Here is a 72,089-nt window from a genome sequence, read left to right on the forward strand (position 1 = left end):
GAGACCCGGAAACACAACAAATCAAAGAAAGGTTGGACAAATGGGATTGTATAAGGTTGCAGAGCTTCTGCAGGGCAAATGACATAGCTAGCAAGATCAATAGAAAGCCCACGGATTGGGAGAAGATCTTTACTAGCCATACAACGGACAAGGGTCTCATATCTAAAATATACTTGGAACTCAAAAAATTAAACCACCCAACAACAAATCATCAAAGAAACAACTGCCCAATAAGTAAGTGGGCGAAAGACTTAAAGAGAAGCTTCTCTGAAGAAGAAAGAAGGATGGCCAATAGACACATGAAGAAATGTTCAACATCCCTAGCCATAAAAGAAATGCAAATCAAAACAACATTGAGATATCACCTCACTCCAGTTAGAACAGCAAAAATCAAGAACTCTAACAACAACAGATGCTGGAGGGGATGTGGACAGAAAGGAACCTTACTTCATTGTTGGTGGGAATGTAAACTTGTTCAACCACTTTGGAAAGCAGTATGGAGGTTCCTCAAAAGACTCCACATAGAGCTCCCCAATGACCCAGCAATCCCACTTTTGGGCATTTACCCAAATGATCACAAACAAGGCCACACTAAAGCTACCAGCACAACTATGTTTATTGCAGCATTATTTACCATAGCTAAGATATGGAACCAACCCAGATGCCCCTCAGTAGATGAATGGATCAAGAAGATGTGGTATATATACACAATGGAATTCTATGCCTCCATCAGAAAGAATGACATTGCCCCATTTGTTAGGAAATGGAAAGACTTGGAAAAAATTATATTAAGTGAAGTAAGCCAGGCCCAAAGAAACATAGGTCCCATGGTTTCCCTTATTTGCAATATCTAGTATAGGTATGAGTCAAGCGGAAAAAGAGAATGTGATGTTAGGAAAACGAACCCTCAAATATGTATTTTAATGTTTTTGTTTCTTTCATGCATGTGTTTCTAACGCATTTATAATATTATTTCTTTGTTGCTTTGTATGTCCCTCCCCCACAGTGTAACCCCTGCTTTCACTATATTTGATGTCAGTATAACATGTGGAGGAGACGGGGACAAACAAGTCGTTTAAGGATTCAGGTGGACCTGTTGCAACAATGAGAAGTACAAAATGTCATGTCAAAACCAGCTTTACAATGTCGGTGGGGGAGGGTGAGGGGGGGTATGATTGGGTGGGGGGGAGGGGGGAGGCTGGGAAGGGAGGTGAAGGGTAAACAAAGGAGGAGGCTGCAATGCTTGGTAAGAAATGTATGCATTTTTCTGCCCATGTAATTGTAACCCCTCTGTACAGTATGTTCTCAAATAAAATTAAATAAAATTAAAAAAAAAAAAACAAGTTTACACTCCCACCAACAATGCAGTAGGGTTCCCTTCTGGCCATATCCCCTCCAGCATCAGTTGTTATTAGAGTTCTTGATTATAGCCATTCTAACTGGGGTGAGGTGGTATCTCAATGTTGTTTTGATTTGCATTCTTTTATGGCTAGAGAGGTTGAGCATTTCTTCATATGTTTATTGGCCATTCTTATTTTATCTTTAGAGAAGTTTCTCTGTAAGTCTTTAGCCCACTTATTTATCAGGCAGTTGTTTCTTTGAGGATTTGTTGTTGGGGGATTTAATTTTTTGAGTTCCAAGTATATTTTAGATATGAGACCCTTGTCCGTTGTATGGCTAGTGAAGATCTTCTCCCAATCTGTGGGCTTTCTTTCTATTGATCTTGCTAGCTATGTCGTTTGCCAGGCAGAAGCTCTGCAGCTTCATGCAATCTCCTTTGCCCAACCTTTCTTTGATTTGTTCTGTACATTGACACTTGCCTCATGTTTGAGCCCAGTAATGTGGATTCCTGCCCATCCCGGCAGAGGTGCTTACCTCTTCCTCTCTATCTGTTGGTTTTAAAGCTGAATATTTTTAGAGAGAGAAAAAGAATAAGAGATTGGATGTCACTTAAGATAACTTTCTACCTCAGCATTCTGTGATAGATAAATTGGTTTGGTTAAATGTTTGGCTGTTCATGTTCAGAAGATGGAGTATAAGGATGCATGAAGATCACTGACAGAAATGGTCATGCCTGAAACAATTCCCGAGGCAAAGCAGAGGGGCAATGACTTACCTGGGCTAGAGTTAGATGTGGGATATTGACAAGTCTGACTAGAAATATAAGATCCAGAGGCAGCAGACGTGTCAGGATGTGTTTACTCACAGCAAACTCCCCTCACAAAAGAGAGAAAGATGAGAGAGGATGTGTGGCCTGAAATAACAATCTCCGGGGAAGAAAGTAAAATATTTAACCATACTAACAAGCAAGTACTTTAATATTTGCTGAAGAGATTAGTGGCCTTATGTTTTACATGAATAATTCATCTGCTGTAATAACAAGTTGATGCTCCAATGTACTTAAAGCTCTAGATGCCATGAGCTTGAGCTCTCACATGCCCATAGGAAAGCTGAGGGAAGGTTCTAGGTAATTAAGGCTATGCTGCCATCCTTTGGTTGAATTTAAAATGCCTTCCTTCCTCACTAAAACTATTTAAAAAGTGTCTCAATTTTAATTTCAGTATTGCATTCTTATATTGATACTAGTAGTAAATAATTTATGGAATAAGGAATAAAATAAAAATATGCAATGAATTTAAGTTACTATCAAACTCATTCAAGTTGAAGATACACTTCCACCATTAGTTTTATTTACTTATTTTTTCCCTCAAAAACCATGTTATATTCAGTAATGTTTGACATTTAACCTTTTTCTTTACAGAGAGAGAGAGCTAGAAAAGGGAAGGGAGAGCTACAGTCATACTTTTCTACTGTTTTTCTTTTTTTGGGGGGGGGGGTCTGGTCCTGGGGCCTGAACTCTGGGGCCTGGCGCTGTCCCTCAACTCTTCAGCTCAAGGCTAGCACTCTACCACTTGAGCCACAGAGCCACTTCGGGCTTTTTTCTTTTTGCTTATGTGGTGCTGAGGAATCGAACCCAGGGCCTCATGCATGCAAGGCAAGTGCTCTACCACTTAGCCACTTTCCCAGCCCTCTACTGTTTTTCTTTAGTGTAATGTAATCACATTTAATTTGAACAAGAGGGACTTGTTTTGCCCCTTGGGGGGCCATGAACATTGAACAAGACTCTGCATGCATACCTGTGACCACGTCTCACACACACACACACACACACACACACACATACACACACACACACACACCACCACCACCACCACCGTCACCACCACCACCACTCATGTACACATAACTTTTCTCTAGTTCTGTCTTTCTTTGGATGTGTTACTCAATGCCTAAATATGGTCTGATAAGTTTAAATATCCATGCTCATTTTGTTCAGAGGAACACTTCTCTGTATCTCTTACTTTTGACTACCCTAAAACGTGACCTACATGGTCTTGCTTCATGAAGGGGATATTGCCTTACAGTTTGGGAGATGAGAGTAGAAGGAAGAGAGAACACATCATACTTGACTTCTAAATACTTTCTCAGGGATAGCATGAACACAATGGATTTTGGTATTAAAAACACATCATTGCCCAAACTACATGTTCATTCTATATGTCCATTTGTTATTTTTTGTAATAATTTGTAATTCTAGAAGCATTAATTAATTAGGATGACTTTTGAATATGTATAAAGTTAAGAAGTATTTCTCCAATGTCAAATATTTTACTTTGCTCTGAAATCTATATTTATGTTCATCTAGTCATAATATTTTAGATAGAAGTGTGATGATTTTTATCTTCTCATCCAAATGAAAGGATAAGTGGGATCACACAAAATTTTACTTCTATAAAATTGGTTTAATATTTGATAATAAAAACTCCATATTTAGATGCTAAGTGTAATTTTTATTAATTAATTTTGATTAAAATTTTATACTCATTAATAATACAAAGCATTTTGCCTTTTAATTCTGGTATATAATATTGTGTTGAATGTGTTTTGGGGTTTTTGTTTTCCTAGTTTGTATTGATGTTTTCATTGTTATTATTATTGTTGTTTTTGTGCAAGTCCTGGACTTATACTGAGGCCTAGCACTAGCCTAGAGCTGTGCTCACCACTTGATCCACAGTTCCACTTCCAACTTTTTGCTGGTTAATTGGGGATAAAAATCTCACAGACTTTCTTGCCTGAGCTGACTTTGAAATGTGATCCTCAGATCTCAGCCTCCTGAATAGCTAGGATAACAGGTGTGAGCCATGAGTACTCAGTTGTTTTATTTTGTTGTTGTTTTTTATGGGATAGGATCTCAGCTCAGTATGACTTGGAACTTTTTATGTAGCTCAATCTAGCCTTGAACTTGTGATTCTTCTGCCTCAGTGTCTAAAACTACAATTCCAGGCATGAGCCACCATGACGGTCTTATTTCTTGTTTTTGAAAAATTAAATATTCAACATTTTAAATTATTTTCAATTATATCCTTTAAATATATTCAAATTTTCTGGACTTTGAATAAATTAAATTTTACTTTTAATCATGCAGCTCCAAACTCAGAGAATTTTTTAAATTTAGATTTTATTGTAAAGGTGATATATGTAGGGTTACAATTACACGAATCAAGTATTGAGTACGTTTCTTTTTGAACAGTGTAACCCCCTTCCTTATTTTCATCCAGTTTTTCTCCTCCTGACCCCCCTCTCTCCCAAAGTTGTATGGATCATTTCCAACATAGTGTTTAGTGAGTATTACTCATGAGTTGGTTCATCCTTTGTAACTTTTCCTATAAAGGACCAGAGAAAATATTTTAGACTTTCTAGATCACATACTGTCTCTCATACCTGTTTAACTTTGATATTATAGCATGAAAATATTTTACATAATATAGTAACATATATGCATAGTTGTGTTCCAATAGTATTTTGTCTACAGAAACAATGTAGTGGCTAGATTTGGCCAATAGTTGACAATTTATTTTCTCCTACTCCACATCATTGTCATTTCTTTTCTTTTCTTTTTCTTTTAGGTTTGAGACCGGGCTCAAACTCTGTACCTGATGCTTTCACACATTGGCTGGTATTCTACCAACAGAGCCATTCCCTCACCTCCTACATTGCTTCAATTGTTGACAGAATTCTCACTTCCAAACATTATATAAAATATAATGTAAAGTAGTTTATAGACCTTGCAACAGAAAGCATGGAGTAATGATCTTGAGAAAAGGAAAAGAAATACAATGAGTCTTGTAATTGCTCCAGCCTACTTTGTAGTTTCTAGGCTACAGCACAAGGATGAGGAAGACAAATAGACCTGTGTTCTCATTGAGTTGGTAACTTGTTAGAAGTTTGAGGGGAAAGACACTGAAGAAGATTTTGCTGTGCAAAGAGAATTTTGGGATAGGGACAATTGCAGGGACCTATAGAAGAATGCACAAAAGTCTTCACCTGATCTATGATTTATTTATTTACTTGGAAGTTACCAGAGGCTAAAGAAAGAATACCTGATGAGTGGGTTGACTATTCTCAGCACAAAGGACTAAAATTACCTCATGTTTCTGCCAGCCAGAGTGTAAAGACTCTTTAATACAACAGATACTGAGTAGTTCCCTCATAAAGATATATGTTTTGTGTAAGAAGCTATTACCCTGCACTGCTTTGCCCATGGTAATAAAGCTTAAAGTTGAATTTCAAGTCAAATAAGTGAAACAGAAATGGAAGTCCAACCATATTCAACCCAGGATCCAGTAAAGCGAAATTTACCACATTAAAAATTCTACCACAATTATTAGACATGCAATCACATAGTACTATAAGACCAATAAAAAGAAGGAACTATAATTGAAAGATACAGAATTGACAAAATATGATAGAACTAACAGACAAAGCCAGATTCTAGTGGTTTGTGCTAATAATCAATATTCAGCAGGCTAAGATCTAAGAATCTTGGTTAGAAGTTAGCCTAGGCAAGCAACCCAAGAGACTTTTATCTCCAAGTAACCCCTAAGAAAGTTGGAATTAAAAGTATGGCTCAAGTGGTCCAGCACCAACCATGAGCAAATAAAGCTGAGCAAGAGTACAAGTCCCTAAGTTCAAGCCCCAATATTAGCACAGAAAGGAGAAAAAAATCAACAGGAAAAGAAGTTAAAACATCTATGGAAAAAAAATCTCATTTTCTCTTAAAGGTAAAGGAATGGATAAGAATAATTAGAAAAGCATTAAGAAATATAAAAAAAGAAACAAATTCAAAGCCTACAGATTAAAAAATAAATATACCTGAAGTGATAAATATACTGAATAAGCTTAACAGTAGATGAAAGATCAAAGAAGAAAATGTCAATGAACATGATGACAGATATAAAACCTATCAAAAATAAAACAGAAAAATATTGAAAAATAAAAGGTCAAAGAATTAGGGGACTATGTGCTAACATTGAAAAATATAGCATATCTAGATCTGCTGTCTCAGAGAGATTTGAGAGGATGGGTGGTGATGGAAAAGCAGTGTCTGAGCCAAAGTAATAAGACAAAAGAAAGATAAAAGGAATGCAAGTAGGAAAGAAAAAAGATTATCTTTATTTGCAGGTGATAAGACCCTAAACTTAAAAGCTTCTAAAGACTCTACCAGAAGACTCTTAAATCTTAGAAGTCTTTTAAATACTTTCAGCAAAGTAGCATGATACAAAAACAGTTGCCTTCAATAGCTACAAACATATGATCATATAAATTAAAAAGAAGAAAATAATGGCCTTCACAGAGAAATGGATGAAACTAGAACACATCAGGTTAAGTGAGCTCAGCGAGACAAATCACACATATTCTCTCTGATATGCAGGTTAGCTCTAAAATGCACTGGGATATGACAAATTATACAGAATTCTAGATATACACAAAAAGACACAATGCTTAAGTGCCTCTTCATATTTATATTAAATATAAATGAATTCTAAGATATGGAAACAAAAGCCTGAACTCTGGACGTGGGCGCTGTCCCTCAGCTCTTCAGCTCAAGGCTAGTGCTCTACTACTTGAGCCACAGCACCACTTCCAGTTTTTTCTGCTTATGTGGTACTGAGGAATCGAACCCAGAGCCTCATGCATTTGAGGCAAGCGCTCTACCACTGAGCCACTTTCCCAGCCCCAGTTTTTTTTTAATTTATTTTTTGAGAAGTTAATGGGAGAGAAGAGTCTCACAGCGACTCTTCTGCCCAGGCTGGCTTCGAACCATGATCCTAAATCTTGGCCTCCTGAATAGCTAGAATTACAGACGTGAGTCACTATCTTTTAGTTTTTGATGAGTCTCTACCTTACGTATGCTGTGTTCATGTGTACATCTTCTAGAGGATGAGGAGGGGAGGGCACAGAAAATTGCGGGAAAGCGTGAGTGCAGTGGTGAAGACACTGATGAAAGTGAACTATACGAGTCCTGGGTGGAGATTGGAGAGAGGGAATGGGAAAGAGTAAGGGAACAGAAGAAGACACTGTATGATAGGAAATGTACTCATTACCTGCACATAATTGTAATTCCTCTGTACATCCTCTGTAATAACAATAAAGTAAATTAATTTAAAAAGATGTTTATTGAAGTGAAATCCAAGCAATGGAAACAAGAGATATTTTGTTATTCTGCTTTTCTTTTTCTGCTTTGTTGCTGTTTTTGTTTTCTTTATCTTTTGTTTTATATGTAAGTTTATCTGTACAACTTGGGGTGGGAAAAAAGTGGGAGAAAACAAGGGAAGAAGTGACATTGTTCAAAAAGAGATCAAATCTGCTTCATTTAGGCTACAATAATAAAAAAAATTATTTCTGAAATTACTGAAGAAAAATACCATTTTTTTCTGTTAAGCTTCTATTTTATTTTTCTATTCCTAAACAGACTATCACTTTTAAATGCAAATTTTAGGCAATGTGGTATTTTATAGGGACTTAACTAGTGCAGACAGAAAAATCCTACCTGTCTGTACTGCTCACTGAATTCTACCTTGTAATACTTTGTTGAAGATATCTGGGGGTGGGGGGTGGGGAGCTGAACTGAGGTCATTGTATTGCTAAGATAGCTCTCCACAAGTAACAATAAATATGTAAAAATTGCCTTGTCTCATTAGTAATCAGGAATATGCAAATTAAAACCACAATTGGAACAGAAAAACAAAAGTGATGTACTCCTTATCTGACTGATCTAACTGTTACCCCTCTTTATCACCTTTACAATAACAATTCTTAAAAAGCAGTTGCCTTTCCATACACCAATAACCAATTCCCAATAACTTCAAAAAATACCTAAGAAAAATCCAAATACATAAAAGCCCTCCAAATGAAAAACATAAAGCACTAAGGAACAAAGTCGAAGAAAACACTATAAGGTAGAAAAAAAATCCCATATTCATAGATAGGCAAAATGAAAATGGGCATAACACTAAACACAATCTAAAAAAATCAATTTTGTACAATTAATATACTCAATGAACTGACATCTGAAACTTTTTCAAATTTAATGAAGATGATGAAATAACATCTAGTGAGAGACAAAAAAAGGAAACCACAATTACTGTGGTTTATCGCCCCCAAGTGTTCATAGGTTGGAAAATTTGCCTCAGTGTGACAGAATTAAAATGTTGTGAGGCCTAGAACAAAGGGATTGAGTCATTGCTTTTGGAAGAGATTAAGTACTTCTCTAAGTTATTCTGATGGAAGGTAGTTCCATGAAAATAAGTCCTTCCCGAAGAGCAAACCTGAGCTCTCGGCTCTCATTCTTCCCATGTGATCTCTCCCTCTGTTTTCCAGCATTAGTCCTCATGAGAGTTTGTGCCTATGACATGCCTTTGAATACACAGACAGACCTGTGAGCTAAACAAGTCTCTCTTCTTTATAATGCAGCCAACCTCAGATATTTTGCTATACTAATGGGAAGTAAACTAATACAGTAATAAAATTGTTGAAAAATACCTTAGAAGCAGCGAAAAAGAAGACATATGCATACAGAAAAAGAAGATGAGGAACTGCTCTGATCTTCTCTGTAGGAATGATGCTAGGCACAGACCCAACATCTTCACAGTGCTAAAAACATCAAATTAGGAATCTATGCTCAGATTACATTTAAAAAATGAAGGCAAAATTCTTTTCAGTTCTACAGAAGACCTGTGATACAATAAATGTTAAAGAAAATGTTTTAGATAAGAAAATGATATCAGGTAAACATTTCTATATAAACTGACAAAAAGTAAAGGAAGAGTACTAGAAATGGTAACTATATGTAATAATGGAAATATAGTAAAATGACAAATGTGAGTAAATACATAGAAAAGATTTCTTCATAAAAATATCTTACAGCATATAATTGATTTAAAAAAACATAAGAAGGGACAGGGGTCTAAAAACAAAAAAAATTATAAAAATAACAGTGCAAAAGAGGAGAGAAATGGAATAGAACTATAATAAGCTTGCCCTATATTTTAAATGGCATATAATATTTTGTAGGTAACCTATGATATGTTGCATGAAGATATTTATTTTCAAGCACAGAGAAACTATCATCAAAGGCAAAGTGACATAGCAAAAAAATCCAATAATGGAGATCAAGTAGAATAGTCAACAATGAAACCCATTCAGCTTCAATTTTATTATTGTAAAATATTGATTATAAATCAAAGCTCATTTCCATTATGTAGAGTCACTTCTGATACTCCTTTTAATGTATGTTTGTTTTAGTTATATTTTTATTATCTTTAAGTGGTCATACAAGGGAGTTACCATCAACAAATCAACTTAAAAGGTATGATATATCTTGATTGATGTCACCTTTTCATTGTCTCCTGTCCCTCTCAACCTAGCTCTCCCTCAATTTTTGTAATTCTTTAGGACATCCATTGAATATCAAACTACATACTCCCCCAGTCCCCTTCCTCTCTTGATTCATCTACCGCCTCCTCCCCTTAACCTAATTTCCTGGTATTCATAATGTTGGACTGTGAGTTACTTTTTCATGGGATTATACCACTTGAATTCTCATTTGCAAATACATACTTTGGTTAATGCATTTGTGTACACTTGCATATAACCATGCATGTGTTTACCTATATATTTATATATTAGATCTAGTTTCCCCATATGAGAGAAAACAGAAAGAGTCTTTTGTCTCAATGTATGTTTATAGTGTTTCCCTAAAAGTCTGTGCTAAAGATTTAAAGATTTACATCAAGACCAGTCAAATCAAATTCTATTGTCCAGATGAAGCAGACTTTTCCTATATTATAAATGATTACAAGTCTCCTCTCTCTCTCTCCCTCCCTTTCTCCCTCTCTCTATCCCATGCTAACTCATTTTATTCAATTTTATGATACCAAACAGTGACATCAGCATGAAGCTGGATTTCGATACTGTGAGGCCATTTACGTATAAACTGCTTTCTACACGTAAGGTTTCACCCAAAAACTGCCTATAGAGAAAGAATTAAACATCCAGTATTTTGTATTCATTTGACCAAGTTAAATTACTCAAGTCAACATGTATTTCTTAAGCACTTATCATAGTTATATGCACAATAAAAGCTGAGTATTTATTACATTATAAGGAGCTTTTCATCTTGGGATGCTGTACACTGATAAATGAAGTGCCATACACAAGTCAGTACAAGAAGGGTCTCATTAAGGGAGACAATAGTGCTGTGGAGTATTATCCACAATATTCTGGGATGAGATTATAGCTCCTGGGAAGATCTGGGCCTTAAAAGGCAAAGAGGCAATTCTTAGTCCTTGAATAGCCTGGCCATCAGTGATGGAGGCAACAGGCAGTGCTTGAGAGAGAGAGAGAGAGAGAGAGAGAGAGAGAGAGAAAGCATTGTGAGTAAACTCACATGAACACTAGCCACATTACAGAATTGCTGAGTCTTTCACTTCATCTGTAATTCTTGAACTACATTCAGAAAAAGAGTAGGAAGTAAGATTGGGGTTATCCCAGAGGTTCTTTGAAGGTGAAAGCAAGTATTGGTAATTCAGGAGATATTTATATTAGTTTGATTATTTACATTAGTTATTTCTACCCTAGAAAATTTAATACTATTCTACTGCCTCTACTCTCTCCTCATATATTATTATTTTATTTACAATGTTTCCATAACATCTCATTTGCTCAGGTAGCCAACATATATGTACCCATTCTCCCATTACTGTACCTACTAATTGTTTCTATCATTCTATTAACAACCTTCTTTTTACTATTTTTTCTCTTTCCAATTTATTCTGTAGGTTAAAATTTTACATAATTAAACTAATTGAGTGCATATACAATAATTTGAGTGCTGATGTATATTTTAATATAACTTGCTCAATTATTTGTAAAAATTTACAGTACCAGTTGAGGTTTTAAATGTAGTAGTCTGTACAGATCTTAAGTTTTGCCTCTGAGTGTGTTGTAGGTGCTGCTAAGCCTCTGATAAATATTACTCTAGGAAAGATTACTGCTTTAAGAAAAAGAAACTTACTCTCAATAATAAGCCTGAATAGAAAGCACATTGCAGTAAGTGAAACTTTGCATGCAGTAAATAGGAGAACATTAAAAGATTGGATTGGATAACTATCTGTGATTATCTTAAGCAAAGCAATAGGTGAGACAAGTTGTTTTGGTTACTTCCTCTAACAGCCAACACAATGGGGAAAGTGAAGGAAATGTTCCATGAACACCCTGAAAAGGGAACCAGAAAACTTAACATGCAATCTTGGAGAAATGACAACGTTAAAAAAAAAAAGCCAACAGAAGAAAACACCTCCAAATATAATCTGAGATACACGGAAGACAAGCATTCACTGGCATTGGAGTTTTCCTTGGGCTGCAAGGAGATAAGTCTCAGATTTGAGTTTTTGACCTTCATCATGTTTCACAAGCAGTTCCTTGAGATTGGGTTGGTGCTTCTGGCCTCTTCTTCTATCTTTTCCCTAGAAGAGAATCTGGTTCTTTTCCAACCAAGAATGACCAGAAAGAGTTTACAGCTACTGAATAATTTGCAAACCTCATCCATCCAGCAGTGTCTACCACACAGGAAGAATTTTTTGTTTCCTTGGAAATCCATGAGTCCTCACCAGTACCAGAAAGGACATATACTAGCTTTTATTTATGAGGTGCTACAACAGATCTTCAGCCTCTTCCAGGCAAAGACTTTTCTGGGTCTTCAGAAGGAAAACCATACAAAGTTCCTCACTGAACTTCACCAGCAGCTGGAATACCTGCAAGTACTCATGAGACTGGAAGCAGAGCAGCAAAATGGTGCCTGGGGTGGTGATAACCTTAGATTACAGGTTAAAGCATACTTCCGAAGAATCCATGCTTACTTGGAAAACCAAGCCTACAGCAGCTGTGCCAGGATCGTTGTCCAGGTGGAAGTCAACCGCTGTCTGCTTTTTGTACTCACACTTACAAGAAGTCTGAGGAAATGAGAACTACACCCTTGAACACTGCGGAGGAGTGCGCTGTGGGGTTTTGTTGTTGCTCTTGTTGTTGTTTATTTTCTTTTGTTTTATGATACTGAAGATTCAACTCTGGACCTTATAAATGCTAGGCAAGTGCTTTACTATGGAGTTTCATCCCTAATCTCCAACTATAGGTTTTAAAAGCATAGGACTGGTAAGGAGTGAGAGAATTTATAAGAACATTTTTATATATTTTAAATCATATATTTTAAATCAGACAATGATAGCATTGTTTCAGTTTTGTGTGTATGTATTTAACTGCATTTTAAGATTATGTTGATTGCAATTGTTTTAATTTGGCCATGTCACCTTTTCTTTTTTACTCTTTTACATTCTTTGTGAATAAAAATTTATTCATCGTTGTTTCATAGTTGATTCTTCAAATGGGTAAATTTTTATTGAAGTTAGCAGGTGGTATGATAAAAAATATGTTCCCAATGTAGTATTTTAGTTAATATAGAATATTCATTCCAATGAAATTGGTAGAGGAAATGAGAAATACTAGGAACAGTTTGCTTCATAAGATTTAAAATGATACCATATACTGAATAATTAAATTACAGGAGACACAATAGAAATATTAGCAAGGAGTCAGAGAAAACACACACTCATACACATGCACATACATACACATTCACATACACAAATTCAGTCTCACTCATTGCAACAAAAATACAAATTTAAATGAGGTATCATGCTGTTTCAACCTATTAAGTTCAGGAAAAGCCAATATTTAATTAATAACAAAAACGACTGCTGTAACATATTGGTGAGATACTGTTACAAATTGTCAGAGTACCAGAAGTTGTTACAATCACTACAAGAGCAATTTGTTAACAACTACTAAAATTACAGATCATATCACCATTGGCCCATGTATTTTAGACATAGAAATGTATCTTATAAAAATTTGCTTTTATATCATTACTACAGCATTATTTATAATATTCTTTATTGTATTATTTATATATCATTATATACTACATTATAATATCATCATTTACAATATTTAAAGGTCGGAAGCCATTTGAGCATTCCTAATTAGAGGTAGCTAAACTATATTCATTTAAGAAACTCTTTTCAGCTGGAGTAAACAAAAATGCCTACCAGGAAGAGAAGAGATTATCCTACACTAAAAAGAAAGAGTTAGATACTAAAAGAAATGGGGAAAAAAGAAAAATAAGTAAGATACAGGTCAGTAGACATAAATGCTCTATTTTGGTAAAAAGGTAAAAAGAAAGTTCATATTGGTACCTACTGTCTATGAAGAAATAAAGAATATGTGAGAAATAAATAGCAATAATAAATTTCCTGTACTTGGGTTAATGGAGCCTGAGATGGGGGAAAAATATGTTGAGCACTTTTTGCAGCTCATTTTCAAATTTTAATTTTGACTCATGTGAATATTACAAACGAAAATAATGAGTTCAAATGTATGTAGAAAGCCCGTTATCAGAACTATACTGAGGAAGTCTGGCTGGTAGAAAGGAGTGCAGGTGAAAAACAAAGGAGATAAGAAATGGCTGGGTGATGGAGGTTGGAGAGGAGGCACTGGTGCTAAGGACAAGGTTACAGGAGATGCTATTGATGAATGAATGGATTACAGTGCTTGTAGCCAAGAGCTCCCAGAAATCATTATGGAACAATTGTGGGACCAGAACGTGTTACGTTCATTGAAATGTGATGACTTTGACACATTGGTCATCTGCAGAGCCCCAGCCCTAACTCCAGAACTAGTTCTACTACTTTATGCCATGTTCTGCACCTGATTGATTGCATAGCTGAAGTTAACATTCTGAAGAACAACAACAAAAAAATCTTCTAGTTCATGTACTTAGTAAAAGTAAGTACGTTAACTATTAGCTGATAAATCTAGATTTGGTATGAAAGGATGGGGTAGGAAATGATTGGGCTTCTCAAAATGGAGCAGTTACCTGGAAGAGTTAAAGGAGACAAAGAAGAAGAAATGGGTGCCAGGAGCCGATCCTTGCTGACTTTACAGTGAGGCCCAGGACTTGACTTGTTTACCTTCAAGTTCACAAAGAGGTAGCAACATGGAGAGAGCAGACATACCACACCTGACGGAAAGCACGGGTCACTTTGTTTCTCCTGGGCTGGAGAATATTTTTGTTGTTTTTCTTCTCCAAACCAGGAAGCTTTTAGGACCAAATCTGTCATCTAACACGTGATTCAATTCCCAAATTAATTTTATCCCTTTTTCTTAGGTAAAAACAAGTCTTTAGATATAAATTAACATGCTTAGCAGAACACAGCAAGCCACGGAGCTAGCAAATGCAAGAGCAAAATGATTCTATCTCAAGTTACCCTGATGCAAAAGGCTACACTGTGTTCTCAAAACCACAAACCTGAAAAACATTGTGTAATGTTACTGGAAAATAATTATATCATTAATGATAATAATTTCCCCTGGCTTTTGTTTCATAATATTCTTTGCATTCTTGCATTAAAGAAAGGACTTTTTCTTCCTCTAGATACTTCCTTTAGGCACTTTCTGTTTTCATTCCCTTTTCTCAGGTAAAAACAAGTCTTTAGAGATAAAGTAACATGTTTAGTGTAACACAGCAAGCCATGGAGATAGCAAAAACAAGAGCAAAATGCTTCTATCCCAAGTTGCCCTAATGCAAAAGGCTACACTGTGTTCTCAAAACCACAAACCTAAACAAGGACTTTTTCTTCCTGTAGATATTCTTTTACTAAGAACTGAGGAGACATTGAATACACATAGGCAAGGCCACTAGAAGGAATGGTCATAGTTACTATCACTGAGGAATGTAGAATGCAAAGCCTAGTTGTTTCTAGGTAACAGTCAGTAGCAAAGTGGAAGAAAGAAGGAGGAAAGACACTGAATAGCAAAGCCCTCCCCCTTCTGTCCCTTAGCAAGATTAGGAGGAGAGCAATGGAAATCTTCAATGGATCCAGAGTGGCCTCTTGCTCCTGGATATGCAGGATATGACCCGAGATTCTAGCTCAACTTTGGCCATCTAAACCAGTGATTCCAAATATCCCCTATGAGACTTGAAGAAAATCTATTACTCATACAGGGACTACCAAAGAAGGGAATCAAATGGACAGGCTACATGGAAAAGTAGAAGGGAAAGAGTCAAACAGTAGGCATAGGCTGAATTTTTCCTGCTGCTAGGAAAGTAGGCTGTAGAGATATACCCCCAAAGAGGTCACTATCTGTGGGGATTGGAATTCTAACCAGTGTGAAGGAACAGAAATTGAATGCTAATTCAGTTTCCTTGTTGAGTAGAGGAATGGGAGAAATGGGGTCGAAGAGCCTGTCAGGGATCAAACACTGAATATGAATCTTCCTTCCTATTTTGAAAAACAGACTTTCCTGAGAAGTTCATTATTTGCTTCTGGGTTTGTTTCTCATCTCCGGATAGAATACTGTCTACAGAGGTAAGACCACAGAAAAACAAGGATAGACCCCAGCCAACTTTATGTCTGGACCAATCAAGCTTTACCACCAGAATTTCCGGGACATAGAGTAAGTTTCTCACAGAATCATAGCAAAGGTATGGAGTGCTAATAAATTGGAAAGTTCAGTTTGTTAAGAAGTTTATTTTTCTGAGAATCTTAACAAAATTAGGATAGATATTTTTCCTTTAAAAAATGGATAAGTCTGGAATTTACATAGGTACACAAAAGTCCTACAATAGCCAAATCAATTTTAAGGAAGTGAACAAAGCTGGAAGAGTAATCCTGGAATATATATCATACAGTAACAGTTTGTTATTGGAACAAATGAAAAATAGGTAGAACAATGGAAAGGAATAAAGCCAAGAGAGCAGCCTGTATATACTGACACCTGATATGTGACTGGTGTGTCACAATTCAGTGAACAGGGGTGGTTTCATAGATACTGTGGGTTGAGTATTTTATTTCTGTCTCAAAAAAAACCAATAGTATATTTTGATTTAAATTAAAATAAGTGAATACTGCATACAAAGTTTGGAAGGTAAGCTTAAAACAATGACATAAATTTAATGCCAATTCTAAATTGTCATTTTCTAATGCCAATTCTAAAATTGTCATTTTAATCTGGCCTCATTAGGCTATACAATGAGATAATAATGTATGTTTATATACACATATACAATATAGTGCTATACTGTTTAAGAATGATTTTGGGGGGACAATACTGTTGAACTTAGAACTTCATACCTGCTAGGCAAAGTGCTCTGCTTTTGAGCCACAGACCATGTAGCTGGGATTACAGGTATATGTTATCACCCTGTCCTTAAGAAAACTTTCAGTGAAAATTTTCTATCTGGGTTTTAATAACTTAGTTTTGCCTCTGGTTTGTCTTTATTAGAATCATATTTACATATCAGAACATTGTAATATTACTTATTAAAGATAGATGCAATTTTTGGCTAATGTTAATAGATCACAATGATTAAATATTTAAATTACTAAAATAACAAGGTAGTTATGTGCCTTGAATTTTATCTCCTTACTGTTGGTATGCTGCACAAACACATTTTAGTGACTAGCATTGTTTCTCCCTCTACTGGTGCAAATTGATATCCCCATTTAGACACATTCCAGGCCAGAAACGTAATTCAAAGTATAATCTTCAGAGTTTACCTCTGAAAACAAAACAAGCTAAATTAGCACTCTCAGAGCAGAAAATAATAAGAGCAGAAAATAATCAGAGCAGAAAAGGACTTTTGGTGCCACATGGGATTTCAGATTGTCCTTGATCAGCCCTTCATGTCATCCAAAAGCTTTCAAACTGTGTGCCATTTCAACTCAATTAGGCATTCTTGACCAGTGGTTGAGATGAATAAAGGCTTCCCCATTCCATTTTTTGAACAGAGATATATATAAAGGTGACAAATAACTTAGAACTCATAGTGCTGCTATGTCATATTCTTAAATAGCTTAGAATTAATAGTGCTGTTTATTTCATATTCTTATGTCAATGCTAAGAATTTTGCTGTTGTAAGAAATAGCTTCTACCTTGTTCAGTGTCCCCTTCACACACATACATGCAAGTACAACATCTGTGTGCTACAAAATGGCTTCTAGACCAGCTAACTCTCATTTTCCCAGTACTCACACCTGTTTTAAAAGGATTCTTTATGGACCAAGGGACAGTTAAGTGGTGTTGACACTGCTCTCCATTCTCCAGCCATCGATTGAGATGGCTAAATTCTTTTTTTCTTTGGCCTCAAATCCAAATCCCCCAATCTGTGCCACCAAAACAACTAGATTACAGTTCTCCCTCCTTGAAATTAATCCTTCACAGCCAGTTTTCAATTCTCTTCCAAATCTTTCCCAAATACATCCCAAATGTCTTAGCTACTACTGATATTCAGTGAAGGATTCCTTGAGGAAGAATTGTCCTAAACTGCCTTGGTCCCTTTGTACAGGGAACAAGTATCTTGTCTGACTGTACTACTGTGTATTGAATTCTTACTGCAGTGAGAAGTTTGTGAAGCAAATTTACACTCCCCAAAGGTATTCAGTATCCCATCAAATGGGTTTCCCTCTATTTACCACTAATAGTTTCATATTTTTCTAGCTTACAGCGTGGATAAAGTGCAGATCAGGAGGTTATGACCTTTACAGCAGGTAGAAGGCAGGAACCCTAGTTTTACTTCTTTGTCCTTTTAGCTGCCCATTTGCTCTCCAAAGACAGTGTCCTGGATGAAGCTGAAGACCTGCCTGTTTTTTTGGAGGGCCATATAAGCTGGAAGGACGGTCACATTACAGTATTGGGTCAATTCTCCTCAGTCCAAGGACCAAGATTTATGCCCTCCGCAGATGTGGCCTCGCCCCTGCACCCCATGGCCAGCAGGGGGTGCCCCCAAGGCGCTTCCTAAAACGCAGGGCACACTGGACGGGCAGGCTTCCTTTCACTTTCAGCCTCCATGACGTCACGGGGACCGGGAGATTCCTTGGGACCCCAACAGTGTTCCCCAGGACACACAGAGACAGAAACCCATTTACAGCAGTTTTGCAAAAACCCTGGAGCTTCCTTTTAACTCGTTTCTTCCTGTGGCTTTTCACTCTGCATAGAAAGCTGAAAGCCAGAAAACCACAAGGGAAACAGAAACACCCAGGAGAATGGGCAGGAAGTTCTTAGGAGACATGGTAAAGCTTGAAAAAAAAATGCAGGTGTTGATTCCATCCACTTCCACGTGTCAGCTTCCTTCATTCCTCCAACCTACCCTAAAGATGCTTCAGTGAGAGGCTCGAATAAGAGCAACTCTGGGGCAGTGATCAGCCCTCAGCTTTTCAAGACTTTCCACCTGTCTGCTCTTTCACTTAATCTGGATGTGATAAACCATAGGGAGAGAAGGAACAGTCAACCCTACCAATCAGTCCCCGGTCACTAGAACCCATCAAAAAGGACAGTGGAAGTGCTTAAGCACTTCACTTAGTTTGTAACAACCAACTGGCAATGAAGAGACAGCCTTCCAAGAAATGAAAGCTAGTAATTAAGAGATTCCGATTCTGCAAACTAATAATGATTTTTTAAACATGGTAGTAGAAATGTGTGTCAGTCTGTTTCACAGCTGGTTAAAACATCTGACAATATGAACTACTCTCACAGAAACACACTCATTTACACAAGTATTTGAAGAGTTTGTGTAAATATTAATGTCGATGGAAAGGCATAACATCTGAAGTCATTACCTTAGACAGAGTTGAGATATTACCTGGGACTGAGTCTTGTCTGGAAAGAAGCAAAGAAAGCACAGAAATGCCTGAGCCAAGAGGAGGTAAGGGCATGAAATCAGCAGATGGGGAAATGGAGACAATAAGAGAGCTGAGTCTTGAGGAATCAGCAGACAGAAAGGGTCCAGGTGAATTCATGTTCACACATTTGGGCCTGAAGCTTGAGCACTTGGATATTTGCGGCTTGTTCTATTTCACAGTTCCTAGCTGCCTCCTCCTGGACCAGGACACTTTGCTTCCTGCTCTCTGGTGCCCTTTCCTAGGTAGATTTGCTTGGATGGACTAGAGTGGGTGAAATAAAGTCAGGCTTTACAGGGGGAAGGGAGTTGTAGATTCATAGAAAGAAAAGGTACAGGTATCTAAGCTCTCAAGCTGGTTCCCTCCTGAGTAGTGAAGATGGAAGGAAAAGTAAGGAACAAAAATAAGTTCACATGTGAATTATAGCCTTCACACCTGTCAACAGGAGAGAAACCATCTCAAGTTTGGATATCTAATTTCACATGGAGAATTTCCACCAGAACAAAGACTCTTCCCCCTACCTGAGGTAATTCACACTCACCTCCAGAATCACATATCCAATTACGGTGTAGGTTCTGTGAAACAGTGTTGTGCAGGTTCCCAAGTTCTATGGACAACATCTGGCAATCCTTAAACTCTGAAATTCCATTTCTTCCATCTGCTCTGGCACTGGGATAGGCAAGTTCCCTATTCAAACTGATGGGGAGAACTTATTGTAATGTTAGGAATAGAAGAAATTTGCAAAACTTAATCTTAGGAAAGAGTTAACTGAAGCATCACACAGGAGATGTTCCCGGATGTCCCCTATAGTCCCCCTCCCTCATGGCTCGCTTCCCTCCCTGTACCCATTGCATGCTCTGCCAAAGCCAGAGGCACTCAGGGGTCAGGAGACTCTGAACTAAGGAGCAGGGCTGACAGACTAAACACAGCTCTTTCTCCACAGGGAATAAGAAATAGTTTGTTCTACTCAAATATGAGTGAGCATGGCCCAAGAACACAAACTCAACTTACCCCAAGGACATGCTCCATTGGAAGATGTGTTCCACTGTAAGTGACACAACAAAGGGAAGTCATAAATCAGTTCATCTACCAAATACATTCATGGGACATCAAGGGGGCAATGTTCAACAGAATGGAGAAATCTTTCTACAGGAAACTGTCTTTAGCTTTAGGGTTGGTGGAAGCTGGTGGTCTGCTGTGTTTAACATACACTCCAGAGGCTTCTCCTGAGAGTTACAATGATGTTAGGTCAGATACAGAGCTTGTTGGTAAAAGGTTATTACATGGAGGAAAGAGAGCCTAGACAATTTTGGCGCCCACATCCCATTGCACTCGGATCACAAAGTTTAGTCAGGCAATGGGTCTGCACGATTCTCAGCACACATCAGGCTTTCTTCAGAGAACGCCCCTCCATAGACGACTGGAGGCACAGGACATAGTTTGGCTCTTTCTTCCCACAGAGCAATCAGAGGACCAAAAAGGACATGACCTGCCACAAGCTGAAAGGCTTTGTCCTCTGTAAGACACAAAGTGGAAGAAGTAGACTCTTCCATTACTGGACTCAGTTCCTTCAAGGAAAGAGACCAGTAGTTTTAGCTCTAGAGAAAAATCCATCAAGAGCCTGAATTCTCAGAAGCCTGATTGCCACTTGGGCTGTGTCTTTGCCCGCCCAGGCCAGTAGATGGCGCGCTTCTTTATCTAAATGTTAAAATCGTTGCCAGGGTAAAAACATCTTGCTTTCTGTTTCCTTTTTACCACAGGAAAACGTTACATCATCATAACTAGAGGACATTTCCTCATTTCCAAAATATTTACCAGGAAAGGAAAAAAAAAACCTTTTTTTCATCGTATTTGACAAACTGGAACTGGGACTTTCACTCATTTGCTTTCAGTTGTTGGTGTGCACTGAGCTAGAAGAGGGGCAGCTGTGTGAATGAGCAGGCTAGAAGAGGAAGAGGGCACTGGGGACTTCTGCAGCGGGCGGGGAAGAAACTGCTGAGATGGTGCAGTGGAAAAGGCGGGGGCCAGGAAAACAGAAGTGCGGGGAGGGTGGCAGGTCTCACAATCGCAACTGATATATACGATGTGTGCGTCTGTTGCTGCACATATACACATGTGTGTATATATTATGCACTATAAATTGCTTACTAGGGTGTATTCCATGCTATATGTTACATAAAATATACCATACACACAATATTTATATATTGTATTATATACAATATGTATGATATATAAAGAAATATTGTATGAATATGTGATATTATATGTACATATTGTATGTTATATGTAACATATATATAAAGTAGATCTAGACATACACTTTCAACTTTATTTTTGGACATTTTCCCCTGTGCCAGGTATTGCAAAGTCTGATTGAACATTAACTTCAATGACTTACCTTCATTTCAAATGCTTCTTCTCCAAGACAAATCAAATTCGTACTTTTTAGACTGAGATGGAGAGTTTACTATTCTCACCTAGATCTTTATGAATAAATAATAAAATAGTGACCAGTTCTGATCTTTCACTCAGTGGAAGACGTTCTCTCAAAGGTTTTAGATACTGGCAACTATAAGAATACTTCCATCCTTATTATATGTGTGTAAGTTGAAGCCATGACAGGTTACATGAGGTGCCAGAATCAGATGTATGTACTGGCAAAATCTGCAGTCCACATAGAATCTTACATCACACGCTATACTATTCCTACATTTTGAAATGAGAGGCTATATGAATATCTATGTATTGAAATATGTTTTGAAATTCTGATACATTAAAATTTCAAGGACTCTTCCTTTCTTCCACTAACTGAGGTTAAGTTACTGATGTGTCTGTATGTGCACTTGTGTGTGTGTGTGTGTGTGTGTGTGTGTGGTTTTGTGCTGGTCCTAGGGCTTGAACTCAGAGCATAAGCACTGTCCCTGAGCTTTCCTGCTCAAGGCTAGCATTCTACCACTTAAGCCATGCTCTACTTTTGTCTTTTTGATGATTAATTGGGAGACAAGAGTCTCCCAGGCTTCCCTGGCCTGGCTGGATTTGAACCAGGATCCTCAGATTTTAGCCTCCTGAGTAACTTGTATTACAGGAATAAACCACCCAGCACCCAGCTAAAATGGTGGTTTTAAAATAATTACTAAGAACCCATATGAAGATCAATACAAACTCTCCACTTACATGGTAATGGAGACCTACACTAGTGCATGGAGCACTGGTGACAATTTGATAGATGAAAATAAAATCCTGTTGATATACATGACATCTATAAGATTTATATAATACTGTGTGTGTGTGTGTGTGTGTGTGTGTATTTTTTAGTCATGGGACTTATATTCAGGGCCTGGCTACTGTTCCTGAACTCTTCTGCTCAAGGCTAGTACTCTACTACTTTGAGCTACAGCACCACTTCCAGTTTTCTGGTGGCTAATTGGAGATAAGAGTCTCTCAGACTTTCCTGCCTGGGCTGGCTTTGAAGAGTGCTCCTCAGATCTCAGCCTCCTGAGTAGCTAGAATTATAGATATGAGCTACAAGCACACAGCAAGACTAGATGTTTTTAAACAAAGGATGTATCATTATTCAATTAGAATGCTTTTGGTATACTGTATCTATTAAGGAGAAGTAGCTAAAAAATGTGTAGAGCATCAGTTACAGATACCAGGCACTAAGGGTTACAGTGACAGATATAAGCCATTAAGGGTTACGACGACATTAAGCAAAGAGAAAAAACAAAAAAACTCTTGTTGGAAAATTAACCTGACTCTCTTCCCAAAGATTTACTGAATTAGAGGAACTTTCAGTATACAAAATGAAAATGGAAACTTTAAGAGTAAATGTAAAGACAAAGGCACAACAAAAACATCTGTGTGAAAGGAAGCCTGGACTTTCTGAGGGCCTCAGGCACTCAGAGAGCCCGGAGAGAGGGGAGAGGACTCAATCCACAAAATAGGAGAAATAATGGAGGAGAACACTCCAAATTAGATTGAGACAAACAAAAACAAAATCCCATGGAAAGAGAGAGCTCAATGAGCCCCAAGTAACATAAACACGAAGGAATTAACAATAAACAAAAACAAAAAGATCAATATATCACCATAAAAATTGTTGTCTACAAATTAAGAAAAAAAATAATAAAAATCAATTTCAGATGAAAAATATACCACACACAAAGAAAGATACTTTCGGGCATATTATGCATTATCATGCAAAAAAGGTTATCTATTAAATAACATTTAAAGCAAAGTCCTAACAACTCTGTCTTTCTGGGCCCTAATGAGGTATTCAATTTTTTTTTTTTGGGTCGGTCATGGGGCTTGAACTCTGGGCCTGAGCGCTGTTTCTGCACTCTTCAGCTCAAGGACAGTGCTCTACCGCTTGAGCCACAGTGCCACTTCCGGTTTTCTAGTGGTTTACTGGAGATAAGAGTCTCAGGGACGTTCCTTGCCCGGGTTGGCTTTGAACCCTGGTCCTCAGATCTCAGCCTCCTGAGTAGTTAGGATTACAGGCGTGAGCCACCAGCGCCCGGCTTCCATTTTTAAACATGTTTTCTTCGTCACCACATTCCCAGGATCATTTCCTCTCTCTGGCTCACGGCTGCACTGTGCTACTCCACCTCTGTGGCCAGCGCAGTCTCCTTTTCTCTTTCCTAATATTAAGAGGTCAAGGTCAGGTTGCAGGCATGGTTCGGTGGTAGAAGTATGAACACTACCTACCTAGCAAGTATGAATCTGTGAGTTAAACCCCAGTGCAAACAAAGCAACATAATAACAATAAAATAAGCAAAATTAAAATTAGGTTAAAAAAAACCCAGTGCTGGTGGCTTATGCTTATAGGTGTATTATAATGTGGCATCTGGAGGGCTGAGAAAAGGAGAATCATGGTTCTAGCCTACCCATGAAAGAAAATCTGTGTGAGTCTGTCTCCACATAAGGAAGCAGTAACATGCATCTGCCAGTCCAGAAATGAGGGGGAGAGGTGACAAAAAATAAGGGGATCTCAGTGAACCGAAGAAAGTGAGACCCTAAGCCCCAAATAATTAGATAAAAGCAGGTTGGAGCCAGGGCTTAACAGTATACCTAGAACGTACCTAGAAAGCCTGCCTAGAAAGTACAATCCTTTGAGATCAAATTCCATCCAATATCAACAAAAACTAATAATGGAAAACACATAAAAGTTCCTATTGAAAAAATTTGATGGACACATAAAAGCCAATTGATTACTTATAAAAATGTTTTATTATATAAAAGACATGTAAAGTAACACGTGATACTGTTGACACAAAATAGTTTAAATCATATAAATAGTTAAATAAATACTTTGATAGATAAAAGTTGTTCATGTGTCTATAGAAGGAACTAGTATAACCTACAGAGTTGAATACTTGTGTTGCTAAATACTTCTGAAAACCCTGAAAAAATACATTGAACTTATGTCCTAATTACAGAAAATGTATATTTTCAATGGCTTCTCAGATACTCCTGCAAGTCTACTGCTGAAGAGAAGTATCTCATGATTTCTGCCCTGACAACCTCCCAGGCACAAGGGCTGAACTTCCTCTCCTGCAGGTAGAGAGAGATCCTGTGGAAGTGTTTCCTCACAGCCAGTGTGGAGTCCTCAAGCACCATGGCAGGCTCCTGCTCTCCCACCTCCTGGCTCAGACAGGCTCTCAGCTCCTGCAGCTGCTCATGGAGGCCAGCACACAGTTTGTCCACAAGGCTCTTCTCCCAAGGGGCAGGCCAGGTCTTTGTGCTGAAGAGGCTGTAGATCTGCCTGGTCATCTCATGGAGGACAGCGATGGCTTGAGCCTTCTGGACCTGCTCTCCAACCAATGCCTCCTGGGGGAAGCCAAAGTCCTTTCTGTCCTTCAGGCAGGAGAAAAGGGAGACTCTCCTCATCTGTCCCAGGAGGAGCAAGGCTCTTCTGTTGCCCAGGCTGTGGGTGGGAGGCAGCTCACAGCCCAGAGAGCAGGTTGCCCTGCAGCTGAGCACCACCAGGGTCACCAGGAAGGCCAAGGGCAAGGGCATTGTGGATGGGCGGATGCTGCTGGACTGGCTGAGGTGCTGATGGGAGCCTCTGCCTCTGGGGAGTGTGAAGACCTTGGTGTGCTCCCTTGGCTTAAGTAGGGATGCTCGAGGTTCCATTTTCTGAATGCCTTCCTCCTTTCTACTTCTCTTTTTGTTTTCATTTATGCTTTCATACTTCACTTTAGAGTGGCATTTCTCAATTATTATCTTTCTTCTGTTGGCTTCCCTTTCCCTGCCCCACACATTCTTTCTAATAGAACTCCTGATTAAAATTCAACAAAACTTATATGGGTAATACATTACCATACTCTATATCTTTGGATAATACTTTTAAAAGCATGAAAAATATTTCCTTATCATTGAATGTATACTAGGATAGACTCTAAAATATTTTAAGGTGAGTGTTAAATTTAAAGTTTATCTAAGTGCCAGTCATTCATACTTGACTATATATGACCTTAGGAAGATCATGGTTTGAGGCCAGATGGGAGAGAAAAGTTCATCCGATCTCAGACTATGAATCTGGACACAGTGGCAATCCTGTATTCCACTATAAAAGGAAATCTGAAATAGGTTGACAAATCGCTAACCAGCCATTCATTTTAGGTAGCCATTATGACTCTATCTCAAGATAATATTGGAGGCATGGCTAAGATGTAAAGCAACAAAAAGCACATTGAAGTCCTGAATTCAACCCACAGTACTGTCCTTCCCCTCCTCTCCTACTGCCCCCCTCCTCCCCGTCAAAAAAAAATCCTTTGAAGGGATGGGAAGTTGGCTCAGTGGTAGAGTGCTTGCCTCGCATGCATGAGGCCCTGGGTTTGATTCCTCAGTACCACATAAGCAGTAAAAAGCCATAAGTGATGCTGTGGCTCAAGTAGTAGGGTACTAGCCTTGAAGAACTAAGGGACAGCGCCCAGGCCCAGAGTTCAGCCCCCATGACCAACAAACAAAAATCCTTTGATACTTAACATGCTCTCAAAGAAGTACTTTTACAATAAAGTACTTTTAAAAATGTGGATTATTTGTAAATTATTTATACTTTATTGTATGTAAGGTAATATTATGAACTTCCATTAATTATAATGAATCAGGGTGTATATTCAATTTATAAATGCATAAAATATATAATCCCAGAGTTCAAGCCCCATGACCAACAAAATAATAATAATATTTTTCCTATTCAGAATGTGATATAATCATGAATGTGCTGAAAAACATTACTAGAATTAAATAATAAGATACAATCAACTTCTGTTTCATTCCCCTAGGCCAGGCCAAGCTAGAAGTACTTAAGTTCAAATCATAAAAATAGAATGAGATACACATTGGTGATCCACTGTATAGATGGACAATGATCAAGGATGCAATGGAGAAAATGACCTTTAAACACAGTCCTCCATTGCTGGAGATTTGTAGCATTTTCTCTGTCTTCCATGAGTTTTGAACAGGGCTTCCCACTGGACGCACAAGAAAGTACACAAAAATTAACTGAACTCAAAAGAATGAGATTTTATTAGTGTTAGCTTTGGAAGGCCTCAGAACTTGAAATATTTAGGATGTATTCTAAAAACCACCTTTTCTCTTTGTAGGGGGAGCTTAGTATATACTGAAAAATCATCATTATAATCATAGTAGAAACATGATTCAAAGTCACACAAGATATCTTTGGGAGGATTAGAGATATGGAGAAAAAATTTAAAACTCCATGATTCCAAACTTTATACTTGAAGATTATATGCAATGTTTTATAACAGAGTAACAATTTGGCTGTAGTGTTTTATTTTATATTTTTGTTTTTGTGTCTAGACTGTGAAGTTGAGATAGAATTCTCAAAAGATGGAAGACTCACTGTACATTTTGGTTTTCATGATCCTGCTGCACCCACAGGAGGCTACCTGAACGTATGCTTTCCCCTTCCCATGGTAGTAATTGATCTTACGTACTTCAAGACTTCTCACACTGTTGGCAGCTTCCCTAAGATTACATTGTGGAACTCAGTGAGAATCAATCAGAATCATTTACATAAATTTTGTGTTGTAAAATAATTGGCTAATTTTTCTTTAAACATTTCATTAGGACAAGAACATCAATTGAACACTAAAAAAGCCAGAAGTGGAGCTGTGGCTCAAGGTGTAGGGCACTAGCATTGGGCAAAAAATTCAGGGATAATGTCCAGTCTGTGATTTCCACTAATGGGGCCTACACACACACACACACACACACACACACACACACACACACAGCCTTAGAACAAAATGTGAAACTGAAGTGTGGGCTTAAAGGACTTGTCTCCTCTGCCCTCAAATCACCCAACTTACATTCCTTCTCCACACCTTCACATCTTGACAGTAGGTGAGAATAATTCTGACCAAGTATAAATGGATGAAATTACTTTTCTTGCACAGTGTGATCTGTGAATTTACCTTCATATGAATCACCATATTTTTTTAACCAATGGAATATAGAAGAATGTGACCAAAGACCACAGACCTATTTAGGGATATGTGTCAAATATGGGAAAGTCCAAAAGAACAGTGCTGGTCTCCACTGAGGTGGACCAACTGAGTCATCTGATCAGAGAATCCATCACAGAACATTTATAAGAATGAGAAATACATTTGTACTATAATGTTATCACTGTTTCTTTTTTAAAATTTTGAGTTACAGTACATAGTATCAACTTTGATAGAAAAGTCTTTAAAAATAATATCTTCAAGAATCTTTCCTATAAAAGTTAAATTTCACATCATAGAATCTGAAATCAGATTTCAGGAACTTACACAAATAGATAACATTATGAATTGTATCATTATTTAAAAATAGAGCTTTTGTTCTCTAAATTTTTAGTAAATTCGCAATGCATAGTGTATACCACCATATTTTAAAATATTCTATGAGTTTAACTTCTGATTTTTTTCATATAATAAAAATCTCTGAGTACAAGTTCCTTTTAGGGTTCAAGAAACATGAAACACTGAAATTCCTTAGAAAGAGCCATACAGTAGCCTTCTTCCCTACTTGATGACTTTTGTTTGAAGGAAGGCAATCCTTGTATTTTCCTTATAGTAACTTCACTATCACAGAAGTTATTTCAGCAAGAAATAGGATTGAGTACATCAGCTGTTTCTATTTTTATTTTAATGTTGTGCCTTTTGAGCTGCTGCTGGTTAAATGGTCTAAATTTGTCCATCTGACATTGCATTGCATTCTGACTCATGGTGAGGCAATTTTATAGAGAAAAATAGAGACTAGACTCGCATTGTTCTTTGTTAAAATTTCCATTGCATCTGACTTATTTCTCTTTTGCAGTTTCTTAGAAAGCAAAATCCATAACTATTTGTGGGCTAAAACAAAAATTATAATTTCAGTTGTCAAGAAAGTGAAAGAAAGTAAATGATTTCTGAAGCCAAACTGGAGAAGTACAGTCAAGCAGGACAGCCTTTGACTAAATTCTCAGGTCCTAGCAGGTGGAAATCTGGAAAGCCAGACATCAAAACTGTCTAGGCAGAATTTGAAATACTTCCTCCAAAATAACTAAACCAAAAAGAGCTATGGGAATAAAGCTGGAGTGAGAGAGGGTATGGCAACAAGTGCAAGGTCCTGACAACAAGACTCTACCATCAAAAACCAATTTTTAAGTAAATAACCACAAATGGAAAAATGTTCATATCAAAATTCAGTGCCATAAAGACTGGAGAAGACTAATGATCAAGCTGAATTTCACAAAGGCAGGGAAATGGCTGTTTCTAATACATTCAAGGAAGGACAACTCCAAGATTAGAGAACTGCTTCATTTTGCAAGAGCAGGTGCATGAGTTTCTTCTCATTCATGGATTTGGGATCAGTCATGAGGAGAAAAGGGAGACTCCACCCAACCAACTAACTCAAAGGACCAGTCACTGGAAGGGTGGTGAATGTTATCTTGTCTGAGGCTCCACCTAGTCAATAAACCACTCACTCACTGGGGAAAGACTGACTTCACACAGAAATAAGAGGAGAATCTGATGAACTCAAAAGTTTGATGACCTTTTAATCTGAATAATACTAACATCGCTACCATGAATTATATTTCTGAAAATGATACAAGAAAAATTAATACATAGGAGCAATAAACAGATTACTGGTCTAAAAATATTTGGAACTACTGTCCTCCAAATAGGACTGAGTGTGTTGTGCTCATCTATACAGTTCTGGAGAAAAACAAATACAAAGGGATGGATGAAGTATTCCAAACATACCATGATCTAAGATCACCACCTGGGGAAAAGTTAAGATAATGGCTTCATTGGTGAGGCCCATTATCAAAGTGAAGAGAAATGGATTTAGGAATTACCATCCACGGTTTTAAATCATGAAGTGCTGAGATGACAAAGGATCTTGGTCCTACTTTCCAATACCAAAGTGCCATTAATCATTGTTTTGTAGAGTAACAGAGTAAAATGTAACTGTTTGCAAGTTCTAGGGAAATGTAGACTAAACCCAAATGATTTTAGTGGCAGGAGCCAGAATCATCAACAAAGCACCATGAGCCCATAGCTAGATCCCTACTCACACTTTCTGTGTCCTCCATGAGCTTTGTGACATGGTTTTTTATTGGATGCACAAGGATTTATAAGAAACCTAAGTAAATTCCACAGAATGAGATTTGATTAGAGGTAACTTATGGGAGGCTCTAAAACTTGCAATATTTAACATGTGTTCACATACATCTAAAGACCAACTTTCCAGGGCTGGGAAGGTGGGTCAGTGGTAGAGCACTTGCCTTGCATGCATGAGGCCCTGGGTTCAATTCCTCAGCACCACATAAGCAAAAAGAAAAAAGCTGGAAGTGGTGCTGTGGCTCAAGTGTTAGAGTGCTAGCCGTGAGCTGAAGAGCTGAGGGACCAATGACCAGACCAAAAAAAAGACCAACTTTCCTCTTATTGGGGGGAGCTTAGTCACTATTCACTGAAAGATAATCATTGTGATAAGAGTGGAAACATAATTTCTATACAGACAAGATATATTTGAGGAGATTATAGATGCAGAGATATTTTTAAGTGTCCTTGATTCTAAAATTTAGAGTTGAAAATTTCATGGAATAATTTTTAAATGTTTTCATTACAGGGACTTTGTTTCACATTTTTATTTTTAGTGTCCTGAATGTGCAGTTGAGAAAAAACTACAAAATATGGGAAACTTGCTGGACATTTTGGTTTTCATGATTCTATAGGACCTACAGGAGCTACATAATCATATGCTTCCCAACCCCGTGGTAATAATTAACCATAGGTATTTCAAGACTTTGTCTTCATACTCTTGACATCTTCCCTGAGAATAAAATGGGAAATTCAGTGAAAACCATCCAGAATCATTTTCAGTTATAAAGTAAGTGGCTAATTTTTCTCTAAAATGGCATTAAAATAGAGAGTCAATGGGACTTTGAACTCCAATTAAACATTACAAAAACCAGAAGTGGAGCTGTGGCTCAAAGGGTATGGCACTAGCATTGAACAAAACAGCTGAGGGATAGTACCCATCTCTGATTTCAATGAGTGGGACCTGCACACACACACACACACACACGTGCTAGAACAAAATGTGAAGTTGAAGAGTGGCCCCATTAAAAGAACTTTCTCCTCTGTCTACAAATCACCCTACTGAAGTTCCTTTTCCATATCTTCACATCTTGGTGTCATATCAGAATCACTCCAGACCAATTAAAAATAGGTGGAAATATTTTTTCCTGTACAGTATGAATTTACCCTCATCTAAATCATCATAATTTAAAACTATGGAACATAAAAGAATGTGCTCAAAGATCACAAAGATCACATGTTTCAGGCATGTTAACGATGACAAAGTCTAGAGTAGACAGTTCTAGGGTCCTTCAAATAGTGCTGGCCTCCACTGAGGTAGGCCAACCAATGAGTCATCTGATCAGGAAATTCAGCACTGAACATTTATATGATGCATTGTGATGTAATGACTGATAGAGGCTTTAAAATTTTTTTGTTACAGGAGGCTTTAAAATTTTTTTGTTACAGTCTTATCAAGCTCAGTGAAAAAGTTTTTAATAAATAATTTCTTCAGAATCTTTTCTATAAAATTGTTTTATAACTTAGAACCTGAAATCAGCTATTAAGAATTGAAATAGACAAATTCATAAATTATAGCATTATTTAAGAAAATAGAGCTATTTTCTATTTTCTATTCTCTATTTTAGTTAATACACAATGAATAATGTATACCAAATTAGAAATTCTGAGAATGATTTCAGGTCATTTTTCAGATAGTAAAAGCTCTGGGTACATGTTCCTTTTTGGATTCAGGAAAAAAAAATGAACTTTCTTAGAGAGAGCCATACACATAAACTACTTGCTGATTTCTGTTTGAAGACCATTGCTGCTTGGAATTTTCTGCTGATAACTCCTCGGCACTGAGCTATTTCAACAGGAAATAACATCCAGTGCTTCAGTGGTTTTTAGCTTGTACTTTTAGCTTCGTGCCTTTTAAGGTGTTGGTGGTTTAATGATTTAAATTTGTACACCTGTCATGTCACTGCATTCTGTTTCATTATGAGGTAATTTCCATAGAGAAAAACAAAGAAAGACACTGTGGTAGAATTGGTTTATTTCTCTGTACAGTTTCTTAGAAAGCAAAATCCATAGTTTTTTGTGGACTAAAACAAAACTTGTAATTTTAATTGTTATGAAAGTGAAAGAAAGAAAGTGATCTTTGAAGCAAGCATGGCAAACCTCAACGAAGCAGGGCGGCCTTGATACTCTTCTCAGGTCTCAGCATGTGGAGATCTGGAGGATTAGACATCAAACTTGTCCAGGCAGAAAGTTGATATACTACCCCTCAAAATACCTAAAGCAAATGGATGTATTGGAGCAGGGCTCAAGTGGGAGAGTGCATGCCTAGCAAGTGCAACAAAACCCTTGTATTCAAAACCAATTTGTATGTAAATAATCACAAAAGGGGGCTGGGAAGGTGGCTCAGTGGTATTGCGATTGCCTTGCATGCCTGGGGCCCTGGGTTCGACTCCTCAGCACCACATAAACAAAAAGAAAAAAGCCACAAGTGGCACTGTGGCTCAAGTGGTAGAGTACTAGCCTTGAGCTGAAGAGCTGAGGGACAGTGCCCAGGCCCAGAGTTCAGACCCCATGACCGGACCTCCAAAAAAAAAAATCACAAAAGGCCTAGTGTTCATAGCAAAATTGAATGTATCAAAGACTTGAAAACACTGAAGTTCAATGCTGAATTTCACACAGGAAGACATCCAAGGAAGAGTCACTCCAAGATTAGTGAGCTGCCTGAATTTTGCAAGAGCAAGTACATGGTTTCCTTCTCAATAATGGATTTGGAATAAGCCATGAGGAGAAAAGTGAGAATCAAACCAAGCAACTCAGTCCGTGAAACTCTTATCTCCAACAAACTACCAGAAAACCAGAAGTGGCGCTGTATAGCTCAAGTGGTACAGCACTCCCCTTGAGCTGAGGGACAGCGCTCAGGCCCAGAGTTCAAGCCCCCCAACTGACAAAAAAAAAAAAGAAAAGAAAAGAAAAGTAAAGAAAAATGACTAACAAGCCTTCTATGTTTTGGATATTACTTCCTGGAAAATATTCTGCTAAGCATCTTAAAATATATCATTTCATTTACTATTAACAATCTGTTGAAATTTGAACCTATTTAATTTATGAGAAAACTAAGACTTGCAGAGCTAGGATGGATTATACCACATCTGACTTATGTTGAAGAAGAATAGAATATCAATATCTAATTGTTTATCCAGACTAATTGGTACTATTACAAGTTTTTTATTGTGGATTTTGTTAGCATAGTTGGATCATTATTACATTGAAATTGTATACAAGTCTCTTCCTGTATTCCATGGTTCCTGTACTTTCACTTGGTTTTGCCCATTTATTATGAGCATTCAGTAAGATATTCAGTGACCCAATTTCTTACTTTATTTTATTTAGGAATTATATCCGTTTTTGTGTAATAGACTGCTTAGTTATAGAAACCCCTAAGTTGTAATAGTCATCAAACCTACAGTATTACAAGCAGAAAGAATATTGATCAGATGTAGTTGTACCAAAAACTGATGTGCTCTTGGGATCTGCTATAGTTCACTAGTGTGATCTAAATTAATTGAATTCTTTCTTTGTATGAGTGGGCTCTTGGACTGGAACCCAGGGCATGAGCAATGGCAATAGCTCTCTATTCAAGGCTATTACTATTTGTCTGCCAATCTATCTGTCTGTCTGTCTATCTATCTATCTATCTGTATGTATGTATGTATGTATTTATGTATGTATGTATGTATCTATGTATGTATGAATTTTTGTATATATGTATGTATGTATGTGTCTGTGTGCTGTCTGTCTGTCTATAAAGCTGTTGATGGCTTACACTTGGAATGTTAGCCCCTAAGGAGACTGAGATCTAGAAGATTTGAAGTCAGAGAAGGCAGGAAAGAATTCCACTCCATTGGAAACGCAAATGACAAGCAAATAGCCATGATGGAGCAATGGCTGAAGTAGTAGAGTGTCAGTGAGCAAGCAAGGCCAAGAAAGCACAAAGCCTTGATTTCAAACTGCAGTATTGCCAGTAAACAACAGACATGTTCACGCACACACACACACATTCACTCACACACACACAACAAATGCACACACTCACTGAGACAACAAAGAAAAGCTCTACACAGAAAAAAGAACCCAAATTGTATTTTTAATTTCATTTCATCTAGTTGTCTTCTCTGCTTTAAGTCAATCGCCAGTCATGTCTGACAATTCTCCTATGGTTTCTGCTTATTAACCTGGCCAATCATTATTACCCCAGTGGCGCCACTGCCATCCACTTTGCCAGAGCAGTGGGCAGGTTCAGTCCATATCTTCCCTGCAGTCATTGGTTCCTCTCCTAAGCAAGTTGATTTTCTTAAATCCACATTCCTTCACTTCTCCTTTGGTGTTCTTTTAATGTGAGGCTCTCCCATCTCTGTTTCCCTTGGGCTCTATGGCCTCTTGTTTTACACTTGAAGAATGGTAAATTTATGTTTCCTTTGCTCTCTGCAGACTGTTTCCATACTCCCGTTGGATTATCTCAGTGTTCCTATGTTAACCTTAACCAACTGGGATCCTTGTACATTGCAAACTCATGAATGAAAGGAGACTTGACTACATGGGCATAGGTACCTGCAGTTCATACATTTCTACCTCTCTGTACATCCTCCGTACCACAGCCGGTGATGACTTTTCTGTGGTCATTTCATTAGATTCCCCTTCAGATCATATTATAAAAGGTTATAGCTTTTAGATTTTCTTCACTGAAAAAAACAAAGATATAAAGGATAGAAATTGTATTTGTTGGGTTTATAACTGTAGCCAAAAGGCAGAATGCAATCTGTTTTAGAGAACATCATTTTTAAATTATCTTTCTGTGTATTTGATATATCCCATGGACTTACACGTGCTATACAAACACTGTTTGTTGAGCACAACATCTCCCCAGGACAGGAAGAAACAAACTGATACCAATAAGTGGAGGAGAAATGATGAGTGAATGAATTCCAGCTTCCTCCTTTTATAAGCCTAACAAGTACTGCAACATCAAACACAAAAATAGCTTCTTTAGCAAAACTTTAATAAACTAAGAAAATAAATACATAGATAAACCACAATGTAAAGGTATGCATGATAATATATAAAATAATAATTTAAATCTGGCACAGAGTTAAATAAATACTAGTTAACTAATTAAATAAATATACACCTGCATGGATCAAAGAGAAGAGAGTGTAGAGACATGAACTCAATTTTGCTAACTTTTCTGAAAACATGTGACACATTCACAGAAGTCATGTCAAATGATAGCAGAAATGACAGCTTCAGAGAATGGCAGAGTCCGCTGAAGGGAGCTACTGTGTTCCATCAATGAGGGCCATTTCCATGTAGGAGCAGAGCTCATTCCTTACTCTTTATCCTTTCTAGCAGGTTTGCAGATGAGGAAAAGTATCTCATGATTTCTGCCCTGACAACCTCCCAGGCACAAGGGCTGAACTTCCTCTCCTGCAGGTAGAGAGAGATCCTGTGGAAGTGTTTCCTCACAGCCAATGTGGAGTCCTCAAGCACCATGGCAGGCTCCTGCTCTCCCACCTCCTGGCTCAGACAGGCTCTCAACTCCTGCAGCTGCTCATGGAGGCCAGCGCACAGTTTGTTCACAAGGCTCTTCTCCCAAGGGGCAGGCCAGGTCTTTGTGCTGAAGAGGCTGTAGATCTGCCTGGTCATCTCATGGAGGACAGCGATGGCTTGAGCCTTCTGGACCTGCTCTCCATCCAGTGCCTCCTGGGGGAATCCAAAGTCCTTTCTGTCCTTCAGGCAGGAGAAAAGGGAGACTCTCCTCATCTGTCCCAGGAGGAGCAAGGCTCTTCTGTTGCCCAGGCTGTGGGTGGGAGGCAGCTCACAGCCCAGAGAGCAGGTTGCCCTGCAGCTGAGCACCACCAGGGTCACCAGGAAGGCCAAGGGCAAGGGCATTGTGGATGGGCGGATGCTGCTGGACTGGCTGAGATGCTGATGGGAGCCTCTGCCTCTGGGGAGTGTGAAGACCTTGATGTGCTCCCTTGGCTTAAGTAGGGATGCTCGAGGTTCCATTTTCTGAATGCCTTCCTCCTTTCTACTTCTCTTTTTGTTTTCATTTATGCTTTCATGTTTCAGTTTAGAGCGGCATCTCCCAACCATATTTTTCCTCTGTTGTTGTTCCACCTGGTTCCCTGACAGACTTTTAGTAGTGTGTGTGTTTTTTTAATAGAACCCTGACTAAAATTCAACAGTCATATGTGTTAAGATATTACTATCCTATATACCATTGAATAGTACTTTAAAAGTCATGCAAATTTTAGTTTCTCATTGAATGCACCTTAGGTTAAACTATAAAATATTGTAAGGTTAAATGGAAAATTTATCTGAGTGCCAGTCACTCATACTTGACTATGAGACTAGAGGGTTCATAGTTTGAGGCCATCTCAAAGAGATGAGAAAAATTCATGACACTCCATCTCAAATTATGAATCCAGGAACAGTAGCAATCATCTCTTATGCCACCTATAAATGGAAACCTAAAATAAGTTGACAAACCAGTGCTCAAGCATACAGGTGAAGCAGCCATCATGAGCCTTTGTCAAGATGGTGCTAGAGGCGTGGCTAAGAAGTAAAGCAACAACTAGCACACACTATAAGACACTGTACTGCTGTTAACCATGAAATAAAGTGCATTTGTACTGTCAATAAAGTACTTTTATATTTATGTTAGTAGAATTGAATTTGGCAATTGTAATTTTTCTTATAATTATATATCATGTGTTTATTTTTATTGTAATATGTATACTTCTAGAAGTACCATATATTCAATTTATAAAGCATAATATAAATAATGCCAGAAAAACATCCACAAATTTTCTCTCAAAGACCTTTGTTTCAAAACTATTAAATCTCTATGAAATATAACACATTAGTAAATTCCTTTGTTACACATGAGGAAATAATTATTCTTTCAGTATCTGGGAGATATTTATCTTAGTCAACATTTTTACTACCTAGAAAGTGATATAATCATGAATGTGTTGAAAAACCTTAGTATAATTAAATAATAAAATACAGCTAACTTGTGCTTGTGCTTCACTCCCACGGCCAAATCTAGCTCTCGAGTTCACATCATAAGAATGCCATTAGAAGTCAATGGAGGCCCCATATATAGGGGAACCTTCATCAAGCTGTACTGGAGAAAATGACCTGCAGACACAGTCCTCTATTGCTGGAGGATTGTAGCAGGGATCCTGCACACATTATCTGTGTCCTCCATGAATTCAGTGACATGGCTGATCATTGAATACATAAGGAAATCCAACAAAGTTAAGTAAATTCTAAAGAATGAGATTTTATATGAGTTGACTTTAGAAGGTGCCAAACTTGCAATATTTAAGGTGTGCTCACAACATCTAACAAATAACTTTCCGCATGTTGGGGGAATTTTGTACTGAAAGAAAAGGAAAGAAAAGAAAATAGAGCTTTTATTCTCTAGCCATTTTTGTAAATTTACAATGAATAGTGTACACTACATTAGAGACATTCTGATTGATTTCAGGTCATTTCCAGATAGTAAAATTTCTGAGTACAAGTTCCTTTTTGGCTTCAGGGAAAAAATGAACTGTGAATGTTGAGCATGCATGCTGACCATGAATGCTGGAAAGAGATCCTTGAACTTTCCTTCTGATAACTCCACAGCACTGGAACTATTTCAACAAGTCATACCCTTCCCTACTTCAGTGTGTTCTAATTTTTAATTTTAGATGTGTGCCTTCTAATGTGCTGGAGGTCTAATGATCTAAATTTGTCTAGCTAACAAACATGTCACTGTGCTCTGTTTCTTGGTGAGGTAATTTCCATAGAGAAAAACAAAGAATGACACTGGGGTAGATTTGCTTATTTTTTAAATTGTCATTTTCTCGGACTTAGTTCTCTCTTACAGTTTCTTAGAAAGCAAAAACCATAGCTGATTGTGGGCTAAAACAAAAACTACAATCTCATTTGTCATAAAAAAGAAAGAAAGAAAGAAGAAAGGAAGGAAGGAAGGAAGGAGAGAGAGAAAAAAAAGAAAGAAAGAAAGAAAAAAGTGACAAGTGAAGCAAAATTGACAAAGGACAACCAAGCAGGTCAGCCATTGACAATCCTCCCAGGTCTTAGCAGGTGGAGATCTGTAGCATTAGAGAGCAGCTCTGTTCAGTTAGAAAATTGGAAAAATACTCCCTAAATAGGTAAAGCAAGTGGAGATAAGGGAGCAAAGTTCAAGTGGGAGGGTGCATGCCTAGGAATGATAGGTTCTGACAAAAAAAAAGCCTGGTATTAAAAAATAACTTTTAAGTCAATGACCACAAATGACCACAAAGCAGTCACAGCAAAACAAGACTGCAAAGATTTGGAGGACTGAAGGTCAATGCTGAATTTCAAAAAGAAATGGAAATAGCTGTTTCTAACAGGTTCAAGAAGGAAATACACCTAAGTTAATGAAATGTTTCATTTTTGCAAGAGCAGAAACATGACTTTCTTCTTCTTGGTTTTGCGATCAGCCATGACGAGAAAGAGGCTAAAATGAACTAAGTCTAAGGAAGGATGGTGGAAGTTATCTTGTGTGAAGCTCCCCCTAGTCAATAATCTCAGCATACAAGGGGCAGTGTGGCTTCAGAGAAACAAGAAGAGAGAATCTGATTATCTCAAAAGCTCCCCTCTTCATGTGAATAGCACACTATTAGTATGAATTATGTTTTTGAATACTACAAATCTAAGAATTGTGAATCAATCCCTATTCCATACATCTTTGAAAATATTTACTTGCTTCCAAATAACACTCTGTTATGCCTGTTTATACAGTTTTAGAGAAAAACCTAATTATAGAGGGGTGGATGAACTGTTCCAAACACACCCATGATCTCAGATCACCACCTGAGGAAGAGTTCAGATAATGGCTCCACCGGCAAGGTCTATCACTGAAAGTGAAGAACAGAAGTAGACATAGGAATGAACATCCAAGGAGATGCCACACCTTGAAGTCACAAAGTGCTGAGATGACAAAGGGTCCTAGGTGCCACCTCCAATACCAAAGTGCTGTTGTGCATTGTTTTGTAAAGCAACAGAGTGTCATGAACCTTTAAATTCTATATGAACAGACCCAGGTGTTTTTAGTGTCAGGAGCCAGTCATTAACAAAGTACCATGGGTTCCGCTGGTAGTTCATCCAGTTGTTTCTTGATAATTCTATGCATTTATGAAAGTCTCTATTTCTTCAATGAATGTAAATAGGACATAATTTTGAAAGAAGAAGGACAAAGTTTCAGCATTTCTATAGTCATTCTGCTTTCTTGCACTAGTATTTTTGGAGGTCAACTCAGGAGGAGTAGAATACAGACTCCTCACAATTTCAGACCAAGACAAAAACAAATGCCCCATATAGTAAAGAATATGGTAACAGGCCTCCCACATTCTGGCTATTGTTTCCATGAAAATATTCTGCTAATCACCTTAAAATGCATTGTTTCCTTAACTATTGACAACTCTCTGAACATTTTGAACCCACTTTATTAATCAGAAAACTGGGACTTGTAGAGCATGGATTGGTTCACCATATCAGTCTTAAGTGAAAGCAGAATGGACTATCAATATCAAATTGATTATTCTGAGTATGGGTAATATTGTAAGTTTTGTACTGTGGAATTTTTTAACACAGATATATCTTTTATTACATTGAAACTGTACACAGTAGAGAATTAAAGACATATAACAAATTCTTTAGCAACACTTTAATTAAAAATAAATTGATTGCATTTATAAGCTTTAATGTAAAGTAACACATGATAATACATATAAAACATTTTAAATCTGGTAAAGTTAAATAAAAATATGTAAATAGATGGATAGCTACATCTGTATGGATAAAAGAGAAGAGAGTTTAGAGAGTTGAACACACTTTTGCCAACTGTTCTGAAAGCATGGCACAAATAAGTCATATCATAGCAGGAATGACAGCTTCAGAAAACTGCAGATGCTGCTGGAGTGGCTGAGGCGGTGATGCTGATCCTCTGCCTCTGGGGTGTGTGAAGACGGGATGAGCTCCGTTGGTTCGTAGGGGATGCTTGAGGTTCCATCTTCTGCACGTCTTCCCCTGCCTTTCTCCTTCTCTTTTTTTTACATTGGGGGTTTCACTCTTCCGTTTACAGTGACATTTCCCAAACAGTTGTTTTCCACATTGCCTTCTTTCTCTGTCTTCCAGATTAGCTCAGATTCTTGTCATGTAATTGAACTCCTGATTAATTTCTAGGATGTATGCATATAGAATCAAAATTCTTGGGGCTGGGAAGGTGGCTCAGTGGTAGAGCGCTTGCCTTGCAAGCCTGAGGCCCTGGGTTCGATTCCTCAGCACCATATAAGCAAAAAAGAAAAAAGCCGGAAAGTGGCACTGTGGCTCAAGTGGTAGAGTGCTAGCCTTGAGCTGAAGAGCTGAGGGACAGCGCCCAGGCCCAGAGTTCAGGCCCCACAACCGGACCCAAAAAAAAAAAAAAAAGAATCATAATTCTTTCTACTATCTATGTTGCTGCTTTGTACATAAAAAGTGCAGATGCTGCCGGGCATTGGTGGCTCACGCCTATAATCCTAGCTAATCAGGAGGCTGAGATCTGAGGATTGCATTTCAAAGCCAGCCTGGGCTGGAAAGGCTTTGAGACTCTTATCTCCAATAAACCACTCAAAAAAGCAGAAGTGGTGCTGTGGCTCAAGTGGTAGAGTGCTAGCCTTGAGCTGAAGAGCTGAGGGACAGTGCCTAGGCCCAGAGTTCAAGCCCTATGACTGACAAAAAAAAAAGTACAAATGCTGGGTTAAAATGACAACAGGTTTAAGCTGAAATTTTACTGCAAAAGCCACTGACATGTAAGTTTACTTTATGAAGGTTCTTTTCCTATATTTTAGTAAAATTCATGTATTGAAAAGTTGCAACACTTTTATAGGTATGTTTTGTTTATGGTTACTTTCAGTGTAATATATATGTATTTTGTAAGACTTTATATATACTATAAAAATATACAATATACACTTTTAAAATTCTATTAAAATCCAAAATATTTTTCAAAATTATGATAGACTGTACCAATAATATAAAGTACCAATATAGTACCAATAATATAAAAATGAAGAAAGTTCTCTTTCAAACAACTTTCTTCTTCGCTTGCATATGAACTAGATTGACTTTTTTTCCCACAGCCTCTTTTACTTGGTATCATTAGAGAATAAATTCAGGTCATTTTAATAGATATGGAAATGATCTTTGCAGTATACCATTGGCCCCTCAACATTCTACCAAATGATCCACCACATCATATTCTTTAAAAGTGAGAAGAATTGTGTCAAGTGCCATAGAAGCACTTGTATGTATAAGGGGAAGATGTCAAGCCAATAGCATTCCTGTCTCCACATATTACTTGGAGCAGAGAACAACCAGCAAGTCAGCTGATGAGGAATCTCTGCATCGAGCACTTCCATCCAGGAATGATGAGTTTGTTCTATTACCTAATTATTGATAGTTTTTTTTGTTATTGTTCCTTCTTACTAAGATAATATCACCTTACTGGAAAGATGCCTTCTGTTGAGGAGTCTTTCATAGAAAAAATATATGTGAAATTAGGAAATGGTTGATACCAAACTAGAATTTAAACAAATAAATATAAGTTCTATTTTCCAACACTCTTTATCTAAGAATTCATATTCTCTCGTGAACCATTTTAGTAATTTCATAACGTGTAATTTACAGCATACTTTAACAAACTCGTGGGGTTTTTTTTCAAATATTTTTCAAGTAGTGAAAATACGTGAGTTGAGATTCTATTTGGGGTTAGGATAAAACGATTTTGCTCCAGAACCGTGCATATAGCTTTGTTCTCTAGTTGCTGACTTCTGTGTGAAAATCGCTGATGTGGGAAAGGGACTTTCTCACTTCCTCTCTGACAATCTCCCAAGCACAAGAGCTGTATCGCTCTTTCTGCAGGTAACAAAACCGACTCCTGAAATACTTGAGCAGAGCGAGTCTTGGGGGAGTACAAAACACAGGTTCTTCCCTTGACTTGACCAGTGGTTCCAGACTCTCAGCAAGCCTGGAGAGTAGTTCCTTCAGGACCTGCTTGTCCCAGGCAGCACGGGCTTCCTGAGTCTTGAAGAGGTTGAAGATGTGCTGGAGCATCAGCTGGTTCACACAGGTGGCTTCTGTCTTCTGGATTGTAAGCCTGAATTCAGGTCTGTTGTCATCCAGGCATTTGTGAGAGGGGGTCATTTGCAGCTGTACTAGCAGTTGAAGGATTTCCTTGAGTTGGTGGCCAGGGCTCCAGGGGACGGGGCTGCCTGGTGAGCAGGCAGCACTGGAGCAGAGCATCAGGGCTGTCAGGAGGAGGTGGGGCTGGACCATTGCGGGTGGGGTGGTTCACTATCCGGCCTGTAGGGGGCTCGGGCACAGCGATGTGATGGATGGACACAAGGGGGCGCGCCGGGGCTGTGGGCGTGCGCGGGGCAGCGTGGCGGTGGGCGGGTCTGGAGGGTTGGTGCTGAGCTGATCTTTAATAGTGCAGGGAGTGGAAGCCTCCATCCAGCTGCGCTAGCGCTGCGTGCGCAGAGGGGAGTGCGGGCGCTCGCCGGCATAGGCAGCTGCCCGGGCTTCCCCGCGGCTGGGGCTTGGGTGTGCCCGGAATGTTAGACTCGGAGTTGCTTGTGTGGTGTTTTGGGGGTGTGTTTGTGGTTGTGGTCTCCGGATCGCGGGTCACAGGTGGCGGTGCGGGCGGTGGGCTCCGCTGGCGCCTGCGCAGGGCGCACAGCAGCGAGGAGGAGGGCGGGGAGCACTCCCGTGTGGATGGCGGGGATCGCCGCTTGGCTGCGCTCAAGCCCCCGCGCGGCCGCTAGCTCGCCGCGGGCGATCGCAGGCCCCGTCCGTGGCGCAGCCTCCGCGCGGGCTGAGCGCCCAGCTGACTTGGGCGCGCCCGCGACGGACGTGCGCTGAGTGGGCGCACAGGCGGAAGGTACCGGTTCCCCTCTTAGTCACACAGTGCTGTGCAGAGTTACTGCCTCGGAGCACCGAGTAGGAGGCTCCGGAGCTGACTCCCTGCCGTGGCTTCCACGTGCATTTGCACTCTCACGCGCGTGGGTTTAGGGTTGTGGTGCAAGTGACGATGCTCATGGCACCAGCAATGTTACTAGGACGGTTCTGTAGGGTTTGGGCCTAGGTCACCGCACCGGAAATGACCTGTGCTGCACTGTGTTATAAAGGGTCTGCTGCAGGTAAACCCTGTGGTAAATAAGGGCCTAAGTAGCTGATGGAAACCATCACCCGAGGAAGCAGCGCAGTACTGATAGGAACGAGGTAGCTGATGAAGCAGCGCATCATTTTCTTCTCCTGGTTATCTTTGATTACTTCAATTCAGTTCTATCCAGACTGCATCTAATTCGTTCCTATTCTACCTAAGAAATTAAAAATAACGGGGTGGCTTTCTGAGGTTGAAGATACTGTTTACTGAAGTCTGATAAGCTAGTACTATTGGTAATATGTCACATTTAAAGTAAACATACTAAACCTATTCTCATGATCTTGCAATAGACTATTTGCATGAAATCTCTCTAATGGGATATTTTAGAAACGAAAACTAAAGCCAGGCAGCAGTGACTCATGCCTGGAATTCTACTAGGGGGGCTGAGATCTGAGCATCATAGTGCAAAGTGAGCCCAGGCAGGAAAGTCTGTGAGATTCTATCCACCAAAAAGCTACAAGTGAACCGCGTGTGGGTCAAGGGCTAGCGCGCTAGCCTTGAGTCACAAAGCTCAGAGACAGCACCCAGGCCCAGAGCTGAATCCTCAAAACTGGATTTTAAAAAAGGAAAACTTGTGCATAGAAATAACTCCTGCACATTCCCAGCTCATTCCTTCTTTTACCTTTTCCTCCTTTCAGTCACCAACTTCTCCTCCACCAGCTCTCCACCTCTCTTCAGCTTCCTCTCATCTCTCAGACAGGAAGTCACGCTGTGAGAACCGGAGTGTGGTGCTGCAAAACCTTTGCTGCTGTGAAACACTGCTTCCAGGGTCTTCCATCTTTTTCCTCTCCTGTCCTTTTCTTAGGCTTGAATTCTAGCTCTTCCTGAGCTTTGCTTCTTCAAGGCAGCATTGCACCGCTGAAGCCTCAGGGCCCCTTTAGACTTTTCCTGAGTAGCTTATTGGAGATCAGATGCTCATAATCTCTGCTGCCTGCCTGGATTTGAACTATGATCCACTGATTTCAGCCTCTTGGGTAGCTAGGATGACAGGCGTGAGCCAAGAGCTCCTAGCAGAATCTTCAAATTTTGTGCATTTTTAATCTCCCATTTTTTAGGGAAATAGAAGGATCATTTTCTCTTTTTCTCCTTCCTCCCTTCCTCTTCTATTCTTTTCTTTCCTCCCTCCTCCCTCTCATCCTTCTTTCCTTCCTTCCTTCTTCCCTTCCTTCCTTCCTTCCTTCATTTCTCATTTTCTGATTCTTTCTTTTTATTTGTTTTTGTCTGTTTTTTCTTTTTCTTTCCTCTTTTGTCATTGTTATTCTGTCTTCCTTTCATACTCTCTCCCTCCCCTTTCCTTCCTTCTTTTCTTTCTGTAGATAGTGGAGATTAGACCTAGGTCCTTGGAAATGTTAAGCAAGAACTTTCCTACCGGAGCTAGATTCCATTAAATTTTTTAAAATTGTTATTAGGGTTTCTTTTGGTGTTTCGTTTTCTTTTGGTTTAGAGAAGAGTCTCCTTTCTAGCTGGTATCAAACCCAGAATTCTTCGGCCTCTTCCTTACATTCTCTGTCATCTTGTGGTTAGAACTACTAGTTATCAGTTTTTTTCATCTTCACATATTTCATAGTCCAATCAAGATTTCTTTGAAGCTCAACATAACTGAAGGAAAAGAAAGTCTAAGGCAAATGTGTGAACAATAAGTGACAAGTGGAAAGTGATATTCTTTGGGGAAAGGAGTATATTTGAGTCTGGGTATACTACCTTACATCTGTAATCCCAGGTATTTGAGGGCCTGTGATTGAGAGGATCACATTTTAAAGCTAATCTGTGCAAAGAGGTAAGGAAAGTTATATTAACCAGCATGAAGATATATACATAAGAGGGTATTGATGGAAGATAGTGGTCTATAGTCAGCCCAAGACAAACTTCAGTGCCAGGAACCAGAATCGTCAGCACCGTGGGTCTATAGCCGGGATCCTGTTCACACTTTGTGTGTCTTCCATGAGTTATGTGACATGGCTTCTTACAGGATGCACAAGGAAATGTAAGAAACTTAAGTAAATTCCACAGAATGAGATTTGATTAGAGTTAAAACTTGCAATATTTAACATACGTTCACATACATCTAAAGACTAACTTTCCTCTTATTTACTGAAAGATCATCATCCTAACCGTGATAACAGAATTTCCATACAGACAAGATATATTTGAGGGGATTACAGATGTAGCGATACTTTAAAATCTCCATGATTCCAAAATCTATAGTTGAAAATTTCATGGAATAATTTGTAAAAAGCTTTGGGCAGGGTCTGGGAAGGTGGCTCAGTAATAGAGCACTTGCCTTGAGCTGAAGAGCTGAGGGACAGCGCCCAGGCCCAGAGTTGAGGCCCCACAACTGGACTCCTCCACCCCCCCCCAAAAAAGCTTTGGTCAACCATTTGTTAGGAAATGGAAAGACTTGGAAAAAATTATATTAAGTGAAGTAAGCCAGGCCCAAAACAAACATAGGTCCCATGGTTTCCCTTATTTGCCATAACTAGTATATGCCTGAGTCAAACAGAAAAGGTCAGATAAGTTGATGTTAGGGGAATAAACCCCAAGATAAGTATTCAAATGTTGTTTTGTTTTTTTTCTTTCATGCAGTTGTTTCTAACATATTTATAAGATGATTTCTATAATATTTATAAGATGATTATAAGATGGTTTCTATGTTGCTTTGTATAACCCATGCTTTCACTGTATTTGATGTTGGTATAATTTGTGGAGGGGAAGGGAAAAAACAAATCATTTAGGGATACAGGTGACCCATTGCAACAATGAGATATACAAATCGTTATGTTGAAAAACGAACTTTACAACTTTGGTGTGGGGGGGAGGTTCGGGTTGGAGGAGGAGAGGAATATGGGAAGGGATGGGAAGGGTAAACAAAGAGGAGGCAACAATGCTTGATAAGAAATGTACTTGTTATCTTGCCCACGTAATTGTAACTCCTCTGTACGGTATTCTCTCAATTAAAAAAATTAAATTAAATTTTAAAAAAAGCTTTGGGCAAGGGCCTTTGTTTTATATTTAGAGTCCAAATGTGAAGTTCAGAAAAAAAATCTTCAAGCTATCAGAGACTCGCCATACAATTTAGATTCTGTGATCCTCTGGGACCTATAGATCTACCTGATCATATTCTCCCTGTTAGACTTGAACTCGAGACCCCCGAGCAACACCCAGAGATCACAAACAATGCAAACAGCAAAAGAGTTCTTTATTTGCAAGCTTGAGCCCGGACTTACAATCGTCACCGACACAGCAGATCAGAGTTGTGAGGCCCGACTCCTTGTCCAGCAGGGTTTTTATTGAGCATGTAGCATGGGGTAGGATGTCTGAAGCTTATTGGTTAGGGGTACGATCATATCCAGTAAGGGCAGGCACTTTCTAGCTTAGCGGTTACAGGATAGGTTAAATCATACATCATTGGTTGGAGAAGTGGGGCTAACCACAGGAATACTGAATTATGTCTTGTCCTAATATTTTCTCGACAGAGTTGGGGGAAGAGACTTCCCAAATATCTGGACTGGTCGGGGCAGACTGATCCCTTAATTCTTACTGTTATCTTGCCTTGGTGCAGGATCTAACACTTACTTTCCAGTAACAGATGACACATGTTTTAGTTTTGTCTAAAATTACTGCTAAACTTATATTTGGTCTCTCACTCCCCAACCCCATCGTACTTATTCACCATAAGTACTTCAAGACCTTCTCTTCATACTCTCGGCAACTACCCTGACATTAAAATAGAAACTCAGCAAAACCAACAGAATTCTTTTCATAAATATTGTGCTGTAAAATAGTGGATAATTTTTCTTTAAAAATAACATTAAAACAGGAAGTCCATGGGACTCTGAATATCAATTAAACACTAAAAAAGGCAGATGTGGACCTGTGGTTCAATGGGTAGAACAGTATCATTGAGCCAAAAAGCTAAGGGATAGTGCCCAGTCTCTGATCTCCAGTAGTGGAACCTGCACACACACACACACACACACACACACACACAGTGTTAGAACGAAATGTAAAGTTGAATAGTGGTCCATTAAAAGAATTATCTGCCCTGTCTACAAATCACCCAATTGAAGTTCCTTTTCCATATCTTCACATGTTGGTGTCATGTGAGAATCATTCCAGACTAATTAAAATGGATGGAAATACACTTTCCTATCATGTGTGCCCTCATCTAAGTCACCACAATTTTAAACTATGGAATATAAAAGAAAGTGCTCAAAGACTATAGATATGTTTGGTGATGTCTTAAAGATGACAAAGCTCATAGTAGACAGTTCTAGGGTCCTTTGAGTACTGCTGGCCTCCACTGAAGTGTGCCAACCAATGAGTCATCTGATCAGGAAATCCAGCAGTGAACATTTGTATGAATGAGAGAAACATCTGTATGTGATGTCATGACTAGTAGAGGTTTTAAAAAAATTTGTTATAGTAAGTCTTATCAAGTTCAGTGAAAAAATTTTGATAAGTAATGTCAAGAATCTTTCTTATAAATGCTAAATTTCACACATTGGAATCTGAAATCAGCTTACAAGAATTTAAGCAAATAAATAAATTCATGAGTAATAGAATTATATAAGAAAACAGAACTTTCATTCTCTAAATATTTCAGTAAATTCATAATGAATAATGTATAACATATTAGAAACCTTCTGCATATGATTTTGGGTCATTTTTTAGATAGTAACACTTTGGAGTAAAAGTTCCTATTTTGGTTTAGGAAAAGATGAACTTTCTTAGAGAAAGCCATACACATAATCTTCTTCTCTACTTGCTGACTTCTGTTTGCAGGCCATTAATGCTAGAAAGGGATCCTTGGAATTCACTACTGGTAACTCTGCACCACTGGAACTATTTCAACAAGAAAGATAATTTACTACTGCAATGTTTTCTAATTTTAAATTTTAGTTTTGTACCTTCTAATGTGGTGGTGGTTTAATGACCCACATTTGACCACCTGTCATGTCACTGCACTCTGTTTCATGGTGAAGTCATTTCCATAGAGAAAAACAAAGACTCTGCAGTAGAATTGTTTTTTTTTTATAAAATTAAAATTTCCATTAAACCTGACTTATTTTTTTCTCTTGTAGTTTCTTAGAAAGCAATATCCATAGTTCTTGTGGGCTAAAACAAAACATAATTTGAATTGTTATGAAAGTGAAACAAAGTGAACTCTGAAGCAAAAATGGCAAACCTCAACCAAGCAGGGCGGCCTTGACACTCTTCTCAGGTCCAGCATGTGGAGATCTGGAGGATTAGACATCAAACCTCTCCAGGCAGAAAGTTGAAATATTACACCCTAAAATAACTGAAGCAAATGGAGACGGGGGAGCAGGGCTCAAGTGGGAGAGTGCATGCCTAGCAAGTGCAGGTCCTGACAACAAAACCCTGGTATTCAAACCAATTTGTATGTAAATAATCACAAATGACAAAGTGTTCATGGCAAAATTCAACATAGCAAAGATGTGAAAACACCGAAGTTCAATGCAGACTATCAGAAAGGAATGGAAATAGCTGTTTCTAATGTATCTAAGGAAGAGCTACTTCAAGGTTAGTGAATTGCCTCTTTTTTGCAATAGCAGATGCATATCTTTCTTCTCATGAATGGTTTGGGATAAGCCATGAGGAAAAAAGGAGACTCAAACCAATCAACTCAGAGGAGCCAGTCCCTGGAAAGATAGTGATAGTTATCTTGACTGAGGATCCACACAGTCAATAATCCACACTCTAATAGGAAAGACTGCCTTCAAATGGAGAAATAAGAAGAGAGAATCTGATCGTTTCCAAAGTTTTTATCTTATTTTCAATAATACTAATACTAAAACTAATACATAAGAATGGTAAGTCAATTCTTGTTCTAAACATCTTTGAAAATATCTACTCTCTCCCAAATAGGACTGGGTGTGTGATGCCCATCTATACAGTTTTGGAGGAAAACATAAACATGGAGGGATGGATGAAGTATTCCAAACACACCCATGATCTAATATCACTACCTGAGGAAGAGTTAAGATAATGGCTCCATTGGAAAGGTCCATTATTGAAAATGAAGAATAGATATGGCCATTGGGCAGGATGCCGGTGGCCTATGCCCATAATCCTAGCTATTCAGGAGGCTGTGATCTGAGGATCACAGTTCAAAGCTAGCCAGGGCAGAAAAATCCATGAGACTCTTTTATCCATTTAATCACCAGAAAATCAGAAGTGGCACTGTAGCTCAAAGTGGTAGAGCCCTTGAGCAAAAGAGCTCAGGGACAGCACCCAGGCCCTTAGTTCAAGCCCTGTGACTGACCAAAAAAAAAACAAACCAAAAAAACAAGAAAGTGGAGATGGGCATATGAATGAACATCCAAGTAGAAGCCACAGCTTAAAAACATAAAGTGCTGAGATGATAAAGGATCCTAGGTGTCACTTCCAATAAAAAATGTACTATTACCCATTGTTTCGTAAAGCAACAGAATTCTAATGTAACTTTGTCTTAGTTCTAAGGAAATATGGAGTAAACACAAGTGGTTTTAGTGCCAGGAGCCAGAGTCATTAACAAAGCACCGTTGGTCTCTTGCTAGACCATCCAGATATTTATTGCCATTCCTAGGTATTTATGCCAGACTCTATTCATTGACTAAATGTGAACAGGAAATACCTTTAAGGGAAGAATAACAAAGTTTTACCATTTCTGCATTCATTCTACTTTCTTGGTCTAAATTATTTTGGAGATTAGATAAGGAAAAGTAAAAAACAGACTCCTCAAAATTTTACACAAAGGCAAACAATAGTGTCACATATAGTAAACAAAAATGGTTAATAGGCCTACCATATTTTGGGTATTACTTCCAGGAAAATATTCTGCTAAGCATCTTAAAAATGAATGGTTTCATTTATTATTAACAATTATATTGATATTCTGAACTCAATTTGTCTTAATATTTTCATTTTTAATTTAATGTTACTGTCAAGGTGATGTACAAAGAGCTTACAGTTACATACATAAGGTAGTGAGTACATTTCCTGTCAAACTTTTTACCCTCTCCCTCATTTTTCTCCCACTTTCTCCCCAACCTCCCTACCCCACTTCCCTCCACAAGGTGTGCAGTTCATTTCCAACATAGTGTCTGTGAGTATCGCTGCTTCACTGGTTCCCCCTTTGTTCTTTGTCTCACCATTTTATTGTTCCCCTTCTCTTCCCTAATTCAGATAAACCTATATGCAATACCCAGGGTAACAAAATCAAATACAGAGACAACAGGGGATAAACCATAGGGGGGAAAACACAAAAGAAAAAAGAAACCATATAGTGCATTAAAAACAACATCATCAAAGAAAAACCTCTTGTTTCCATGTCCTGGAGTTCATTTCACTTAGCATCATCTTCTATGGTCATATGTAGATAGCTATTGGCTATTGTGCTCACCTGCTAGGACTATCCTAGACATATACTAACCATTACAAATGAGGGAAACCATGGGATCTGGCAATCAGAGCCCCAATGGCGCCACTGCCATCCACGTTCCCAGAGCAGTGGACAGCTTCAGTCCACACCTTCCCTGCACCCGCTGGTTCCTCTCCCAAGCAAGCTGATTTTCTTAAATTCACGTTCCTTCACATCTCCTTTGGTGTTCTTTTAATGTGAGGCTCTCCCATCTCTGTTTCCCTTGGGCTCTATGGCCTCTTGTTTTAACATTTGAAGAATAGTAAATTTATGTTTCATTTGCTCTCTGCAGACAATTTTCATACTCCCCTTGGAATATCTCAGTGTTCCCATGTTAACTTTGACCAACTCTGATCCTTATACATTGCAAACTCATGTATGAAACTAGATGTGTCCAGATGGGCCACATATCTGCGGAGATTGCAGTCAATTCATACATTTCTGCCTTTCTGAAAGTCCTTCATGCTGCAGGCTGTGACCACTTTCCTGTGGCCATTTCATTAGATTTCCCATCATAGCATGTTAAGAAAGGTTATAGCTTTTAGATTTCCTTCACTAAAAGAAGCAAAGATACAAAAGAACATAAGTGTAGCCTGAAGGCAGCATGCAATCTGGTTTAGAGAACATCAGGTTCAAATTTTTTGTTCTGTGTATTTGATCTCTCCCATGGCATTACACATGCTATGTAAACACAGGTCTTGGAGCACACTCTCTGTGCAGTGTAGGAAGATGCCGACTGACACCAAGATATGGACAAAAATCACGATGGGTAAATGACTTACATCTTTTTCCTTTGTTTTTTTTTGGGTCCGGTCGTGGGGCCTGAACTCTGGACCTGGGCGCTGTCCCTCAGCTCTTCAGCTCAAGGCTAGCGCTCTATCACTTGAGCCATAGCGCCACTTCTGGCTTTTTTCTTCTTGCTTATGTGGTGCTGGGGAATCGAACCCAGGGCCTCAGGCATGCAAGGCAAACACTCTGCCACTGAGCCACCTTCCCAGCCCCCCCATCTTTTTCCTTTTATAAGGCTCACAAGTACTGCAGGTTTCCAGGTGAAAATTAAACACATAAAAAAAGCTTTTTTAGCAAAATTTTAATTTAAAAAGTAAGACATAAAATATAAAACCACAATGTAAAGGTATACAAAATAATATATATGAATATAAAATAATTTAAATCTGGCACATTAAATATTAAATAAATACATAAATAGAGGGATAGATATATGCAAAAGAAGAGAGTCTAGAGAGTTGAACACAAATGAACCAACACTTCTGAAAACGTCTAAGAACTTCACTGAAGTCATGTCAAATGATAGCACAAATGACAGCTTCAGAGAATGGCAGAGTCTGCTGAAGGGAGCTACTGTGTTCCATCAGTGAGGGCCATTTCCATGAGAAGTAGAGCTCATTCCTCACTCTTTATCCTTTCTACCAGGTTTGCAGATGAGGAAAAGTATCTCATGATTTCTGCCCTGACAACCTCCCAGGCACAAGGGCTGAACTTCCTCTCCTGCAGGTAGAGAGAGATCCTGCGGAAGTGTTTCCTCACAGCCAGTGTGGAGTCCTCAAGCACCATGGCAGGCTCCTGCTCTCCCACCTCCTGGCTCAGACAGGCTCTCAGCTCCTGCAGCTGCTCATGGAGGCCAGCGCACAGTTTGTCCACAAGGCTCTTCTCCCAAGGGGCAGGCCAGGTCTTTGTGCTGAAGAGGCTGTAGATCTGCCTGGTCATCTCATGGAGGACAGCGATGGCTTGAGCCTTCTGGACCTGCTCTCCATCCAATGCCTCCTGGGGGAATCCAAAGTCCTTTCTGTCCTTCAGGCAGGAGAAAAGGGAGACTCTCCTCATCTGTCCCAGGAGGAGCAAGGCTCTTCTGTTGCCCAGGCTGTGGGTGGGAGGCAGCTCACAGCCCAGAGAGCAGGTTGCCCTGCAGCTGAGCACCACCAGGGTCACCAGGAAGGCCAAGGGCAAGGGCATTGTGGATGGGCGGATGCTGCTGGACTGGCTGAGGTGCTGATGGGAGCCTCTGCCTCTGGGGAGTGTGAAGACCTTGGTGTGCTCCCTTGGCTTAAGTAGGGATGCTCGAGGTTCCATTTTCTGAATGCCTTCCTCCTTTCTACTTCTCTTTTTGTTTTCATTTATGCTTTCATGTTTCAATTTAGAGCGGCATCTCCCAACCATATTTTTCCTCTGTTGGTTTTCCACCTGGTTCCCTGACAGACTTTTAGTCTAAAATTCAACAGTCATATGTGTTAAGATATTACTATCCTATATACCATTGAATAGTACTTTAAAAGTCATGCAAATTTTAGTTTCTCATTGAATGCACCTTATGTTAAACTATAAAATATTGTAAGGTTAAATGGAAAATTTATCTGAGTGCCAGTCACTCATACTTGACTATGAGACTAGAGGGATCATAGTTTGAGGCCATCTCAAAGAGATGAGAAAAACTCATGACACCCCATCTCAAATTATGAATCCAGGAACAGTAGCAATCATCTCTTATGCCACCTATAAATGGAAACCTAAAATAAGTTGACAAACCAGTGCTCAAGCATACAGGTGAAGCAGCCATCATGAGCCTTTGTCAAGATGGTGCTAGAGGCGTGGCTAAGAAGTAAAGCAACAACTAGCACACACTATAAGACACTGTACTGCTGTTAACCATGAAATAAAGTGCATTTGTACTGTCAATAAAGTACTTTTATATTTATGTTAGTAGAATTGAATTTGGCAATTGTAATTTTTCTTATAATTATATATCATGTGTTTATTTTTATTGTAATATGTATACTTCTAGAAGTACCATATATTCAATTTATAAAGCATAATATAAATAATGCCAGAAAAACATCCACAAATTTTCTCTCAAAGACCTTTGTTTCAAAACTATTAAATCTCTATGAAATATAACACATTAGTAAATTCCTTTGTTACACATGAGGAAATAATTATTCTTTCAGTATCTGGGAGATATTTATCTTAGTCAACATTTTTACTACCTAGAAAGTGATATAATCATGAATGTGTTGAAAAACCTTAGTATAATTAAATAATAAAATACAGCTAACTTGTGCTTGTGCTTCACTCCCACGGCCAAATCTAGCTCTCGAGTTCACATCATAAGAATGCCATTAGAAGTCAATGGAGGCCCCCTATATAGGGGAACCTTCATCAAGCTGTACTGGAGAAAATGACCTGCAGACACAGTCCTCTATTGCTGGAGGATTGTAGCAGGGATCCTGCACACATTATCTGTGTCCTCCATGAATTCAGTGACATGGCTGATCATTGAATACATAAGGAAATCCAACAAAGTTAAGTAAATTCTAAAGAATGAGATTTTATATGAGTTGACTTTAGAAGGTGCCAAACTTGCAATATTTAAGGTGTGCTCACAACATCTAACAAATAACTTTCCGCATGTTGGGGGAATTTTGTACTGAAAGAAAAGGAAAGAAAAGAAAATAGAGCTTTTATTCTCTAGCCATTTTTGTAAATTTACAATGAATAGTGTACACTACATTAGAGACATTCTGATTGATTTCAGGTCATTTCCAGATAGTAAAATTTCTGAGTACAAGTTCCTTTTTGGCTTCAGGGAAAAAATGAACTGTGAATGTTGAGCATGCATGCTGACCATGAATGCTGGAAAGAGATCCTTGAACTTTCCTTCTGATAACTCCACAGCACTGGAACTATTTCAACAAGTCATACCCTTCCCTACTTCAGTGTGTTCTAATTTTTAATTTTAGATGTGTGCCTTCTAATGTGCTGGAGGTCTAATGATCTAAATTTGTCTAGCTAACAAACATGTCACTGTGCTCTGTTTCTTGGTGAGGTAATTTCCATAGAGAAAAACAAAGAATGACACTGGGGTAGATTTGCTTATTTTTTAAATTGTCATTTTCTCGGACTTAGTTCTCTCTTACAGTTTCTTAGAAAGCAAAAACCATAGCTGATTGTGGGCTAAAACAAAAACTACAATCTCATTTGTCATAAAAAAGAAAGAAAGAAAGAAGAAAGGAAGGAAGGAAGGAAGGAGAGAGAGAAAAAAAAGAAAGAAAGAAAGAAAAAAGTGACAAGTGAAGCAAAATTGACAAAGGACAACCAAGCAGGTCAGCCATTGACAATCCTCCCAGGTCTTAGCAGGTGGAGATCTGTAGCATTAGAGAGCAGCTCTGTTCAGTTAGAAAATTGGAAAAATACTCCCTAAATAGGTAAAGCAAGTGGAGATAAGGGAGCAAAGTTCAAGTGGGAGGGTGCATGCCTAGGAATGATAGGTTCTGACAAAAAAAAGCCTGGTATTAAAAAATAACTTTTAAGTCAATGACCACAAATGACCACAAAGCAGTCACAGCAAAACAAGACTGCAAAGATTTGGAGGACTGAAGGTCAATGCTGAATTTCAAAAAGAAATGGAAATAGCTGTTTCTAACAGGTTCAAGAAGGAAATACACCTAAGTTAATGAAATGTTTCATTTTTGCAAGAGCAGAAACATGACTTTCTTCTTCTTGGTTTTGCGATCAGCCATGACGAGAAAGAGGCTAAAATGAACTAAGTCTAAGGAAGGATGGTGGAAGTTATCTTGTGTGAAGCTCCCCCTAGTCAATAATCTCAGCATACAAGGGGCAGTGTGGCTTCAGAGAAACAAGAAGAGAGAATCTGATTATCTCAAAAGCTCCCCTCTTCATGTGAATAGCACACTATTAGTATGAATTATGTTTTTGAATACTACAAATCTAAGAATTGTGAATCAATCCCTATTCCATACATCTTTGAAAATATTTACTTGCTTCCAAATAACACTCTGTTATGCCTGTTTATACAGTTTTAGAGAAAAACCTAATTATAGAGGGATGGATGAACTGTTCCAAACACACCCATGATCTCAGATCACCACCTGAGGAAGAGTTCAGATAATGGCTCCACCGGCAAGGTCTATCACTGAAAGTGAAGAACAGAAGTAGACATAGGAATGAACATCCAAGGAGATGCCACACCTTGAAGTCACAAAGTGCTGAGATGACAAAGGGTCCTAGGTGCCACCTCCAATACCAAAGTGCTGTTGTGCATTGTTTTGTAAAGCAACAGAGTGTCATGAACCTTTAAATTCTATATGAACAGACCCAGGTGTTTTTAGTGTCAGGAGCCAGTCATTAACAAAGTACCATGGGTTCCGCTGGTAGTTCATCTAGTTGTTTCTTGATAATTCTATGCATTTATGAAAGTCTCTATTTCTTCAATGAATGTAAATAGGACATAATTTTGAAAGAAGAAGGACAAAGTTTCAGCATTTCTATAGTCATTCTGCTTTCTTGCACTAGTATTTTTGGAGGTCAACTCAGGAGGAGTAGAATACAGACTCCTCACAATTTCAGACCAAGACAAAAACAAATGCCCCATATAGTAAAGAATATGGTAACAGGCCTCCCACATTCTGGCTATTGTTTCCATGAAAATATTCTGCTAATCACCTTAAAATGCATTGTTTCCTTAACTATTGACAACTCTCTGAACATTTTGAACCCACTTTATTAATCAGAAAACTGGGACTTGTAGAGCATGGATTGGTTCACCATATCAGTCTTAAGTGAAAGCAGAATGGACTATCAATATCAAATTGATTATTCTGAGTATGGGTAATATTGTAAGTTTTGTACTGTGGAATTTTTTAACACAGATATATCTTTTATTACATTGAAACTGTACACAGTAGAGAATTAAAGACATATAACAAATTCTTTAGCAACACTTTAATTAAAAATAAATTGATTGCATATATAAGCTTTAATGTAAAGTAACACATGATAATACATATAAAACATTTTAAATCTGGTAAAGTTAAATAAAAATATGTAAATAGACGGATAGCTACATCTGTATGGATAAAAGAGAAGAGAGTTTAGAGAGTTGAACACACTTTTGCCAACTGTTCTGAAAGCATGGCACAAATAAGTCATATCATAGCAGGAATGACAACTTCAGAAAACTGCAGATGCTGCTGGACTGGCTGAGGCGGTGATGCTGATCCTCTGCCTCTGGGGTGTGTGAAGACGGGATGAGCTCCGTTGGTTCGTAGGGGATGCTTGAGGTTCCATCTTCTGCACGTCTTCCCCTGCCTTTCTCCTTCTCTTTTTTTTCATTGGGGGTTTCACTCTTCCGTTTACAGTGACATTTCCCAAACAGTTGTTTTCCACATTGCCTTCTTTCTCTCTCTTCCAGATTAGCTCAGATTCTTGTCACGTAATTGAACTCCTGATTAATTTCTAGGATGTATGCATATAGAATCAAAATTCTTGGGGCTGGGAAGGTGGCTCAGTGGTAGAGCGCTTGCCTTGCATGCATGAGGCCCTGGGTTCGATTCCTCAGCACCATATAAGCAAAAAAGAAAAAAGCCGGAAAGTGGCACTGTGGCTCAAGTGGTAGAGTGCTAGCCTTGAGCTGAAGAGCTGAGGGACAGCGCCCAGGCCCAGAGTTCAGGCCCCACAACCGGACCCAAAAAAAAAAAAAAAAAAGAATCATAATTCTTTCTACTATCTATGTTGCTGCTTTGTATATAAAAAGTGCAGATGCTGCCGGGCATTGGTGGCTCACGCCTATAATCCTAGCTAATCAGGAGGCTGAGATCTGAGGATTGCATTTCAAAGCCAGCCTGGGCTGGAAAGGCTTTGAGACTCTTATCTCCAATAAACCACTCAAAAAAGCAGAAGTGGTGCTGTGGCTCAAGTGGTAGAGTGCTAGGCTTGAGCTGAAGAGCTGAGGGACAGTGCCTAGGCCCAGAGTTCAAGCCCTATGACTGACAAAAAAAAAAGTACAAATGCTGGGTTAAAATGACAACAGGTTTAAGCTGAAATTTTACTGCAAAAGCCACTGACATGTAAGTTTACTTTATGAAGGTTCTTTTCCTATATTTTAGTAAAATTCATGTATTGAAAAGTTGCAACACTTTTATAGGTATGTTTTGTTTATGGTTACTTTCAGTGTAATATATATGTATTTTGTAAGACTTTATATATACTATAAAAATATACAATATACACTTTTAAAATTCTATTAAAATCCAAAATATTTTTCAAAATTATGATAGACTGTACCAATAATATAAAGTACCAATATAGTACCAATAATATAAAAATGAAGAAAGTTCTCTTTCAAACAACTTTCTTCTTCGCTTGCATATGAACTAGATTGACTTTTTTTCCCACAGCCTCTTTTACTTGGTATCATTAGAGAATAAATTCAGGTCATTTAAATAGATATGGAAATGATCTTTGCAGTATACCATTGGCCCCTCAACATTCTACCAAATGATCCACCACATCATATTCTTTAAAAGTGAGAAGAATTGTGTCAAGTGCCATAGAAGCACTTGTATGTATAAGGGGAAGATCTCAAGCCAATAGCATTCCTGTCTCCACATATTACTTGGAGCAGAGAACAACCAGCAAGTCAGCTGATGAGGAATCTCTGCATCGAGCACTTCCATCCAGGAATGATGAGTTTGTTCTATTACCTAATTATTGATAGTTTTTTTTGTTATTGTTCCTTCTTACTAAGATAATATCACCTTACTGGAAAGATGCCTTCTGTTGAGGAGTCTTTCATAGAAAAAATATATGTGAAATTAGGAAATGGTTGATACCAAACTAGAATTTAAACAAATAAATATAAGTTCTATTTTCCAACACTCTTTATCTAAGAATTCATATTCTCTCGTGAACCATTTTAGTAATTTCATAACGTGTAATTTACAGCATACTTTAACAAACTCGTGGGGTTTTTTTTCAAATATTTTTCAAGTAGTGAAAATACGTGAGTTGAGATTCTATTTGGGGTTAGGATAAAACGATTTTGCTCCAGAACTGTGCATATAGCTTTGTTCTCTAGTTGCTGACTTCTGTGTGAAAATCGCTGATGTGGGAAAGGGACTTTCTCACTTCCTCTCTGACAATCTCCCAAGCACAAGAGCTGTATCGCTCTTTCTGCAGGTAACAAAACCGACTCCTGAAATACTTGAGCAGAGCGAGTCTTGGGGGAGTACAAAACACAGGTTCTTCCCTTGACTTGACCAGTGGTTCCAGACTCTCAGCAAGCCTGGAGAGTAGTTCCTTCAGGACCTGCTTGTCCCAGGCAGCACGGGCTTCCTGAGTCTTGAAGAGGTTGAAGATGTGCTGGAGCATCAGCTGGTTCACACAGGTGGCTTCTGTCTTCTGGATTGTAAGCCTGAATTCAGGTCTGTTGTCATCCAGGCATTTGTGAGAGGGGGTCATTTGCAGCTGTACTAGCAGTTGAAGGATTTCCTTGAGTTGGTGGCCAGGGCTCCAGGGGACGGGGCTGCCTGGTGAGCAGGCAGCACTGGAGCAGAGCATCAGGGCTGTCAGGAGGAGGTGGGGCTGGACCATTGCGGGTGGGGTGGTTCACTATCCGGCCTGTAGGGGGCTCGGGCACAGCGATGTGATGGATGGACACAAGGGGGCGCGCCGGGGCTGTGGGCGTGCGCGGGGCAGCGTGGCGGTGGGCGGGTCTGGAGGGTTGGTGCTGAGCTGATCTTTAATAGTGCAGGGAGTGGAAGCCTCCATCCAGCTGCGCTAGCGCTGCGTGCGCAGAGGGGAGTGCGGGCGCTCGCCGGCATCGGCAGCTGCCCGGGCTTCCCCGCGGCTGGGGCTTGGGTGTGCCCGGAATGTTACTCGGAGTTGCCTGTGTGGTGTTTTGGGGGTGTGTTTGTGGTTGTGGTCTCCGGATCGCTGGGTCACAGGTGGCGGTGCGGGCGGTGGGCTCCGCTGGCGCCTGCGCAGGGCGCACAGCAGCGAGGAGGAGGGCGGGGAGCACTCCCGTGTGGATGGCGGGGATCGCCGCTTGGCTGCGCTCAAGCCCCCGCGCGGCCGCTAGCTCGCCGCGGGCGATCGCAGGCCCCGTCCGTGGCGCAGCCTCCGCGCGGGCTGAGCACCGAGCTGACTTGGGCGCGCCCGCGACGGACGTGCGCTGAGTGGGCGCACAGGCGGAAGGTACCGGTTCCCCTCTTAGTCACACAGTGCTGTGCAGAGTTACTGCCTCGGAGCACCGAGTAAGGAGGCTCCGGAGCTGACTCCCTGCCGTGGCTTCCACGTGCATTTGCACTCTCACGCGCGTGGGTTTAGGGTTGTGGTGCAAGTGACGATGCTCATGGCACCAGCAATGTTACTAGGACGGTTCTGTAGGGTTTGGGCCTAGGTCACCGCACCGGAAATGACCTGTGCTGCACTGTGTTATAAAGGGTCTGCTGCAGGTAAACCGTGTGGTAAATAAGGGCCTAAGTAGCTGATGGAAACCATCACCCGAGGAAGCAGCGCAGTACTGATAGGAACGAGGTAGCTGATGAAGCAGCGCATCATTTTCTTCTCCTGGTTATCTTTGATTACTTCAATTCAGTTCTATCCAGACTGCATCTAATTCGTTCCTATTCTACCTAAGAAATTAAAAATAACGGGGTGGCTTTCTGAGGTTGAAGATACTGTTTACTGAAGTCTGATAAGCTAGTACTATTGGTAATATGTCACATTTAAAGTAAACATACTAAACCTATTCTCATGATCTTGCAATACACCATTTGCATGAAATCTCTCTAATGGGATATTTTAGAAACGAAAACTAAAGCCAGGCAGCAGTGACTCATGCCTGGAATTCTACTAGGGGGGCTGAGATCTGAGCATCATAGTGCAAAGTGAGCCCAGGCAGGAAAGTCTGTGAGATTCTATCCACCAAAAAGCTACAAGTGAACTGTGTGTGGGTCAAGGGCTAGCGCGCTAGCCTTGAGTCAAAAAGCTCAGAGACAGCACCCAGGCCCAGAGCTGAATCCTCAAAACTGGATTTTAAAAAAGGAAAACTTGTGCATAGAAATAACTCCTGCACGTTCCCAGCTCATTCCTTCTTTTACCTTTTCCTCCTTTCAGTCACCAACTTCTCCTCCACCAGCTCTCCACCTCTCTTCAGCTTCCTCTCATCTCTCAGACAGGAAGTCACGCTGTGAGAACCGGAGTGTGGTGCTGCAAAACCTTTGCTGCTGTGAAACACTGCTTCCAGGGTCTTCCATCTTTTTCCTCTCCTGTCCTTTTCTTAGGCTTGAATTCTAGCTCTTCCTGAGCTTTGCTTCTTCAAGGCAGCATTGCACCGCTGAAGCCTCAGGGCCCCTTTAGACTTTTCCTGAGTAGCTTATTGGAGATTAGATGCTCATAATCTCTGCTGCCTGGCTGGATTTGAACTATGATCCACTGATTTCAGCCTCTTGGGTAGCTAGGATGACAGGCGTGAGCCAAGAGCTCCTAGCAGAATCTTCAAATTTTGTGCATTTTTAATCTCCCATTTTTTAGGGAAATAGAAGGATCATTTTCTCTTTTTCTCCTTCCTCCCTTCCTCTTCTATTCTTTTCTTTCCTCCCTCCTCCCTCTCATCCTTCTTTCCTTCCTTCCTTCTTCCCTTCCTTCCTTCCTTCCTTCATTTCTCATTTTCTGATTCTTTCTTTTTATTTGTTTTTGTCTGTTTTTTCTTTTTCTTTCCTCTTTTGTCATTGTTATTCTGTCTTCCTTTCATACTCTCTCCCTCCCCTTTCCTTCCTTCTTTTCTTTCTGTAGATAGTGGAGATTAGACCTAGGTCCTTGGAAATGTTAAGCAAGAACTTTCCTACCGGAGCTAGATTCCATTAAATTTTTTAAAATTGTTATTAGGGTTTCTTTTGGTGTTTCGTTTTCTTTTGGTTTAGAGAAGAGTCTCCTTTCTAGCTGGTATCAAACCCAGAATTCTTTGGCCTCTTCCTTACATTCTCTGTCATCTTGTGGTTAGAACTACTAGTTATCAGTTTTTTTCATCTTCACATATTTCATAGTCCAATCAAGATTTCTTTGAAGCTCAACATAACTGAAGGAAAAGAAAGTCTAAGGCAAATGTGTGAACAATAAGTGACAAGTGGAAAGTGATATTCTTTGGGGAAAGGAGTATATTTGGGTCTGGGTATACTACCTTACATCTGTAATCCCAGGTATTTGAGGGCCTGTGATTGAGAGGATCACATTTTAAAGCTAATCTGTGCAAAGAGGTAAGGAAAGTTATATTAACCAGCATGAAGATATATACATATGAGGGTATTGATGGAAGATAGTGGTCTATAGTCAGCCCAAGACAAACTTCAGTGCCAGGAACCAGAATCGTCAGCACCGTGGGTCTATAGCCAGGATCCTGTTCACACTTTGTGTGTCTTCCATGAGTTATGTGACATGGCTTCTTACAGGATGCACAAGGAAATGTAAGAAACTTAAGTAAATTCCACAGAATGAGATTTGATTAGAGTTAAAACTTGCAATATTTAACATACGTTCACATACATCTAAAGACTAACTTTCCTCTTATTTACTGAAAGATCATCATCATCCTAACCGTGATAACAGAATTTCCATACAGACAAGATATATTTGAGGGGATTACAGATGTAGCGATACTTTAAAATCTCCATGATTCCAAAATCTATAGTTGAAAATTTCATGGAATAATTTGTAAAAAGCTTTGGGCAGGGTCTGGGAAGGTGGCTCAGTAATAGAGCACTTGCCTTGAGCTGAAGAGCTGAGGGACAGCGCCCAGGCCCAGAGTTGAGGCTCCACAACTGGACTCCTCCACCCCCCCCCCCCCCAAAAACTTTGGTCAACCATTTGTTAGGAAATGGAAAGACTTGGAAAAAATTATATTAAGTGAAGTAAGCCAGTCCCAAAACAAACATAGGTCCCATGGTTTCCCTTATTTGCCATAACTAGTATATGTCTGAGTCAAACAGAAAAGGTCAGATAAGTTGATGTTAGGGGAATAAACCCCAAGATAAGTATTCAAATGTTGTTTTGTTTTTTTCTTTCATGCAGTTGTTTCTAACATATTTATAAGATGATTTCTATAATATTTATAAGATGATTATAAGATGGTTTCTATGTTGCTTTGTATAACCCATGCTTTCACTGTATTTGATGTTGGTATAATTTGTGGAGGGGAAGGGAAAAAACAAATCATTTAGGGATACAGGTGACCCATTGCAACAATGAGATATACAAATCGTTATGTTGAAAAACGAACTTTACAACTTTGGTGTGGGGGGGAGGTTCGGGTTGGAGGAGGAGAGGAATATGGGAAGGGATGGGAAGGGTAAACAAAGAGGAGGCAACAATGCTTGATAAGAAATGTACTTGTTATCTTGCCCACGTAATTGTAACTCCTCTGTACGGTATTCTCTCAATTAAAAAAATTAAATTAAATTTTAAAAAAAGCTTTGGGCAAGGGCCTTTGTTTTATATTTAGAGTCCAAATGTGAAGTTCAGAAAAAAAATCTTCAAGCTATCAGAGACTCGCCATACAATTTAGATTCTGTGATCCTCTGGGACCTATAGATCTACCTGATCATATTCTCCCTGTTAGACTTGAACTCGAGACCCCCGAGCAACACCCAGAGATCACAAACAATGCAAACAGCAAAAGAGTTCTTTATTTGCAAGCTTGAGCCCGGACTTACAATCGTCACCGACACAGCAGATCAGAGTTGTGAGGCCCGACTCCTTGTCCAGCAGGGTTTTTATTGAGCATGTAGCATGGGGTAGGATGTCTGAAGCTTATTGGTTAGGGGTATGATCATATCCAGTAAGGGCAGGCACTTTCTAGCTTAGCGGTTACAGGATAGGTTAAATCATACATCATTGGTTGGAGAAGTGGGGCTAACCACAGGAATACTGAATTATGTCTTGTCCTAATATTTTCTCGACAGAGTTGGGGGAAGAGACTTCCCAAATATCTGGATTGGTCGGGGCAGACTGATCCCTTAATTCTTACTGTTATCTTGCCTTGGTGCAGGATCTAACACTTACTTTCCAGTAACAGATGACACATGTTTTAGTTTTGTCTAAAATTACTGCTAAACTTATATTTGGTCTCTCACTCCCCAACCCCATCGTACTTATTCACCATAAGTACTTCAAGACCTTCTCTTCATACTCTCGGCATCTACCCTGACATTAAAATAGAAACTCAGCAAAACCAACAGAATTCTTTTCATAAATATTGTGCTGTAAAATAGTGGATAATTTTTCTTTAAAAATAACATTAAAACAGGAAGTCCATGGGACTCTGAATATCAATTAAACACTAAAAAAGGCAGATGTGGACCTGTGGTTCAATGGGTAGAACAGTATCATTGAGCCAAAAAGCTAAGGGATAGTGCCCAGTCTCTGATCTCCAGTAGTGGAACCTGCACACACACACACACACACACACACACACACACACACACACACACACACACACAGTGTTAGAACGAAATGTAAAGTTGAATAGTGGTCCATTAAAAGAATTATCTGCCCTGTCTACAAATCACCCAATTGAAGTTCCTTTTCCATATCTTCACATGTTGGTGTCATGTGAGAATCATTCCAGACTAATTAAAATGGATGGAAATACACTTTCCTATCATGTGTGCCCTCATCTAAGTCACCACAATTTTAAACTATGGAATATAAAAGAAAGTGCTCAAAGACTATAGATATGTTTGGTGATGTCTTAAAGATGACAAAGCTCATAGTAGACAGTTCTAGGGTCCTTTGAGTACTGCTGGCCTCCACTGAAGTGTGCCAACCAATGAGTCATCTGATCAGGAAATCCAGCAGTGAACATTTGTATGAATGAGAGAAACATCTGTATGTGATGTCATGACTAGTAGAGGTTTTAAAAAAATTTGTTATAGTAAGTCTTATCAAGTTCAGTGAAAAAATTTTGATAAGTAATGTCAAGAATCTTTCTTATAAATGCTAAATTTCACACATTGGAATCTGAAATCAGCTTACAAGAATTTAAGCAAATAAATAAATTCATGAGTAATAGAATTATATAAGAAAACAGAACTTTCATTCTCTAAATATTTCAGTAAATTCATAATGAATAATGTATAACATATTAGAAACCTTCTGCATATGATTTTGGGTCATTTTTTAGATAGTAACACTTTGGAGTAAAAGTTCCTATTTTGGTTTAGGAAAAGATGAACTTTCTTAGAGAAAGCCATACACATAATCTTCTTCTCTACTTGCTGACTTCTGTTTGCAGGCCATTAATGCTAGAAAGGGATCCTTGGAATTCACTACTGGTAACTCTGCACCACTGGAACTATTTCAACAAGAAAGATAATTTACTACTGCAATGTTTTCTAATTTTAAATTTTAGTTTTGTACCTTCTAATGTGGTGGTGGTTTAATGACCCACATTTGACCACCTGTCATGTCACTGCACTCTGTTTCATGGTGAAGTCATTTCCATAGAGAAAAACAAAGACTCTGCAGTAGAATTGTTTTTTTTTTATAAAATTAAAATTTCCATTAAACCTGACTTATTTTTTTCTCTTGTAGTTTCTTAGAAAGCAATATCCATAGTTCTTGTGGGCTAAAACAAAACATAATTTGAATTGTTATGAAAGTGAAACAAAGTGAACTCTGAAGCAAAAATGGCAAACCTCAACCAAGCAGGGCGGCCTTGACACTCTTCTCAGGTCCAGCATGTGGAGATCTGGAGGATTAGACATCAAACCTCTCCAGGCAGAAAGTTGAAATATTACATCCTAAAATAACTGAAGCAAATGGAGACGGGGGAGCAGGGCTCAAGTGGGAGAGTGCATGCCTAGCAAGTGCAGGTCCTGACAACAAAACCCTGGTATTCAAACCAATTTGTATGTAAATAATCACAAATGACAAAGTGTTCATGGCAAAATTCAACATAGCAAAGATGTGAAAACACCGAAGTTCAATGCAGACTATCAGAAAGGAATGGAAATAGCTGTTTCTAATGTATCTAAGGAAGAGCTACTTCAAGGTTAGTGAATTGCCTCTTTTTTGCAATAGCAGATGCATATCTTTCTTCTCATGAATGGTTTGGGATAAGCCATGAGGAAAAAAGGAGACTCAAACCAATCAACTCAGAGGAGCCAGTCCCTGGAAAGATAGTGATAGTTATCTTGACTGAGGATCCACACAGTCAATAATCCACACTCTCATAGGAAAGACTGCCTTCAAATGGAGAAATAAGAAGAGAGAATCTGATCGTTTCCAAAGTTTTTATCTTATTTTCAATAATACTAATACTAAAACTAATACATAAGAATGGTAAGTCAATTCTTGTTCTAAACATCTTTGAAAATATCTACTCTCTCCCAAATAGGACTGGGTGTGTGATGCCCATCTATACAGTTTTGGAGGAAAACATAAACATGGAGGGATGGATGAAGTATTCCAAACACACCCATGATCTAATATCACTACCTGAGGAAGAGTTAAGATAATGGCTCCATTGGAAAGGTCCATTATTGAAAATGAAGAATAGATATGGCCATTGGGCAGGATGCCGGTGGCCTATGCCCATAATCCTAGCTATTCAGGAGGCTGTGATCTGAGGATCACAGTTCAAAGCTAGCCAGGGCAGAAAAATCCATGAGATTCTTTTATCCATTTAATCACCAGAAAATCAGAAGTGGCACTGTAGCTCAAAGTGGTAGAGCCCTTGAGCAAAAGAGCTCAGGGACAGCACCCAGGCCCTTAGTTCAAGCCCTGTGACTGACCAAAAAAAAAAAAAACCAAAAAAACAAGAAAGTGGAAATGGGCATATGAATGAACATCCAAGTAGAAGCCACAGCTTAAAAACATAAAGTGCTGAGATGATAAAGGATCCTAGGTGTCACTTCCAATAAAAAATGTACTATTACCCATTGTTTCGTAAAGCAACAGAATTCTAATGTAACTTTGTCTTAGTTCTAAGGAAATATGGAGTAAACACAAGTGGTTTTAGTGCCAGGAGCCAGAGTCATTAACAAAGCACCGTTGGTCTCTTGCTAGACCATCCAGATATTTATTGCCATTCCTAGGTATTTATGCCAGACTCTATTCATTGACTAAATGTGAACAGGAAATACCTTTAAGGGAAGAATAACAAAGTTTTACCATTTCTGCATTCATTCTACTTTCTTGGTCTAATATATTTGGAGATTAGATAAGGAAAAGTAAAAAACAGACTCCTCAAAATTTTACACAAAGGCAAACAATAGTGTCACATATAGTAAACAAAAATGGTTAATAGGCCTACCATATTTTGGGTATTACTTCCAGGAAAATATTCTGCTAAGCATCTTAAAAATGAATGGTTTCATTTATTATTAACAATTATATTGATATTCTGAACTCAATTTGTCTTAATATTTTCATTTTTAATTTAATGTTACTGTCAAGGTGATGTACAAAGAGCTTACAGTTACATACATAAGGTAGTGAGTACATTTCCTGTCAAACTTTTTACCCTCTCCCTCATTTTTCTCCCACTTTCTCCCCAACCTCCCTACCCCACTTCCCTCCACAAGGTGTGCAGTTCATTTCCAACATAGTGTCTGTGAGTATCGCTGCTTCACTGGTTCCCCCTTTGTTCTTTGTCTCACCATTTTATTGTTCCCCTTCTCTTCCCTAATTCAGATAAACCTATATGCAATACCCAGGGTAACAAAATCAAATACAGTGACAACAGGGGATAAACCATAGGGGGGAAAACACAAAAGAAAAAAGAAACCATATAGTGCATTAAAAACAACATCATCAAAGAAAAACCTCTTGTTTCCATGTCCTGGAGTTCATTTCACTTAGCATCATCTTCTATGGTCATATGTAGATAGCTATTGGCTATTGTGCTCACCTGCTAGGAATATCCTAGACATATACTAACCATTACAAATGAGGGAAACCATGGGATCTGGCAATCAGAGCCCCAATGGCGCCACTGCCATCCATGTTCCCAGAGCAGTGGACAGCTTCAGTCCACACCTTCCCTGCACCCGCTGGTTCCTCTCCCAAGCAAGCTGATTTTCTTAAATTCACGTTCCTTCACATCTCCTTTGGTGTTCTTTTAATGTGAGGCTCTCCCATCTCTGTTTCCCTTGGGCTCTATGGCCTCTTGTTTTAACATTTGAAGAATAGTAAATTTATGTTTCATTTGCTCTCTGCAGACAATTTTCATACTCCCCTTGGAATATCTCAGTGTTCCCCTGTTAACTTTGACCAACTCTGATCCTTATACATTGCAAACTCATGTATGAAACTAGATGTGTCCAGATGGGCCACATATCTGCGGAGATTGCAGTCAATTCATACATTTCTGCCTTTCTGAAAGTCCTTCATGCTGCAGGCTGTGACCACTTTCCTGTGGCCATTTCATTAGATTTCCCATCATAGCATGTTAAGAAAGGTTATAGCTTTTAGATTTCCTTCACTAAAAGAAGCAAAGATACAAAAGAACATAAGTGTAGCCTGAAGGCAGCATGCAATCTGGTTTAGAGAACATCAGGTTCAAATTTTTTGTTCTGTGTATTTGATCTCTCCCATGGCATTACACATGCTATGTAAACACAGGTCTTGGAGCACACTCTCTGTGCAGTGTAGGAAGATGCCGACTGACACCAAGATATGGACAAAAATCACGATGGGTAAATGACTTACATCTTTTTCCTTTGTTTTTTTTGGGTCCGGTCGTGGGGCCTGAACTCTGGACCTGGGCGCTGTCCCTCAGCTCTTCAGCTCAAGGCTAGCGCTCTATCACTTGAGCCATAGCGCCACTTCTGGCTTTTTTCTTCTTGCTTATGTGGTGCTGGGGAATCGAACCCAGGGCCTCAGGCATGCAAGGCAAACACTCTGCCACTGAGCCACCTTCCCAGCCCCCCCATCTTTTTCCTTTTATAAGGCTCACAAGTACTGCAGGTTTCCAGGTGAAAATTAAACACATAAAAAAAGCTTTTTTAGCAAAATTTTAATTTAAAAAGTAAGACATAAAATATAAAACCACAATGTAAAGGTATACAAAATAATATATATGAATATAAAATAATTTAAATCTGGCACATTAAATATTAAATAAATACATAAATAGAGGGATAGATATATGCAAAAGAAGAGAGTCTAGAGAGTTGAACACAAATGAACCAACACTTCTGAAAACGTCTAAGAACTTCACTGAAGTCATGTCAAATGATAGCACAAATGACAGCTTCAGAGAATGGCAGAGTCTGCTGAAGGGAGCTACTGTGTTCCATCAGTGAGGGCCATTCCCATGAGAAGTAGAGCTCATTCCTCACTCTTTATCCTTTCTACCAGGTTTGCAGATGAGGAAAAGTATCTCATGATTTCTGCCCTGACAACCTCCCAGGCACAAGGGCTGAACTTCTTCTCCTGCAGGTAGAGAGAGATCCTGCGGAAGTGTTTCCTCACAGCCAGTGTGGAGTCCTCAAGCACCATGGCAGGCTCCTGCTCTCCCACCTCCTGGCTCAGACAGGCTCTCAGCTCCTGCAGCTGCTCATGGAGGCCAGCGCACAGTTTGTTCACAAGGCTCTTCTCCCAAGGGGCAGGCCAGGTCTTTGTGCTGAAGAGGCTGTAGATCTGCCTGGTCATCTCATGGAGGACAGCGATGGCTTGAGCCTTCTGGACCTGCTCTCCATCCAATGCCTCCTGGGGGAAGCCAAAGTCCTTTCTGTCCTTCAGGCAGGAGAAAAGGGAGACTCTCCTCATCTGTCCCAGGAGGAGCAAGGCTCTTCTGTTGCCCAGGCTGTGGGTGGGAGGCAGCTCACAGCCCAGAGAGCAGGTTGCCCTGCAGCTGAGCACCACCAGGGTCACCAGGAAGGCCAAGGGCAAGGGCATTGTGGATGGGCGGATGCTGCTGGACTGGCTGAGGTGCTGATGGGAGCCTCTGCCTCTGGGGAGTGTGAAGACCTTGGTGTGCTCCCTTGGCTTAAGTAGGGATGCTCGAGGTTCCATTTTCTGAATGCCTTCCTCCTTTCTACTTCTCTTTTTGTTTTCATTTATGCTTTCATGTTTCAATTTAGAGCGGCATCTCCCAACCATATTTTTCCTCTGTTGGTTTTCCACCTGGTTCCCTGACAGACTTTTAGTAGTGTGTGTATTTTTTTAATAGAATGCCTGACTAAAATTCAACAGTCATATGTGTTAAGATATTACTATCCTATATACCATTTAATAGTACTTTAAAAGTCATGCAAATTTTAGTTTCTCATTGAATGCACCTTAGGTTAAACTATAAAATATTGTAAGGTTAAATGTAAAATATATCTGAGTGCCAGTCACTCATACTTGACTATGAGACTAGAGGGTTCATAGTTTGAGGCCATCTCAAAGAGATGAGAAAAATTCATGACACTCCATCTCAAATTATGAATCCAGGAACAGTAGCAATACTCTTATCACACCTATAAAAGGAAACCTAAAATAAGTTGACAAACCAGTGCTCAGGCATACAGGTGAAGCAGCCATCATGAGCCTATCTCAAGATGGGGCTGGAGGCGTGGCTAAGAAGTAAAATAACAGTTACACACACTATAAGACAGACACAGTACTGCCCTTAACCATGAAGTAAAGTACATTGCTATTGCCAGTAAAGTACTTTTGTATGTATGTTAGTGGAATTGAATTTATCAGTTGTGATTTTTCTTGTAAATTGCATGTCATATCTTTATTTTTATTGTAATATGTATACTGCTAGAAGTACTAATGAATCAGCGTATATATTCAATTTATAAATGCATAAAATAAATGATACCAGAAAAACACCCGTGAATTTTCTTTCAAACAGCGTTGTTTCAAAACTGCTAAATCTTTATGAAGATACCACATTAGTAAATAACTTTGTTATACATGAGGAAATAATCATTCCTTCAGCATCGGGTAGATCATCATGTTAGTCAACATTTTTCCTATCTAGAATGTGATATAATCATGAATGGGTTGAAAAACCTTAGTAGAATTAAATAGTAAAATACAACAAACCTGTGCTTATGCTTCACTCTCATAGGCCAAATCCAGTCAGAAGCACTCACGCTCACATCATAAGAATGCCATTAGAAGTCAATGGAGGCCCCATATATAGGGGAACCTTCATCAAGCTGTACTGGAGAAAATGACCTGCAGACACAGTCCTCTATTGCTGGAGGATTGTAGCAGGGATCCTGCACACATTATCTGTGTCCTCCATGAATTCAGTGACGTGGCTCATCATTGAATACATAAGGAAATCCATAAGTAAACTCTAAGGAATGAGATTTTATAGGAGTTGACTTTGGAAGGCGCCAAACTTGCAATATTTAAGTTGTGTTCACATACATCTCAAGAATACCTTTCCTCTTATTGAGGGGAATTCGTAATGAAAAATCATCATTATTATAAGAGTGGAAACATAATTCCAAGACCTACAAGATATACTTGAGAAGACAGTATACATAGAGAAATACTTAATTCTTCATGATTCCAAAATTCATAGTTGAAGATTGTATGTAATATTTTTTAAAGTACAATCATTTGGTTGTAGGGATACGGTTTTACGTTTATATTTTGGTTTCTAGTGTGTGAAGTAGAGAAAGAATCCTCAAAATATTCAAAACTCACTGTACATTTTAGTTTTCATGATGCTGCAGCACCTACAGGAAGCTCCCTGATCATATGCTCCACTGTCCATGATAGTAATAGACCTTATGTAGTTCAAGACTTCTCCTCATACTCTTGGCATCTTCCCTGAGAATAAATGGTGGAATTCAGTCAGAACCAATCACAACTATTTTTACATATTTTGTTTTGGAAAATCATTGGCTAAATTTTCTTTTAAAATATCTTGAACAGGTAATAACCTGAGACTCTTATCTCCAATTAAACACCAAAACAGCCAGCAGTAGAGCAGTGGCTCACATGCTAGAGCACTAGCCTTGACTGGAAAAACACAGGGATAGTGCCCAGCCTCTTAGTTCAAGCCATGGGGCTTGCTCAGAAACACACACACACACACACACACACACACACACACACACACACACACACACACACACACACACAAATAGCATTAGAACAAAATGTGAAGAGGATCCCATTGAAAGAACCTATTTTCTTTACCCAGAAATCACTGAACCCTTTTCCACATCTTCCCATCTTGGTGTCAATAAATTCAGAACAATTAGAAATGGCTTGACATAAAGTTTCCTGTACATTGTGGCCTGTGAATGTATCCTCATTTGAATCACAGTAATTTTTGACTATACAATATAGAGGACAGTGCTCAAAGACCACAGACATATTTGGGGTGATGCATTAAAGATGACAAAGCCCAGAGTAGACAGTTCTAGGGTCCTTCAAATAGTGCTGGCCTCCACTGAGGTTAGCGAACCAACAAGTGTCTGCTGAGGAAATCCAGCACTGAACATTTATATGAATGAGGCATACTTAAGCATTATGATGTCATGACTGATTAATTTTTGTTACAGGACGTCTTACCAATGTCAGTAAAAAACTCTTTAATACACAATGTCTTCAAGAACCTTCCCTATAAAAACTACATTTCATACCTTGGAGCCTGCAATCAGCTTTTAAGAATTTAAACATAAGTGTTATCATAAATGATAACATTATTTAAGAAAATACATGCCGGTGCTGGAGTCTCATAATGGAAATCCTATCTACTCAGGAGGCTGGTGAGATCTCAGGATGGAATTTCAAAGTCAGCCTGGGCAGTGAGACTCTTATCTGCAATTAACCACCAGAAAACCAAAAGTAGAGCTGTGGTT

At 39.0% G+C, this 72,089-nt stretch overlaps 7 protein-coding genes across 7 annotated transcripts; 1 reads left to right on the top strand and 6 right to left on the bottom strand.

The window, feature by feature from the left end:
* Positions 1-11,804: 11,804 nt before the first annotated feature.
* On the top strand, positions 11,805-12,365 carry Ifne (interferon epsilon). The gene has a single exon (XM_042692928.1). The coding sequence runs from the start codon at positions 11,805-11,807 to the stop codon at positions 12,363-12,365; it is 561 nt and encodes a 186-aa protein (XP_042548862.1).
* Positions 12,366-24,587: 12,222 nt separating this feature from the next.
* On the bottom strand, positions 24,588-25,318 carry LOC122118956 (interferon alpha-2-like). The gene has a single exon (XM_042692929.1). The coding sequence runs from the start codon at positions 25,269-25,271 to the stop codon at positions 24,588-24,590; it is 684 nt and encodes a 227-aa protein (XP_042548863.1). The 5' UTR covers positions 25,272-25,318.
* Positions 25,319-35,110: 9,792 nt separating this feature from the next.
* Positions 35,111-35,704, bottom strand: LOC122118948 (interferon alpha-3-like). The gene has a single exon (XM_042692920.1). It carries the CDS (start codon positions 35,678-35,680, stop codon positions 35,111-35,113), a length of 570 nt encoding a protein of 189 aa, XP_042548854.1. The 5' UTR covers positions 35,681-35,704.
* Positions 35,705-41,623: 5,919 nt separating this feature from the next.
* LOC122118957 (interferon alpha-2-like) lies at positions 41,624-42,142 on the bottom strand. Its single transcript, XM_042692930.1, has one exon. The coding sequence runs from the start codon at positions 42,140-42,142 to the stop codon at positions 41,624-41,626; it is 519 nt and encodes a 172-aa protein (XP_042548864.1).
* A 9,713-nt stretch (positions 42,143-51,855) lies between these two features.
* LOC122118944 (interferon alpha-3-like) lies at positions 51,856-53,089 on the bottom strand. The gene has a single exon (XM_042692908.1). The coding sequence runs from the start codon at positions 52,627-52,629 to the stop codon at positions 51,856-51,858; it is 774 nt and encodes a 257-aa protein (XP_042548842.1). The 5' UTR covers positions 52,630-53,089.
* A 5,249-nt stretch (positions 53,090-58,338) lies between these two features.
* Positions 58,339-58,857, bottom strand: LOC122118958 (interferon alpha-2-like). The gene has a single exon (XM_042692931.1). The coding sequence runs from the start codon at positions 58,855-58,857 to the stop codon at positions 58,339-58,341; it is 519 nt and encodes a 172-aa protein (XP_042548865.1).
* A 9,738-nt stretch (positions 58,858-68,595) lies between these two features.
* On the bottom strand, positions 68,596-70,078 carry LOC122118984 (interferon alpha-3-like). Its single transcript, XM_042692957.1, has one exon. It carries the CDS (start codon positions 69,367-69,369, stop codon positions 68,596-68,598), a length of 774 nt encoding a protein of 257 aa, XP_042548891.1. The 5' UTR covers positions 69,370-70,078.
* Positions 70,079-72,089: the final 2,011 nt, after the last annotated feature.

The sequence above is a fragment of the Dipodomys spectabilis genome, unplaced genomic scaffold (assembly GCF_019054845.1).
Source record: "Dipodomys spectabilis isolate Male_0828 unplaced genomic scaffold, ASM1905484v1 ptg000158l, whole genome shotgun sequence".
NCBI lineage: Eukaryota > Metazoa > Chordata > Mammalia > Rodentia > Heteromyidae > Dipodomys > Dipodomys spectabilis.

Bases quoted from the DNA above. Each gene is read 5' to 3' on its own strand.
- LOC122118948 (XM_042692920.1), bottom strand. From the start codon at position 35,680: ATGCCCTTGCCCTTGGCCTTCCTGGTGACCCTGGTGGTGCTCAGCTGC.
- LOC122118957 (XM_042692930.1), bottom strand. From the start codon at position 42,142: ATGGTCCAGCCCCACCTCCTCCTGACAGCCCTGATGCTCTGCTCCAGT.
- LOC122118984 (XM_042692957.1), bottom strand. From the start codon at position 69,369: ATGGTTGGGAGATGCCGCTCTAAATTGAAACATGAAAGCATAAATGAA.
- LOC122118944 (XM_042692908.1), bottom strand. From the start codon at position 52,629: ATGGTTGGGAGATGCCGCTCTAAATTGAAACATGAAAGCATAAATGAA.
- LOC122118956 (XM_042692929.1), bottom strand. From the start codon at position 25,271: ATGGAACCTCGAGCATCCCTACTTAAGCCAAGGGAGCACACCAAGGTC.
- LOC122118958 (XM_042692931.1), bottom strand. From the start codon at position 58,857: ATGGTCCAGCCCCACCTCCTCCTGACAGCCCTGATGCTCTGCTCCAGT.
- Ifne (XM_042692928.1), top strand. From the start codon at position 11,805: ATGTTTCACAAGCAGTTCCTTGAGATTGGGTTGGTGCTTCTGGCCTCT.